The 72,089-nt window shown below is 37.1% G+C and overlaps 2 protein-coding genes and 1 long non-coding RNA gene across 9 annotated transcripts; all 3 read left to right on the top strand.

The window, feature by feature from the left end:
* The first annotated feature begins 15,003 nt into the window (after positions 1-15,003).
* Positions 15,004-30,911, top strand: ZSCAN16 (zinc finger and SCAN domain containing 16). 6 transcript variants are annotated; one of them, XR_013765299.1, is made up of 6 exons: positions 15,004-15,111; positions 15,731-16,213; positions 17,154-17,292; positions 25,088-25,231; positions 27,709-27,835; positions 29,985-30,911. XR_013765299.1 is itself a non-coding variant. In XM_079148464.1 (5 exons), exons 2-5 carry the CDS (start codon positions 15,827-15,829, stop codon positions 27,765-27,767), a joined length of 729 nt encoding a protein of 242 aa, XP_079004590.1. In that variant the 5' UTR covers positions 15,004-15,111; positions 15,731-15,826; the 3' UTR covers positions 27,768-30,911. The 6 variants fall into 6 exon arrangements, 4 of the variants coding, with proteins under 4 accessions (XP_079004590.1, XP_079004589.1, XP_079004587.1 ...); XR_013765300.1 differs by having other exon boundaries at positions 25,088-25,551; XM_079148464.1 differs by having other exon boundaries at positions 27,709-30,911.
* Positions 30,912-35,488: 4,577 nt separating this feature from the next.
* Positions 35,489-47,583, top strand: ZKSCAN8 (zinc finger with KRAB and SCAN domains 8). 2 transcript variants are annotated; one of them, XM_079148590.1, is made up of 6 exons: positions 35,489-35,657; positions 39,881-40,384; positions 40,935-41,067; positions 43,089-43,180; positions 43,468-43,591; positions 44,220-47,583. In XM_079148590.1, exons 2-6 carry the CDS (start codon positions 39,968-39,970, stop codon positions 45,176-45,178), a joined length of 1,725 nt encoding a protein of 574 aa, XP_079004716.1. In that variant the 5' UTR covers positions 35,489-35,657; positions 39,881-39,967; the 3' UTR covers positions 45,179-47,583. The 2 variants fall into 2 exon arrangements, with proteins under 2 accessions (XP_079004716.1, XP_079004715.1); XM_079148589.1 differs by having other exon boundaries at positions 35,489-35,661; positions 39,905-40,384.
* A 16,689-nt stretch (positions 47,584-64,272) lies between these two features.
* Positions 64,273-71,145, top strand: LOC306666406. Its single transcript, XR_013765301.1, has 2 exons — positions 64,273-64,424; positions 71,029-71,145. It is a non-coding gene; the product is annotated as an uncharacterized lncRNA (long non-coding RNA).
* The last annotated feature ends 944 nt before the right edge of the window (positions 71,146-72,089 follow it).

Below are 72,089 nucleotides of genomic sequence, written 5' to 3'. Positions count from 1 at the left end.
CTGACCTGGCCCCTGGATGCCTATGCTAGCTTGCTGCCACTGCTAATCCACAACTGGACATTTCTGCTACTGCGACCACCACCAGAGAGATTTTCCACTGCCTCTATTTCTTTGTACCACTTATCCTTGATTTGAATGATAGGCAAGCTGTACCTGATTGTTCAAACAACCTATACCCTTGCCCTAAGTACAAAGACTGAGAAAAAGAGTATCTCAAATTTTCATCTGTGTCAAATTTCATGTTGTGCCTCTGAGATCCCTTTTCAGGACTGAAAGACTTATTTGCCTAATTGTTTGAGTATTGCTGACTAATGGCCCTCTCTGAAAGTCTGCACTAATGCCAGTTGTAAAAAAAAAAATGGATAAAATATTGACCATATTCAAATTAATTTCTGTTACCCAAAATAACCCACAAGGAAAGCAAAAAAGAACATGGTATAAATTGGCAGAAAGTTTTTTCAATACATAACTGCAACAAAAAAATAGTATTTAGAATGCATACTCATTATTAAGAAAAATTTAAAGATCTCAGTAGAAAAATGGGTGAAAGATATAAACCATTATTTCATAGTAAAGGAAGCATGAAAGAAATAAGTATTACAAGATGTCCAGTCTCCTCCATAAACAGAGGAATATGACGACCATATTTTATAATCACAAACACTGGCAAAAATTGAAAAGTTTGTCAAACCATTAAAGAGAGGATGCATAAACAGAACTGCTAAAGTATGGGTCATGGGTGTAATAATTAGACAAACACTTTGGAAAACAGTACAAAGTGGATTAAAAATGTTCATGCTTTAAGGTCATACATATACCAAGGGTTATGTATTATGATTAATCCCATTTTGTACATTTGAGTTCAACCAGTGTGGGGAGTTGAATTGAGGGCTATGAAAAATGACTGCCTGAAGAGTATAGGAAGGTTTTACAGAACAGGTGAAGTTTGTTTTTCATCCCTGTTGCATGGGCTTCCATGTGTTGCTCCAGATAGAAGTAGAGGCCAAAACCACCTGGACACAGTAATGCCGACTTTACTATTCAATGGAGAAAAAGAAATGCTTTCTCCTTCAAGCTTAGAGAAATTAAGGACTTAGGTGAAGGAACCTTGGAAATGGTGTCCAAATGCCTCAAGGATCCAGGATGGCTTCAGGGAACTGTAGTCCAAAACCAGCCTGTCATCTGTGGAGTCTCACAATTTTCAGTAGACAGGATCCATTAGAGGTGGTGCAACTCAGTCCTACACTGGAAGTGTCTGATCAGAATCAGCCCTGTGGAAGAGGTTAGTTTGGAGACCCAGGTGTCTGGGTCTGGTCCCTCCAAACACTCAAGCCCTTCAGAATACAGTATTATTCTGTGATAATAAATAGAAATAATCTCCTACTTTCCTAATTTCCCCTTTCATTCAATAAATGGAATATTGAATTTCCCCTTTCATAATTATGAATCTTTAATAAATATTAACCTGGTATTTAACCTCATGGAACACTAGTCAACTAATGAATAATAGCTACAATTAAAATTTACATAGGGTAATATGTGTTATACACAAATGTATGGCTTAAGAATTATGGAAATTTAGACTAGAGTTGAGTAATTCCTTATAAAAAGTAGAATTCTTAAGTCATTCCATTCGGGAAACCCTGTGCTATGGTTTGAACATGTGGTGTCTCCCAAAAGTTCATGTGTGAGACAATGCAAGCACATTCAGATGTGAAATGAATAAATTATGAGAGTTGTAACCTAATCAGTGGCTTTCTCCACTGATGGATTAACTGGGTGGTTAACTGTAGACAGGGAGGGTGTGACTAGAGGGGCAGGTTACTGGGATGTGCCTTAGGGGTATATATTTTCTCCCTGGTGAGTGGAGCTTTCTCTGCTTCCCAGTGCCCATGTCCTGAGCTGCTTTACTCACCACACCCTTCCACCATGAATTTCTGCCTTATCTCAGGCCCAGAGCTATGGAGTCCACTGTCTATGGATCTCTGCAACCATGAGGCAAAATAAACTTTTGATCCTCTGTTTTCGTCAGGTCTTTTGGTGATGAGAAAGAATGATGAGAACACCATGCAAGCTGGTCTCACCATAAGTCTGCAGTTCACTCCCACTCCCTCACCTCTATTCCTATTCTCTCCTTTCTCAATCTTTCTCATCCTTTATTGTCCAATGTAATCCCCACTATGTCTAGTAAATATTTGCTACCATTCACAATTTCTCCATCTAAGAACCACTAGGATCTTCATTGTTTTCGCCATACAAATCATTTAGTACTTCAATTTCAACAATTAATAACCATTTGCAATATGTTGTCATGTAAAACATTTTACTTTATATCTCATGTGTTTTATGTCATTCCAAACTACTACCATTTTTTGTAGATCATAATACAGATTTTCCAGTCATAATTTACATACTAACCAAGTTAGTATCTCCAGGGGCAGGGTCCAGGAATCTGCTTCTAGCAAAGTTCCCATATGATGATTAGGCAGCAAGCCCAGCACTGCACACAGATTTTCTTGTAACATACTGCCATATAAATTCGTGCTTAGTACTTTGCAATAAACTGTGTCAGTGCATCAGACACATTGAAATCAGTAGAAGAAACAAAGATTGATATTTGCCTTTTGCTTTTGTACTCTAGGGTTTCACCTATAAACTCTGTTATTCATATTATTTAGTTTTTCAGTATAAACACTAACCTGACCTTTCCCATAAACTAATAAGACTAATGAAATTGATAAATTCAATAAAAAGAGAAGACTGATAAGCGGATCGTAGTGCTGACATTGTATTTCATTTTATTGGTAAGATGAGGAGCCTCGATAGCCAAAACTTGGACTGAGCCAGGAAACTAAGAAGACAGAAGAGATTGTTGGGACAGAAGAAAACTTACTGAGACTTTTGGGGAAGGAACCAGTTACACTGACTGAAGTGAACATCTGATTCTGATGGACCATTTCCTTATTCTATTATTTCAGATCTTTATAAGTAATCCTAGCTCCAAAGTCTGAACAGATAATTTAAAACAGATAACAACCCAGGCTTCTGTTTTCTTAACACTTGTATGAGTACAGTAGCTTCTTTTCATATTGCAGTCTACTCCAGAAATGAACAACATATTAATCTCCACAATGTTCAACAGGTCATTCTGCTAAGAAGCTTCTATTGACTCTCCAGTGCCCAAAAATACACTAAATTTATAAACCTGAAATGAGATGTTTTCTACAACCATCACCATAATTATCTACTAAAGATTTTGCTTTCTCACTTCTGTTTTCCTACCCTTAACCAATTGTTCAAACTGTTTTCATGGGGAAAAGATAATTTTATTCCTTGCCCAGAATATTTCTGAGACACAGCATATATTTGTGTTATGACCAAATTAAAAAAAAATGGATGAGTTGAGAAAATGTCATTAAAAGATAAAAGAAGCAAGAGAGAGAGAAACAGAGGACAAAAATAAAAAATAATAATAGAAAAAAATACAGTGACAGCAAGGTACATACACTGATACACTCAGGACATAATTCATAGTTACTTAGAATTTGATCCATATCTTAACATCTGGCCTTTATTATTGTACTTAGACTTGTAAATTTCTTTTATGTTCTTATAAATAGTTAACTCTACTTCTAAAGACTACCTTCAAGCCAGAGATCCAAGATGGTGGACTAGAGGGAGGCTGTGTTCCTTGTTGCTGCATAATTCAAACAGAGGAATATCTGTTTCTCTATAAGGCAGTCTTTGCTGTTTATCAATTCCCTGCTATTTACCCCATTCGTCCATCTACTTTCACCTACTTTTTAAGTGCAGATCGCTCACTGACTGCTGCCTGTCATTGACCATTTGCTTATTTGCCTGCCATTGCCTGCCCATCACTTCTCTTTCACTTACCCATCATCTACCACAAAAGGTCCACTGCTGATCATCCATGGGTACCCTGCAGCCCAACCAAAGATCACCAGTAGATCACCTGATGCCCACTGTTGGCTGGAAGTACATTGTCACAGTACCCACAGGTTTTTTTTACATGTGGCTACCACCATTTTGGGACAACAGCCAGGACCTGAAGGACCCACAGCTTGACCAACTCCACCCTGCCAATGGGGGGGAATTGCAATGCCCCAGATCCACACTGCTAGAGGGGGGGGGGATACATGAACAACATGAAAAAACAAGGGAAGAAAGTGTTCCAAACAAACCAATATTCTGTATTAATAGGGTAAAAACATGGTAGAAGAAATGTCAGAAAAAGAGTTCAGAATATAAATAATTAGGATTATCTGTGAAGCAAAAATGAGATAAGAGAGCAAAAGTAGGCAATGGATGATCACTCCAATAAACAGTTAAAAGAGAAGCTGCAGGAAGCAAAAGATCATTTCAATAAAGAGATAAAGATTCTGAAAAAAAAAAACCAACAAACAGAAATCCTTGATTTGAAGGAAACAATAAACAAGCATCAGCAACAGATTTGATCACTTGGAAGAGAGAACCTCAGACACTGAAGAAAAATATTAAATCTTTTTTTTTATTGTAAACAAATGGGATACATGTTGTTTCTCTGTTTGCACATGGAGTAAAGGCATACCATTTGTGTAATCATAAATTTACATATGTTAATGTTGTTTGATTCATCCTGTTATTTTTCCCTTACCCCCACCCCTCCCACCTCTCTTTCCCCTCTATACAGTCTCTCCTTCCTCCATTCTTGCCCCCTTCCTACTCTCCATTATGTGTCATCAAACACATATCAGCGAGATCATTCATCCTTTGTTTTTTTTTTGAGATTGGCTTATCTTACTTAGCATGATATTCTCCAATTTCATCCATTTGCCTTCAAATGCCATAATTTTATTATTCTTTATGGCTGAGTAATATTCCATTGTATATATATACCACAGTTTCTTTATCCATTCATCAATTGAAAGACATCTAGGTTGGTTCCACAATCTGGCTATGGTGAATTGAGTAGCTATGAACATTGATGTGCCTGTATCTCTGTAGTATGCTGATTTTAAGTCCTTTGGGTATAGGCCAAGGAGTGGGATGGCTGGGTCAAATGGTGGTTCCATTTCAAGCTTTCTGAGGAATCTCCATACTGCTTTCCAGAGTGGTTGCACTAATTTGCAGCTCCACCAGCAATGTATGAGTGTACCTTTTTCCCCAAATCCTCGCCAACACCTATTGTTGCTTGTATTCTTTATAATCGCCATTCTAATTGGGGTGAGATGGAACCTTAGGGTAGTTTTGATTCGCATTTCTCTTATTACTAAAGATGTTGAATATTTTTTCATATGTTTGTTGATTACTTGTAGATCTTCTGTGAAGTGTCTGTTCATTTCCTTAGCCCATTTGTTGATTGGATTATTTGTATTCTTGGTGTAGAGTTTTTTGAGTTCTTTATATATTCTGGAAATTAGTGCTCTATCTGAAGAATGAGTGGCAAAGATTTTCTCCCACTCTGTAGGCTCTCTCTTCACATTGCTGATAGTTTCCTTTGCTGAGAGAAAGCTATTTAGTTTGAATCTATCCCAGTTGTTGATTCTTGCTTTTATTTCTTGTGCTATGGGAGTCCTATTAAGGAAGTCTGATCCTAGGCCAACATGTTGAAGATTAGAACCTACTTTTTATTCTATAAGATGCAGGGTCTCTGGTCTGATTCCAACGTCTTTGATCCATTTTGAGTTGAGTTTTGTGCAGGGTGAGAGATAGGGGTTTAGTTTCTTCACTTGCATATGGATTTCCAGTTTTCCCAGCACCATTTGCTGAACAGGCTATCTTTTCTCTATTGCATATTTTTAGCAACTTTGTCTAGTATGAGAAAATTGTATTTATTTGGGTTTGTCTCTGTGTCCTCTAATCTGTACCATTGATCTACCTGTCTATTTTGGTACCAATACCATGCCATTTTTGTTACTATTGCTTTGTAGTATAGTTGAAGTTCTGGTATTGCAATACCTCCTGCTTCACTCATCCTGCTAAGGATTGCTTTAGCTATTCTGGGTTTCTTATTCTTCCAGATGAATTTCATGATTGCTTGCTCATTTTCTGGAAGGTACATCATTGGGATTTTAATTGGAATTGCATTGAATCTGGATAGCACTTTTGGTAGTATGGCCATTTTGACAATATTAGTTCTGCCTATCCAAGAACATGGGAGATCATTCCATCTCCTAAGGATTTCTTTCTTTAGTGTTCTGTAATTCTCATTGTAGAGGTCTTTCACCTCTTTTGTTACATTGACTCCCAAGTATTTTGTTTGTTTCGAGGCTATTGTGAATGGGGTAGTTTTCCTAACTTCACTTTCTGAATATTCATCAATTATGTATAAAAATGCATTAGATTTATGAGCATTGATCTTGTAACCTGCTCCTTTACTGAATTCACTTATGAATTCTAAAAGTTTTCTGGTGGAATTTCCTGGTTCCTCTAAATATATAATCAGGTCATCAGCAAATAGGATAGTTTGAGTTCTTCTTTTCCCATTCATATCTGTTTAATTTCCATGGTCTGTCTAATTGCTCTGGCTAGAGTTTCGAGGACAATGTTGAATAGAAGTGGTGAAAGAGGCCATCAGTGCCTTGTTCCAGTTTTTAGGGGGAATGCTTTCAGTTTTTCACCATTTAGAATGATATTGGCCATGGGCTTAGTATAGATGGCCTTTACAATGTTAAGGAATGTTCTCACTATCCCTATTTTTTCTAGTGTTTTGAGCATGAAGGGATGCTGTATTTTATCAAATGCTTCTTCTGCATCTATCAGAATAATCATGTGATTCTTGACGTTAAGTCTGTTGATATGATGGATTATGTTTATTGATTTCCAAATGTTGAACCAACCTTGCATACCTCAGATAAAACCCACTTGATATGGTGCACTATCTTTTTAATATATTTTTGTATGTGATTTGCTAAGATTTTATTGAGAATTTTTGCATCAATGTTCATTAAGGATATTGGTCTGCAATTTTCTTTCCTCAATGTGTCTCTGTCTGGTTTAGGTATCAGGGTGATATTGGCTTCATAGAATGAGTTTGGGAGGGTTCCCTCCTCTTCCATTGCATGGAATACTTTGAGGAGTATTGGAATGAGGTCTTCTTTAAAGGTTTTGTAGAACTCGGCTGAGAACCCATCTGGTCCTGGACTTTTCTTTGTTGGTAGGCTTTTGATGACTTCTTTTATTTCATTACTTGAAATTGATCTATTTAAATTGTGTATGTCCTCCTGGTTCAGTTTAGGTAATTCATATGTCTCTAGAAACTTGTTGATGTCTTTGATATTTTCTGTTTGTTGGAGTATAGATTTTCAAAATAGCTTCTAATTATGTTTTGTATTTCATTCGTGTCTGCTGTGATATTTCCTTGTTTATTCCAAATTTTATTAATTTGAGTTTTTTCTCTCTTTCTCTTTGTTAGTGTGGCTAGGATTTATCAATTTTGTTTATTTTTTCAAAGAACCAACTATGTATTTTCTTAATTTTTTCTGTTGTTTCTTTTGTTTCAATTTCATTGATTTCAGCTCTGATTTTAACTATTTCCTGTCTTCTACTACTTTTCGTGTTGGTCTATTCATCTTTTTCTAGGGCTTTGAGCTGTAGTGTTAAGTCGTTTATTTGTTGATTTCTACTTCTTTTGTTGAATGCGCCCCATGAAATAAATCTTCTTCCAAGTACTGCTTTCATAGTGTCCCAGAGATTTTGATATGATGTGTCTTTGTTTTCATTTACTTCTAAGAATTTTTTTATTTCCTCCTGATGTCTTCTGTTGTCCATTCATCATATAATAGTATATTATTTAATCTTCAGGTATTGGAGAAGTTACTGGTTTTTATTTCTATCATTTATTTCTAATTTCAATCCATTATGATCTGATAAAATACAAGGTAGCATCTCTATCTTCTTGTATTTGCTAACATTAGCTTTGTGGTATAAAAATTGGTCTATTTTAGAGAAGGATCCATGTGCTGCTGAGAAGAAAGTGTATTTGTTCTTTGTTGGATGGTATAGTCTGTATATGTCCGTTAAGTAAATTGTTGATTGTGTTATTGAGATCTATGGTTTCTTTATTCAATTTTGTTTGGAAGATCTGTCCAGTGGTGAGAGAGGTGTGTTAAAATCACCTAGTATTATTGTGTTATGGTCTATTTGATTTCTGGCATTGAGAAGGATTTGTTTGACGTACATGGATGAGCCAATGCTTGAGGCATAGATATTTATGATTGTTATGTCTTGTGGATTTATGCTTCCCTTAAGCAGTATGAAATGTCCTTTATCCCTTCTGACTAACTTTGGCTTGAAGTCCACATTATCTGATATGAGGATGGATACACCGGCTCTTTTGCTGTGTCTGTGTGCATGGTATATTTTTCCCCATCCTTTCACCTTTAGTCTGTGGGTATCTCTTTCTATGAGATGAGTCTCTTGCTGGAAGCATATTGTTGGATTTTTCTTTTTAATCCAATCTGCCAGTCTATGTCTTTTGATTGATGAATTCAGACCATTAACATTCAGGGTTATTATTGTGATATGATTTGTATTCCCAGTCATTTGATTCATTTTTGTTTTTTGACTTGACTTGGTTTCTCCTTTATTTGGCTACTCCTTTAGGCTAGTTCCTCCCTTTGCTGATTTGCATCATTGTTTTTCATTTCTTCCTCATGGAACATTTTGCTGAGAATATTCTGTAATGTCGGCTTTCTTTTTGTAAATTCTTTTAACTTTTGTTTATCATGGAAGGATTTTATTTCATCATCAAATGTGAAGGTAAGTTTTTCTGGGTATAAGATTCTTGGTTGGCATCTGTTCTCTTTCAGGGCTTGGTAAATGTTGTTCCAGGCCCAACTAGCTTTTAGGATCTGGATTGAAAAATCTGCTAGTATTCTTATTGTTTTCCCCCTGAATGTAATTTGATTCTTTTCTCTCACAGCCTTTAAAATTCTGTCTTTATTTTGTATGTTAGGTATTTTCATAGTAATGTGCCTTGGTGTGGGTCTGTTGTAATTTTGTGTATTTGGAGTCCTATAAGCCTCTTGTACTTGATTTTCCATTTCATTCTTCAGATTTGGGAAATTTTCTGATATTATTTCATTGAATAGATTATTCATTCCTTTGGTTTGTTTCTCTAAGCCTTCCTCAATCCCAATAATTCTTAAATTTGGCCTTTTCATGATATCCCATAATTCTTATAGATTCTATTCATGATTTCTTACCATCTTCTCTGTTTGGTCAACTTTGTTTTTAAAATTAAATATTTTGTCTTCGATATCTGAGGTTTTGTCTTCCAGGTGTTCTATCCTATTGGTTATGCTTTCTACGGAGTTTATAATTTGGTTTATTGTTTCCTTCATTTCAAGGATTTCTCTTTGGTTTTTTTCAGTATCACTAAACTTTATTGAAATGATCTTTTGTTTCCCATATTTGCTCTTTTAACTGTTGATTGGTACGATCATTTAATGCCTGCATTTGCTCTTTCATCTCATCCTTCAATACCTGCATTTGATCTTTCATCTCCTCATTTGCTTCCCTGATCATTTTAAGTATGTACATTCTGAACTCCATTTCTGACATTTCTTCTGCCATGCTGTCATTGGGTTTTATGGATATAGCATCTAGGTTTGTTTGGGACATTTTCTTCCCTGTTTTCTCATATTGGTCAGATATCAGTGGGACTCTGAGATATTGCATATTTCCTCTATTGGCTTAATGTGTCCCTGTAGATTTCCAGTATATCACTTCCCTGCCTTCAGTAGCCTGAAGTCGTGGAGGAACTTGAAAAATGTAGTGCTTCCAAAGAAAGCTGCCCCTAGCCCGCTGCTGGGTCCAGGGCTGGGGGCTAGCTCTGCATGGGGACAACCTCTCACTGGGCAGGCCTGCTCCAAAGAAGCTGGCTGTGGACCAGGCCTGCTGCAGATGGAGCCTGGCTGCTTGGGAAAGCCTCTCACTGCCCTGCCCTGGTCCAAGAAGCTGCCTGAGGCCCAGGGCCCACCACTGTGTCCAGGGCTAGGGGTTGGCTCTGTGTGGAAAAGCTTTCACTGGGCGAGCCTGCTCCGAGAAGCTGGCTGTGGACCCAGGCTGCCACCAGAGGGAGCCAGGCTGCTTGGGGGACGTCTCTCACTGCCCTGCCCTGGTCCAAGAAGCTGCCTGCAGGCTGGGGCCCACCGCTGGGTCCAGCAAAATATTTATTCTTGAAAACAAAGTTCACCAAACAGAAAACATGGGAAAAATCATGAACAGAACTTCTAAGAACTATCAGGTACCATGAAAAGATCAAATTTAAGAATTATTGGGATTGAGGAAGGCACAGAGATAGAAACTAAAGGAATGAACAACTATTCAATGAAATAATACCAGAAAATTTCCCAAGCCTAAAAATGAAATGGAAAATCAAATACCAGAAGCTTATAGAACACCAAATGTACAGAATTACAACAGATCCGCACCAAGGCACATTATAATGAAAATGCCTAAAATTCCAAGTAAAGATAGAATTTTAAAGACTGCAAGAGAAAAGCATCAAATTACAAATAGGAGGAAACCAATATGAATATCAGCAGATTACTCAACCCAGACCCTAAAAGCTAGAAGGGCCTGGAACAACATATTTCAAGCTGTGGTGGAACATAGTTGCCAACCAAGAATCATACCCAGCAAAACTAATCTTCAGATTTGAAGACAACATAAAATCCTTCCATGATAAACAAAAGTTAAGAGAATTTACAAATAGAAACCCTGTACTACAGGACATTCTCAGCAAAATATTCCATGAGGAAGAAATGAAAAACAACAATGTAAGCAAAGGGAGGAAAAGGAAAAAGGAATCAAAGGAAAAGATAATCAAAGAAGAAACCAAGTCAAGTTAAAAACAAACAATAAGCCCAAATGACTGGGAATACAAATCGTATCTCAGTAATAGCCCTGAATGTTAATGGCCTGAATCCATCAATCAAAATACATAGACTGGTGAATTGCATTAAAAAGAAAGGCCCAAAAATATGCTGCCTTCAAGATACTCAACTCATAGAAAAAGACATCCATAGACTAAAGATGAAAGGATGGGAAAAAACATACCCCACACACGGACTCAGTAAAAAAGCGGGGGTTTCCATCCTTATATCAGAAAAAGTGGACTTCAAGCCAAAGTTAGAAGGGATAAAAAAGGACTTTTCATACTGCTCAAGGGAACCATAAATCAGGAAGACATAATGATCATAAATGTTTATGCCCCCCAAAATGGTGCATCCACTTACATCAAACAAATCCTTCTCAATTCCAAGAACCAAATAGACCACAACGCAATAATTCTGGGTAACTTTAACTTTGCTCTCACCACTGGATAGATCTTCCAAAGAAAAACTAAACAAAGAAACCACAGAACCCAATAACACAATCAATAACATGGACTTAACAGACATATATATATATATAGACATCCATCAACAAGCAAATTCACTTTCTTCTCAGCAGCACATGGATTCTTCTCTAAAATAGACAACGTTATGCCAAAAAGCAGCCCTTAGTAAATACAAAAATATAGAAATTCTACCTTGTATTCTATCAGACCATAATGGAATGAAATTAGAAATCAATAAAAAACAGAATCTACTCCAACACCTGGAGACTAAATAATATGGTTTTGAAAGAAGTATGAATAACAGAAGACATTAGGGAGGATATTTAAAAATTCTTCGAGATAAAGGAGAATGACGATACAACATATAAAAATCTCTGAGACACTATAAAACAGTAGTAAGAGGAAAATTCATTGTATGGACTACATTCAAGAAAAAATAAAAGGTCAACAACTAAATGACCTAAAAGCCCTAGAAAAAGAACAGAACAACACCAAAAGGACAAGACAGGATATAATTAAAATCAGAGCTGAAATCAATGAAATTTAAACAAAAGAACTCAAAAAGTTGACAAAACAGAAAGTTGGTTCTTTGAAAAAGTAAACTAAATAGCTAAACCCTTAGCCACACTAGCAAAGAGAAGGAGAGAGAAAACCCAAATTACTAAAATTCTTGATGAAAAAGGAAAGATCATGGCAGACACCATTGAAATATATAACACAATTAGAAGCTACTTTGAAAATCTCTACTTCAACAAAATAGAAAATCTCGAAGACATCATCAAGTTTCTAGTGACATATGATCTATACAAACTGAATCAAGAGGACATACACAATTTAAACAGATCAATTTCAAGCAAAGAAATAGAAGAAGGCATCAAAAGCCTACCAACCAAGGAAAGCCCAGAACCTACGGATTCTCAACTGAGCTCTACAAGACCTTCAAAGAAGAGCTTATTCTAATACTCTTCAAAGTATTTCATGAAATAGAAAAGGAGGGAACCCTTCTAAACTTATTCTATGAAGCTAGTATCATTCTAATACCAAAACCAAAGACACATCAAGGAAAGAAAAGTTTAGAGCAATATCTCTGATGAACATAAATACAAGAATTCTTTAAAAATTCTGGCAAATTGCATACAAAAACATATTAAAAGATAGTGCACCACATCAAGGAGGTTCATCCCAGGGATGCAAGGTAGTTCAACATCCAGAAATCAACAAATATAATTCATCACATCAATAGACTTAAAGTTAACAATCATATGTAGAGAAAGCATTTGATAAAATACAACACCCCTTCATGCTCAAAACACCTGAAAAAAACAGGAAGAGTAGGAACATTCCTCAACATTGTAAAGACTATGCTAAGCCCATGGCCAACATCATTCTTAATGGAGAAAATCTGAAAGCATGCTCTCTAAAAACGGGAACAAGGCAGGGATGCCCTCTTTCACCACTTCTATTCAACATCATCATTGAAACACTAGTCAGAGTAATTAGACAGACCAAAGAAATTAAAGGGACATGAAAAGGAAAAGAAGAACTCAAGCTATCCCTATTTGCCAATGATATGATTCTATATTTAGAGGATCCAAAAAACTCCACTAGAAAACTTCTAGAACTAATAAATGAATTCAGCAAAATAGCAGGATATAAAATCAACATGTGTGAATCTAATTCATTTCTATTCATAAGTGACGAATCCTCTGAAAGAGAAATTAGGAAAACTCCATTCACAATAGCCTCAAAAAAAAAAAAAATACTTGGGAATCAATCTAACAAAAAAGGTGAAAGACATCTATAATGAAAACTACAGAACACTAAAGAAAGAAATTAAAGAAAACCTTAGAAGATGGAAAGATCTCACATGTTCTTGGATAGGCAGAATTAATATTTTCAAAATGGCCATTCTTCCAAAGGTGCTATACAGAGATAATGCAATTCCAATTAAAATTGCAATAACATTACTCATAGAAACAGACAAAGTAATCATGAAATTCATCTGGAAGAATCAAAGACCCAGAATAGCCAAAGCAATCCTGTGTAGGAAGAGTGATGCAGGAGGTATCACAATACTAGACCTTAAACTCTATTATAGTGCAATAGTAACAAAAATGTCATGGTATTGGCACCAAAATAGACAGGTAGACCAACTCCCTATTTCCTTTATTTTCTCTTTAGCACTAATATCCATCATCTAATACACCACTTTTTTGTTGTTTATTTTCTGCCTCCACCTTACATACACACTCAACTATTGTCATGGTATTGATGCAAAGATAAACTACATCATGGATTGCCATCCCAATGAAGCAAAAAAAAAAAAAAAAAAAAACTAATTCATACAAGAATGAGAAGTTATACTCTATGTATGTATAATATGATGTATGTATAATATGTCAAAATATACTGTCATGTAAATCTAAAAACAAATTAAAAAATAAAGAAAAACTAACTCATGGAGTCATTTAAACCATGAGTGAGTCCATCTCCTTTAAGTTCTGCTTCTCATCCTTTTATTATCATAAGCAAGTTCTAGTAAGCAGGACCTCTATTATTATCAGTATAATATGTTAATATTTCGTAACTAATAACTTCCTTCCTAGGACACTGTTCGAACTTCCTGGAAAGTTCTGTTGCAGAACTCAGACAACTATTTGCTGTGTGTAGCATGTATTGTTTTTCTCTGTAGCTTCCTTTAACCTAATGAAACCTTCTCCCCACGTGCTACTTCCCACAAAATGTTCCCACAAGATGGAGTCATTTGTGGCAAGCAATTTACCTCATTGTGACTCCAGCAGACTATAAATTCAATGAAAACAAAGGCAATGTTTTGCCCGGAAGTATAGTTTCAGCTTCTGGAATTGCACCTGGCATAGAAGGTGAAAAGAAGGGTGTGGAAAGAAGGGGAAAGGGAGGACAAAATGAAGACAAATTTTTCGCCCATCGTATAGGCAAAGATCAAAATATAACACCGTATTGACAAGTGTTGGTTAAAAAAAAAGAAAAGAAAAAGATCTTCACCAGTGGCTTCTATAATTGGTCACTTGGCACTAACCAAAGTATACATGTCCCTACTCCATGAGCTAGTAATTCTCTAAGAGAATAGACTATGAATATGTTCTTATGCACAGGAACAATGTATACTCACAGAAATTTATTGCTGCAACATTTGAAAAAGAAAAATTGGAAGCAATCTATATAACCACCAAATGGAATAGTTATTAAATCATGGCACATAAACATATGCAGTTTAAATTTTTTAAAAGCAAGATCCAGGAGTACTTTCATATTCAAGGTCAACTGGTAGGAGGAATAATAAGGTGCAGAAATGTTACAGTTTGCATAGCGGGAAAACATCGAGGGTAGTATGTGTCTACGGAAAGATGCACAAGTCTTGATAAATAGTTGTTAAAACTCTATGCCAGAGGACATTTCTTCTTTTAATAAATTTATTTACACTACTTAATAATTAAACCGAAAAATTCTCCAGAGAGGGAAAAAGTTGGTTTGGGTTTTTGTTTTGGTTTTAAGCGCAAAGACGTGCCTATGGCCCCGCAGGCTTACCAATAGAGGTACTGAAACCGGTCCTCCACAGGCTAGCGCGGAGAGAAGCGGCGAAGCTCACCACCGAGGCAAGGCTTCCTAGAGCGGCCCGGAAGTGCCCCACGGGCAGGGACGGGTCGCTAACTAGTCTGAGTGTAGCCTTTGTTCAGGCGGCTTAAGGGAAGTTAGCTGCCCACCTCTACCTCTCCACACGCAAGGTGAGTATTTTCCGATTCCCAGGTGGAAAAGAGTTTGGGATAGCTGTTGTCAGCAGCAGTCCCCTGCCCACAGCTCCCTGTCGTGGGCGCAGTGTACCTCTCTTGTCCTGCCCCCATCCCCAACAGATCTGCAAAAAAGGATTTGGGGCGACCTTCCAAGAGAGCCTGGGGTGGAAGGACACAGGTTGCGGGTTCCTCTGATGAAGACATCCATTAGACCCCATTCCAGGGTTGCGCATAACCCATCTAACAACCAGTCCTGGGGACACAAGCCAACCATGCATCTCGGATGTGGAATGGAAGAGCCTTTTAACAAAACTGTTAATACTTATCGTTTCTTCCACGATTACTTGAGCAAGCTGCCATGCCAGGGACTCTGCACACCTTTATCATTTACTCCATACATCAATTCAATGAGCTGCAGAATTTTACATACCTGTAAAATGTACCTCTAATTAAACTGTAGTTTATGTAACTAATTTTCTCTAAATTGCATGGTAGAGCACACATTCAAATCCTGTCCCTGCTTCACTGTTCTTTTTTAACAGCCACTTATAAGTCTATTTTTTCTTATGTGTTTATCATTGCAACAGCCTTTGTCATTTATCTATGGTAACAGCTTTTTATGCCTTGGGAGTGTCTTTGAAGCAAGATCCTAAGAAATTGTCCTTGAATCAATCCCAGATAGAGGATTAAGCTCCTGATAAAGCACACAATGGCTGCAGCCCTGGAACCTGAAGAACAAAAAGGACTTCTTATGGTTAATGCAGAGAACCATTTTTGGGAACAGGACTCTATCTCACAAAAGTTTAGTCATTGTAGGAGAGAACTCTTCAGGCAGCACTTCAGGAAGCTCTGCTATCAGGATGCGCCTGGACCCCGTGAAGCTCTTACCCAGCTCTGGAGGCTCTGCCGCCAGTGGTTAAGGCCTGAATGCCACACCAAGGAGCAGATTTTAGACCTGCTGGTGCTGGAACAGTTCCTGAGTATTCTTCCTACAGACCTGCAAGAATGGGTGCAGGCACACCATCCAGAGACTGGAGAGGAGGCAGTGACTGTGCTGGAGGACCTGGAAAGAGAGCTTGATGAGCCCCAAAAGCAGGTGTGATGGAACAGTTACTAGGCTGAGTGATCAATGTATACAGACCAAGTCAAAACAAAAGTCATATGAAAAAAGTACTTGAACATATGTAAAATGTATACTCTAGAAAAGAACAAGACTCAGGGAGGGACACAGCTACTAATGTCGTATAACTAAAATATAACTGAGTAAAGAGAAGAGACAACACTAGACTGATTCTGTTTCAGTTTAGAAGGCTAGGATCAGTGAGAAGTTACAGGAAGGCAAATAGGCATCTGAGGGAAACAAAGACAACATTCTTAGCTACCTATAAATCAATTGGGCTACCCCATGAGATACTCCCTTTCCACGGAAGTATTGAGGTAGGGATTCAACTAGATGTTAAGGGCATTGTAGAACAGCACTGTCCAACAATTATAACGTGAGCCAGATATATAATTTTACATTTTCCAGTAGTCACAGAGTTATGTAATAACTTTACTTAAAAATAGGTAAAATTAAATGTTTTATTTACCCAAAAATATGTAATCAATGTAAGAATATGGCATTTTAGATTTGTTTGTATTAAGTTTTCAAAATGTGGTATGTATTTTATACTTAGCCTGTCTCCATTTATACTAGCCTCACTTTACTCAACCACATTTTGCTAGTGGCTGCTATACTGAATAGCATAATTATAGAAGAAATGCCCCCATTGCTACAAATTGGGCTAGGTGATTTTTTTTTAGATGTCTTCCAAATTCCAAAATTATGATCCTGGACCTCTATGTGATCAATGGAAGAAGAGACAGTATTTTGTTGTCATTTTTCTTGAACTATAGAGATTAGCCTTTTTCCTAATGATGAAGATTGACCCTTTTTCTGTGCTCCTAGTCCCTACAGATGCTTTTTAAGACCCTTTATCTGAAGTTTTTCCTGTTCTCACAAAATCTGTCTGACAAGCATACTTCATTGTTCCCAGGTCCCAACTAATTCAGAAAGACAGGACATATTCTTGAACAAGTTGGCCCCTTTTGGGATGCCAGATGAATTGCAGATTGTCCAGCTTCATCCCAAGAAGACCCAACTGGAGCAGGAATCTGGGAAATTATATAGGAATGGTAAGGAGCCAGTTTTTTTGTATATGAGAGAAGACATGGTTTCTTAGGTTAGAGGTAACTTAGTCCATTTTCTATTGCTGCTAATGCCATAGGCTGGGTATGTAATCAACAAAAGAAGTTTGTTTTTGCTCATAGTTCTGGTCAAGGTCTAGGGCTGCATCTACTGAGTGCCTTCTTCCTGGCAGAGTCCCAACATAACATGGGGCATCACAGGTCAATGGACAAGGAGCATATGTGTGTCATCTGATCTCTCTCTCTTTTCTCCTAAAGCTAACTGGTGTTCAATAATGAAGACTCCATTCTGATGATCTTAGTTAGTCCTAGTTAACTAATACTAATTAATCTCAAAGGTCTCATCTCTAATCACCATACGTACCTCACAATGGGGATTAAACTCCAACATGAATTCCAAAGAGAACAAACCATATTTAAACCAAAGCAGAGTGCAACATTCTCATTTTTATTCTCTCCTTTTAAAGGTTTCATGCTTGTCTTTTACCTGACTATGGAAAATTTTATTCTCTCTTTACTCTTGTCCCAAAACAGAATTAATTATTTCAGTTTTTCACTATATAGAAAAGCTGTTTGGCCCAAGGGGTAGAATATGAGGTTTAAATATTCATTCCAGTTAGTAATAGATTATACTTCATCTAACAATTCTAATTCCAAATTCTCTTGAGTTTCCATTTTGGGACAGGAGAATTCATGGTTCTTCATATTAGTCAGCTAGAGCTGCCATTAAAAAATACCACAGACTGGGTGGCTTAAATGACAGAAATTTATGGTCTCAGAGTTCTGGAGAATCAGCATTAATTTCTGATGATGTCTCTTTCCTTGGCTTGCAGACTTCTTGCCATGTCTTCCCTGTTGTAAACCATTCCTGGTATCTCTTCTTTTTATGAGGACACCAGTCTTGTTGGGTTAGGGTCCTATCTTATGATCTTGTTTAACCTTAATTACCTTATTAAAGGCCCTTTCTTCAAATGAAGTTACATTAAGGGTTGGGGCTTCAATGTATGCATTTTTGGGAGGACACAACTCAGTCTGTAACAACAAATACCATGCTGAAGGAAGTAGGGAAAAGAGAACAAAGATTAGTCAGTTCAACAGAGTTGTTTTAAATTTGCACATCAAGTTGACTGGGTTTGGCTCTCATGCCAACTAATTACAAACCAGTTGTCTAGTGTATCCACAGGCTACACTAAAAAACATGAAAAATTTAAGTCCCATCCTATCCTTTTCAGTACTCCCTACCCTTTCTCAATAGACTATCATGTTCATAATGCCTTCCCTGGGCAATGTCTTATACTTAGATCTATTTTGGGTTCTCACAAATTAAATTTCACCAATATCACTCTCTCATTCTCAGGATCCCTACCAGGCAATTTGTTTAATATGAAAAATTGTTTGAACTAAGATGTTTCTAAATGATATCTGGACAGGATGACATTTAATTTATATAAAATTTAAAGGAGTCTTTTCAAGTGCTTTAACTCTAAGAGTGGAATGCTGATTACTGTTTGGCTTTAGAGGTAAGGTTGAGAATCTTACCTTTTGTTCATTCGTTCCTTTTTCATTGAACATTTATGAAGCAGCAGATACATGCCATGCACTATGCTAGAAGAAATCTAATTTTAAATACTTAACTTACTTTTCTTCCAGATGTGAAAGAGTGAGCAGTTTTGATACTATAATTTCTGTACTAGAAATATGCTGTGAGCTTCAGAAAAAAAGTTCAGTTATCCCTGTGGTGGGTCTACAAAGGTATCACAGAGTAGGTTTGCTTGAGTTGAGATGTCACATGGGAAGGGTGGATATTCTAAATAAGATAGAATAGTGAAAAAAAAAAAAATGAGCATAACACATTTTGACAATAGCAGTTGCTCTGAGTTTTCTTTTGATATGGAGGATTTTATGGGAGGAAGAACCAAAAGCCAGAAGTAAAGATTCCTGAATATCATGATAGGAAACAAAATCTCATCCTATCAGATGGAGGTGTGTTATATGATTTTAAATACAAAAAAAGAGTTAACATAGACGATAAGGAATCTATTTTAAAATATAAGGATTTTCATAGGGCTTTTTAAAAAATTTTGTTATAATTAGTTATACATGACAGTAGAATGCATTTTGACACATTGTACACAAATGGAGCATAACTTCTCATTTCTCTGGCTGTACATGATGCAGAGTCACACCAGTAGTGTAATCATACATGTATATAGGGTAATAATGTCTGCTCATTCTACCATCCTTCCCTTCCCCACCACCCCACCCTTCCCCTCGCTTCCCTCTGCACAATTCAAAGTTCCTTCATTCTTCCGTACCCACCCCACTCCCATTATGGATCAGCATCCAATTATTAGAGAAAACTTTCTGCCTTTGGTTTTTTGGGATTGCTTATTTTACTTAGCATAATATTCTCTAGTTCCGTCCATTTACCTGCAAATGCCATAATTTCATTCTTCTTTAAAGCTGAGTAATATTCCATTGTGTATATGTACCACATTTTCTTTATCCATTCATCTAGGTTTCTTTATCCATTCATCTTTATCCATTCACCTGTGCTTCTAATAGGACACAAAATAAAGACCAATAAAGACCAAGAAATAGTTTAGCTATTGTGAATTGAGCTGCTATAAACAATGATGTGGCTGCATCACTGTAGTATGCTGACTTTAAGTCCTTTGGGTATAAACTGAGGTGTAGGATAGCTGGGTCGAATGATAGTTCCATTCCAAGTTTTCTGAGGAATCTCCCTACTCCTTTCCATAGTGGTTGCACCAATTTGCAGTCCCACCAGCAACGTATAAGTGTACCTTTCCCCCATATTCTTGTCAACATTTATTGTTACTTGTATTCTTGATAATTGCCATTCTGACTGGAGTGACATGAAATCTCAGTGTAGTTTTAATTTGCATTTCTGTAATTGCTAGTGATGTTGAACATTTTTTCATATGTTCATTTGTTGAACGATCATATTTCTTTGAAAAGTGTCTGTTCAGTTCCTTAGCCCATTTATTGACTGAATTATTTGTGTGGTTTGTTTTTGTTTTTGTTTTGTTTTGTTTTGTTTTTTTGGTTTAAGTTTTGGAGTTCTTTATATATCCTGGAGATTAGTGCTCTATTTGAGATGCACATGGTGAAGATTTTCTCTCATTCTGTAGGCTCTCTCTTCACATGATTGATTGTTTCCTTTGCTGAGAAGAAGCCTTTTAGTTTGAGTCCATCCCATTTATTGATTCTTGATTTAACTTCCTGCACTTTAGGGGTCTTGTTAAGGAAGTCAGATCCTAGGCTGACATGGTAAAGATTTGGCCTACTTTTTCTTCTAATAGGTGCAGGGTCTCTTTTCTAGTGCCTAAGCCTTTGAGTTGATTTTTGTGCACAGTGAGAGACAGAGGTTTAATTACATTTTGCTACATATGGATTTACAGTTTTCCCAGCACCATTTGTTGAATATGCTATCGTTTCTCCTTTGTATGTTTTTGGTACCTTTGTCTAGTAAGAGATAATTGTATTTATGTGAGTTTGTCTCTGTGTCTTCTATTTTGTACCATTGGTCTATATGTCTGTTTTGGTACTAATACTGTGCTGTTTTTGTTACTATTGCTCTGTAGTATAGTTTAAGATCTGATATTGTGATGCCACCTACTTCACTCTTCTTGCTAAGGATTGCTTTGGCTATTCTGGTCCTTATTTTTCCAAATAAATTTCATGATTGCTTTTTCTATTTCTATGAAGAATGTCATTGGGATTTTAATAGAAATTGCATTAAATCTGTATAACACTTTTGGTAGTATGGTCATTTTGACAATATTAATTCTGCCTATCCAAGAGCATGGGCAATCTTTCCATCTTCTAAGGTCTTTTTCAATTTCTTTCTATCCAAGCTTGTAACTTGGGCAAGTGGGTGGATGATGGTGCCAGTACTTGAGAGGAAAATTAAAAGAGGGATGTCTATTATGTGTGAAGAAGAGTTAAAGATAGTAAATTCAATTTTTATGGAAATTGTGCTGTGAAACATCAAAGTATATGAAATCCAGTGGGCAGTGCAGTTTGAAATATGGTTCTGAATTTAGCACAAAGGTATCGAAAGAGATTTGGCAGTCATTCCCCAATAAATGATAGAAAACATGGGTGTAGATGAGGCTGACCAGGAAGAGTGCATAATGTAAAAACAGAAGAGAACTACGTACAAAATCCTAAGACATGCTACTGTTTAAAGTTTGAGTGGAGAAAGGATTCTGTGAAGGAGAAAAAGCAGAGGTAAAAGAAGCAGAAAACAATGGTGTTACTTGAAGCCACGGGAGTAGTTTTAGTCAGGAGGAGAGATCTGATGGAGCTGGTGCTTCTAATAGGACACAAAATAAAGATCAAGAAAGAGTCCTTAGAATTTGGCATTTAGACATTAATACAGCCTTAGCAAGAGTTAATTGAGCAGAAGCTAAATGGTGCAGACCACCTTAAAAAGCTTATCTTTGCCTCCTTTCTTTGAATAGGCATAGAATTTGGGAGGAAACAGGGCATGTTCATAACAAAGTTCATTATAATAGTGTTAATATGTCACTATATTAAATTCTACCATGTAGAACACAGTATTGCTTATCTATTCAAAACTTTAAATTCTAGATGGTTCTTCCTTCTATTTTCCCATAAATTCTTCTGGGCTGTTTTCATTCTGTATCCTGTTGGTGTAAATCCAGAAAAACACAAGTTTCCTATACCTAAAATTGAAGAAGCCTATACATATGCTGCTACCAAAATAATCTTTCAAAGGAATTCTATATAATTAAAATATGAGGCTTCAGGAAATCTAGCTACTTAGTGGGAATTCTTAGGGAAGTCCATTTTGTCTAAATTGAACATTACACATGTGACTTTTTTGCAAGTTATACCACTAACAACCTTCCACAATTTTTGTGTTCTTCACTTCCCACCAAAAAAATAGACAAGCAAAAGACAAAACAAAAAATCCCACAAAAATCACAGCACATATATTTCAAGAAGTGCCTTGACTTTTTTAAAAGCATGTAATGTCTGGTCCAAGCCCTAATTTGGTTTTTCTTTTATTGGTGCACTATAATTATATATAATAGATTCACTGTAATGTATCCATACCTGCACATAGCATAATTTGGTGTATTTCATTCCCCATTACATTCCCTTTCCCTCCTATCCTCACTCCTCTTGATCCTAATTTTTCCCTTCTGTTTTCACAAGATCCTCTTTCCCCATTTTTACTCTCTAGCTTTCTCATACAAAAGAAAACATATGACACTTGATTTTCTGAGTCTGGCTTATCTCATTTAGCATAATGTTCTCCAGTTCCAACCACTTTCCTGTTAATAACATAATTTCATCCTTCTTTATGCCAAGCCCTCATTTTACTGTGACTTTTACCCACAGTGGCTTGTCTAAGTTTCCATAAGGAGTTAAGAGACAGAATTGAGATTAGAATCAGAACCTGGGGCTTGTGCTTACTAGTCCAGAACAATTTTTAAAACCATCATCATAATGTACCAAAAAGCCAGTATCTCTTAAAAATAAATTTACTTTTGAATAGAAATACTGGCAGTGTTTTATTGAAGTATTATTTTATTTCTTTATTCATTATATACATATCAACAAGATAGTATTACTACTGGCTATTGGCTAGGGTAATGGCAATCATTTCCATGTATATATAACTGGGAATTATAATAATAGTCATTTAGTATAGAATGATTTTTATATATGAAAGAAGAACTTGGATACCTAAATATCTAAATAATTTTTTGTAACACATTTTAAAATATTTCAAGGATTGCAAGTTCAAAGCTAGCCTCAGCAACTTCTTAAGCAACTTAGCAAGACCCTATCTCTAAATAAAATATAAAAAGGGTTAGGGATGTGGTTCAGCGTACCTGAGTTCAATCCCCACTACTAAAATAAAAGTAAATGGGATCTTTTCTGTATATGCTGTAAAAATGACTTTTTCCATTAGTGTTAAGGTTTATCAACCTCAACTCTGTTTCAGTTTTATATCACTCAATATTCAATCCTGTCCCTTTTTAAAAAAAATTTTTTTTGGTTCTTTTGGATATAATTGTACAAGCATAGAATTATCTTATTCTAGTTAGGACCCCATTCTTTTGATATAAATGATGGTGGAATTCACTGTGGTATATTCATGTTAATACATAGGAAAATGATTTTGGATCCATTCCACTGTCTTTCCTTTTATTATCCTCTCTCCCTTCCCTTCATTCCCCTTTGTCTAATCTACTGAATGTCTATTCTTCCCCTCTTTCCCCTTTTTGTCTGTTAGCTTTCACATATCAGTGAAAACGTTCAACGTTTTTTGAGACTGGCTTATTTCACTTAGCATGATAGTTTCTAGGTTCTCCATTTACTTGCAAATGTCATAAAGACATTCTTTTTTTATGGCTGAGCAATATTCCATTGTGTATATATACCACAGTTTCTATATACATTAATCTGTTGAAGGGCATCTAGGCTGGTTCCATAACTTAGCTATTGTGAATTGAGCTGCTGTACATATTGATGTGGCTGCCTCACTATAATATGATGATTTTAAATCTTTTGGATATAAAGTAGGGAGTGGGATAATTGGGTCAAATGGTAGTTCCATTCCTAGTTTTTTGAGGAATCTCCATACTGCTTTCCAGAGTGGTTGCACTGGCATGCAGTCCCACAGCAGTGTCTGAGTGTCAATTCTGTTCTTTTCCCCCTAGACTATCAGACAGCTAGTACACATGGTTATCAAATTATATTTGTGGATTTATCTTAATCTCAGTGGCCAGCAAAACTGGAACCTATCTAGAATTATATCTGATAAGGACTCTTGTTTTTACTTGTGCCAATAAAGCACTAGAAGATGGTCCTTACTGTGAGTTCTATTTAGATGGTGGTTCAGAACAACAAAGTAGATGCTATCTTACCCACTCCAAATTATCAACACAACCATTTTCTTACAAAATTCAACTCAAATATTTATTAGGTACTTGCTGTATGTCAAGTTCTACACTAAGATGGAGTTTAGAACATGAGGATTAAGAAAAGGAAAAGAACACATCTACTTTGGGAAATTAGGAAAGACTTCCTGAAAGAGATAGTATTTGAGATGGTCTTTGAATAATGGGTAGGGCAGTGGTTCTGAAAGTGTGATCCCTGGAGCATCAGTATGTGTCTTTGCAGGAAACTTACTAAAAATGCAAATTATTGGGTTCTACCCAGACTACCAATTCAGAAGCTGGGAGGTAGGAGAACCTCAGTAATCTGAGTTTTTATAAGCATTCCAAGTTTCTGATGCACAAAAAGTTAGAAACTATCAAGCTAGTATTTAGGCAGCAGTATTCCTTACTTTTCTCTCACCATCTGTTTCAGGCCCCACATGTTTCTCTGAAACTTTTATCTCCCTCTCCACCAACATTCTCTAGTCTGTCTATCCCTCATTATCCTTGGCATATTTGTAGTCCCACACACATTTACCAGTCTGCCTTTGGCAAGGATCATCAGATAGTCCCTTGATCAACATTTATGCCTTTTCCTCTCAATCTGCTCTCAAATAACTTATCCTGCTGCTGTCTTCCTTACTGGCTTCTTTTGTTTCTTTCTTAGATTATAACTGTGATGTGATGATGCCAAAAACAAAATGACACCAAATATGTGATATATGTGTTATGACTTCTCATTATTTTGTAATACATTCATAATGTTTACATGTTTTCTTCCATAGACTTTTTGCTTCTCAAACTTAGAATAGGACCTGTTTGTGCACTGTTTGTTACAGGTGACAAAACCAAGACTGAGAATGAAGAGTTATCCCACAAAGAAGATATGCCCAATGACATGGAATTCCTTGGGGAGATAAATGACAGATTTAGCAAAGATCTTCCTCAGCAAACTGAATCCAAAGATGCTATTGAAAATGAAGGTAGGTTAGACTGTCAACAAAGGGAAAGAAGACAATATAAATGTGATGAATGTGGAAAAAGTTTCAGTCAAAGCTCAGCTCTTAGTAAACACAGGAGAATTCACACTGGAGAGAAGCCCTATAAGTGTGATGAGTGTGGAAAAGCCTTCATTCAACGCTCACATCTCATGGGACATCAAAGAGTACACCTTGGAGTGAAACCCTATAAATGTAAAGACTGTGGGAAAGATTTCAGTGGGCGCACCGGTCTTATTCAGCATCAGAGAATACACACTGGTGAAAAACCCTATGAGTGTGATGAGTGTGGAAGGCCCTTCCGTGTAAGTTCAACTCTTATTAGACATCAAAGAATTCATATAGCAAATAAGCTCTATTAATATGGTATAAGTAACAAAAGTTATTTAGATACTCAAGCATAATTAGTTACAGAGAATGTTACCTTAGATACCTTATAAATTTCCTTAATGTGGGCAAAGCTTCAATCATCATTTAAAAAGCTTCTCTGGACACAGAGAATATATCAGTATAAACTATTTTATTTCTAAGTTCAGTTTTTCTGAAGAATTGATTTATGTCAGAAACCTTTTCCATTGACAACATTGGTTACTGTAGCCCAAGGCTAATATTTCCTAGTTAAAGTGAATTCCACCTCTTTACTCTAGTGCTGTTTACTTACCCATTCAGTGTATGATGTTAGGCAAGACATTCACATTTTTCTCTGACTTCATTTCCCCTAGATAATAATAGAGGTCCATCAGCTATATTTTGACAAGTTAAAATAGATAAAAACTGTTTTTGAAATTGAGTCAAAGTAATACTAATTATTTGTTTTCTATCATTACTGATATTGTGGCCTAAATATTAATCCCTTATCTTAAAGTAGGGAGTGTGATTGTTTTATGGAAGTGACAAAAAAGAGAAAGCCCTCAGAAAATACAGAAGGCTGAGGAAAACATTATAGTGGTAGGGAAAGCAGGAAGTAATCAATAGAACTACTAGGAAGTGGGGTTAGGAACCTGTAACTTTGGATAAATCACTTCTCACCCCTTTTCAGAACTGAGGATTGGATAAATCACTTCTATTCTTGATCTCAGTTCCTTGTTTACTGAGGGAGATGGGAATAGGTTGGTTTAGACCTGTGCTATCCAATATGGTAGCCAGTAACTACATGTGGCTAAATAAATTTGAACTTTAACTCAAATACAATGGAAAGTGCTGTTTCTCAAGGACATTAGCCACAATTCAGGTTGAACATCCAGAATCCAAAACTTTTTGGAACATAAAAATGACACCAAAAGTAGAAAATTGCACACCTGATTTTATATGTTGGGTGGCAATCAAAATGCAGGCATAAACACACAATTTATTCAACATCCCCAAGGGGAAAAAGATCCTTCTAGTCCTTCAGTTGCAATGCACAAACCTTATTTTCTGCACAAAATTATTTAAAATATTATATAAAGCTACTTATATAAGGCTATGTATATGTGAAACATAATTGAATTTTATGTTAGACTTGAATCCTATCCCCCAAATAGCATATAATCTACATGCAAATATTTTTTTTTAAATCTAACTGGTTCCAAGAATTTTAAATACAGAATACTCAGTGGCAGTAGCTACAATACTCAACAGCACAGATATAGATTTTTTATCATTTTTTATTATTTTTAACATTGTAGAACATTCTAAAGGATATTACCATCTAAATCAATCACTAGTAAGATATCTTCTATCCTTGATAATGTGTGATTCTGAGTTAAGCAAGGAAGCTAAAGAGATGACTATGGGGGCTGCAATAGCAACAGTAGTCATCCCAAAAGAAAATAATAGTAGCCAGGCATGGTGGTACATGCTGGTAATCCCAGTGACTCAGGAGGCTGAAGCAGTAGGATTACAAGTTCAAGGCCAGCCTGAACAACTTATTGAGACCCTGTTTCAAAAAATAAAAAGGGATGGGGATGTATCTCAGTGGTTCAGCACCTCTGGGTTCAATTCTCAGCACCATAAAAATAAACAGTAATAATCATTTATGGTACTTTTTCAGTCTTAAAAAAAGTATATTATAATTAGAGGAAGATAATTATTAAAGTAAATATAAGCAAGTAATCTGATCTAAATTTAAAGTTTAAATTACTACCCCACCTCTGAAAAGGATCCCCTAAAATATACACTACACTAATGAGAAACTAGGACTCTCAGGATACTAATGCTTTAAGATCATGAACAATCCAAATTTTTTTCTTTAGACTTCTGAATGTACTTGCAACAGATTTACAGCCCTAATTTGAAAATTTCATAGTATGACAGTCCTAGCACATTCAAATTCACACCACCATCGAACTACCCAAATCTCTGGTTTCTTGACTTTCTAATAATCATCATCACTAAAACAATCAGGAAAAAGTAATCTATCTCTTTGAGTCTTTTGTTAAAGATATTAATTAAGCACTCTTCATTCTTGCATTGTGTTTCAGATAAGGAAAACCACCAGAATCATTTTTATGCCTACTACAATAGGAAGATGAATCTTTAAGCATTCCTTCTAAGACCATAAACTGATTTTTTTAATGTGTTTTGAACATAATGCTCTTTTAAAAAAATGTAAGTTTGCATTCATTGTCATATTATCAACTGATAAATTTTTGAAATGATCAATTTCACACTAATACTTATTTTATGATTTACTATAATTGAGTAATATTTCAGAGCATTTGAAACAATTAAGAAAGGACTTTCTCAATGATCCTGAAGGAAACTATTACAAATCTTTAGTATTAGAAACATCCTTAAAGTAATGACTCTTTCCTTTTACCTTTAGTCTTGATAAGACATAATATAATGCTTATAAGCTATTTACAATCTTTAAAGGGAAAACTCATGTTTCTGATCTAGGTGTCCTTAAATTTAGAGAGACTTCTGCAATAAGAAAAAAGAGGATTTTGTTTACTACAAGATTAGGTTTCCTAAAATTAGCAAAAACATGACTGAATGATTTTCATTTATCATCCTCTATATGGTAGTACTTTCAATTCAGCTAGTAGTTTTGCATACCTGCTCTATACAAAAGAATTGTTCTAGTCTTTTATACCCTTAAAGGCTTAGTGAAGAGCAGTTTGGAGCATTACAACCATGCTACCCTTTTTAGGTTTGCTGTGGATTCAAAATTACCCCAAGTAATTTGCTCTAGTGTTAACCAAAGGTAATGGTAAGTCAGGAGGGGCAGAAAGGTATGGGGCCAGAGACATATTAGAGTAATATAGGCAAAAGAAAAGAGGTCAGTGGATCTGGGCTTACTGCATGCAAAGGCGACATAAACTCAAAGGAGATCTGGAGAATCAAACATTGTTCTAGGAAGTCTGTAGAAACCCACAGAAGAAACAGGTAAAGGGTATAGTCCATTGCAAAGAATAGCGCTGAGTTCAGTCACCAGTATAATTATAGGAAGAGAATATATAATATGTCAGAAACTCTAATCCGAAATCACTAGGCTAACAGAAAACTATCCTAGATGAACAGCACCCATAGGTATACTAAAAGAAACCGGAACATGGAAGGCAGTTTCTGAAAGAGTCGTGTTAGAAGCATTTGTGTTGTTGTTCCTCCCATCTTTGGGGGGAGAAGAGGCAAGAACTTGTATTTTGTAATTTTCAGGAATAGGACAGTAAGAGGCAGTTGTAGGAAATATGGGGGGCAACTCTTATTAGACACAGAGCATTGGTGGAAAACTGGTAATTCTGCATTGAGTGAGCTGTTTAAGTCAGTTTTGTGTTGTTATAACTAAATACCTGAGGCTAGGTAACTTATAAAGCAATTAAGTTTATTGGGCTCACAATTATGGTGGGTAGAAGGTCCTAATAGCATTATCGTGGTAAGGGCTTCCTTGCTACATCACACCACCATGAAGCAGAAGGGACCAACGTATAGGTGGCCTTCCTTTATGACAATCCACTTTCTCAAAAATGTGATCCATCTCAGGAGGCCTGACCCACCCTCAAAACACAGCATTAATCCAGGCACAGTAGCACATGCCGGTAATCCTAGCAGTTTGGGAGACTGAGGCAGGAGATCACCAGTTCAAAGCCAGCCTCAGTGACTTGAGGGGACCCTAAGAAACTTAGCAAGACCCTGTCTCAAAATGAAATATAAAAGGACTGGGGAGGTGGCTCAAGGGGTTCAGTGCCTCTGCGTTCAATCCCCAGTACCTCCCCTCAAAAAACAGCATTAATCCATTCAAGAGGGTAGAGCCCCATGACCTAATTACCTTCCACTAGGTCCCACCTCTTAAAGGTCCTACCACCTCAACATTGCCACACCTGGGTGCAGGTTTCCAGAACATGAATCTTCAAGGGGCAGACCACAGTAGGAGCCAATGGTTATGAATAGAGAAAATAGATGAGTATTGGGGGAGAGGGTTGTAAGCAGTGTAAGGGGGTACTAACAAAGAGGAAGAAAACAAGATAGAGTAAAAAGGAACAGAAAGGAAAAGGGAATTTTCAAAAAGGCTAAGGACATAGGGAAAGAAAAAATAAGGAAGAGATAGGGAAAGATAGAACAGGGAGACAAGTAATTCTAATACATTGGCATATTAATAGTTTTGCCAGTGTATCTTATGGTACAGATCGTACAAAGGTGAACACAATAGCTGTTTGAGTGCTGTTTGGTCATTTTATTCCCCTTCAAAGTAGCTTAAAACAGTTAACTGGTGTTTGGCCTTCATGAACTCACTGCATTGTTGCTGTTATGTTCTTAGATAATACCCATAGTGTTACCAGTTACCATAATTTTGAACTGCTCTCTAAATACCTAACTCCAACACCAACCTGGGCAGTCCAGCTATCCACTGGTGGAGAACACCACTCACCCTCTTCCTCACACAGCCGCTCACCTGACAGACCTCTTCCTGCGGTTTTGAGGCCCCAGAACCAGGCCTACAACACACTGAAGTTCAGCAGGCAGCTCTGGAACCTTTCCGGAAGTGGGTAGAGGTCATGAGAGAACTAGAAAGGGAATCAGTCTTTCCCGGCTCCAGAAACACAGGGGTTCCGGCCTGGAAAGAGGTCCAAGGCACACCACACGACGATAGAGGGAATCATTTTCCAGGGACTGGAAACGCACTGCCCCACAGCCCTGCCGTACTTGAAAGATAAGCCCACCCTTGACACGTGGAACCCTCCGGAGTGTTTGGGGACTCACGTCTTCAGCGACCGGCAACGTCCTTGCCCAGCCCTCTCCCAGGGGTCGGCCCAGCATCCGTGGCCTCCTGAGATCGCTGAGGCCAGCAGGCCCAGGCACCAGGAGGGCTAAAGCCTAGGGTTTTTCTAGGTAGAGGAGCGGAGCGGTACTACAGAGCTCCTGCCTCCAGAGAGACGCAACCTACTAAGCATGTTTAAGAGAGGGTTCCACTGCCGAGGTCCACCCGGCTGGACCGGCACCTCACTCCCAGGAAAAGAAGGGGCTGGGTCGTTTGCGACTTTGACCAGTCTGGGGAGGGACACTGAGGAGCGCTCCCCATTAATATCTCGTGGTGTACTTGCTGATTCCCTGCCCACTGTGAGCTGAGAAGACCTTATGGCGTCACGGAGGTGAAAATTGGACTGATTTGAGTTTTTCTGAACCTTAGGGAAAAGAACCAGAGTGAGTGGGTGAAGAGGGAAGGAGGTGGAAACTTAGGACCCTTTGTGGGCGAGGGTGGGAGGGCGGAGGGGGGGCGGGGTGAGAATTCTGACTTTTCGCAGTGGAAATTATCTGCTGAGGCTCCCCTGCCAGTCAAAAGTATCTAACTCCTCCCATGATGTGGCCCTGTTAAACCCTATAAAACTCAGACCCTTTCCTCTTGCTAAGGCCCCTCCGCTGCATAATAAAGCATCGCTGATCCGATGAGGTCTGACTCTTTTTTTGGGGGGGGGGGCGGGAAGGGGAGTGGTGGTGGTATTTTTTTCTTTTTTTTCCTTATAGTCTCTTTCATTTGCTTTCAAAGAGTGCCAGCAATAGAATCCTTTAAACCTGGGTTAAAATTCTGACCCCACCACTTTTCAGTTAGGGCCTAAGACAATTTTTTTAACCCCTCCAAGCTTCAGTTTCCTCTTTTGTTTAAATCAGGATAATTAACATGGTATCTTTCATAGAATGAGAGTGCACATAAAGTCTTTGGACATTTCCTGCCTGCTTTGGACATTTCTGCTATGACGCTCATCTATGTCAAGACAAATGGGACTTATTAACCAACTTTTTTCTGGAGTATATATAAAGAAAAGTGAGGACATGGATAAGGAAGAAATCAAGAAGAATGCAAGAGATTGACTAGTTGAGAGTCTCACATACGTGCTCATCCCAAATCTTTCACCTCATTTAGCACACAGTGGGCACTTGATAAGTACTTGGGTGAGTGAAGATCCATCCAGGGAGAAGGAATTAAGATTAACAGTAAGGAATCTGATGGATTAATTTAGCTACTTGATAAAACGAGTCAAACCACTTTACTATAAAACATCTGCATATTTCAAGGGCTACCACTACCAGAATTGAGAAGGAGATCTTGGGACAAATATTAAACACCTAAACCAAAGGAACCTTTACTCTTTTTGACAGAAAAAGTGATAATAACAAGTAATCTAAAACAGTGTGACCAGTGCAAAATGGAATGATTAAAATCTGAGGGAGAAAAGAGAGAATAAGCTGTTATAGAATAACAGACCATGCTTATAATGAGTAGGGAATAACAAGGCAAGTTCTTTGAATTGGGCGTACTGGGGAAATGTGAGCATGATTGTAGGGTATGGAGATGGATATTCTAGAAGGCAAAAGGCAGCTGGGACTGCAAAAGGCAGCTGGAATGGAAAAAAAAATGAAAAAAAATTTAAATGTCAATTCAGGAATAATTACTATGTCCTAGGATATATATTGTTTTCCATTTTTGGAGGAAAACTACACTAAGATGGAGTAATTATGTATGGTATCTGTACATGTAAAGGAAACGGATGCATTCCAAGCTTAACAGTGATTTTTTATGTAGAAAAGCTGTGAAGATTTTATCCATACTTTCACGCTAACAATTTAACTTGCCAGTTTTATGAATACTAGCAAAAAACACCAGACTCCCAGATGAGAAACAAAAGACTTTATTGCTTAATGACACAGGCATGAGCTTCATGTTCTCTTCTTCTCCAACACCAAAGAGGTGATGTAGTGGGGGCTGAGTAAATTGCTCACACAGGTGCTTTTGCATCCTAGCAGAGGAACCCCCAGTCTTTGCTCAATCTTGCCCCAAAGTGAGCCTTTCTTTTTTTTTTTTTGTACTGAGGATTGAACCCAGGGGTTCTTAACCATTGAGTCACATCCCCAATCCCCAGAGTCCTTTTTATTTTTTGAGACATGTCTCACTAAGTTGCTGAGGATGGCCTTGAACTTGAAATCCTCCTGCCTCACCCTCCCAAGTGTCTGGGATTACAGGCATGTCACCACACCTGGCAAGGTTTTATTTATATTGTCCTGCTTGGGAAACAAACCTGCCCTGAAAGTTGATAAAACATCCTTGAAGAGATAATCTCGAATATCTGCCACAAGACTTGGAGAAAATCTAGGATTTGGGGAATTTTCTCCCCAAACTTTAATAGCAATCTGGGGGTCAGCTTTTTTATATATACTTCTGGATTATAAATTTTTATTATCTCTTATTTTAATTTTTAAAGATAACAAAAAACAAAAGGCAGAGAAGTTTAAATTTGTTTTCATAGGAGATAAGGAGTCACTCAGTTAGTGACTGGGAGAATGATAATGATATTTAAGGACATGAACTTAATAACCATATTTGGAATAATTAAGACGATCTCTCGGCTGTTGCAATCATGAAGGTATGCAGTAATTAGAACTAAGGTTGGTTGTTATGTTAATGCAGAAGAGTGACATTTCAAAGAAGAAATGTGCTGGCTCTGATGGCTTCTCTTATATCTCCATCCTTCATCTCAGTAAATCAAGGAGGGCTCAAGAGCCTGTATAATTCAGAAACTAGTAAAATTAATAACACTCAATGATGTTTACATAATGGGCAGCACTTTCTTTGGAGTAAATGAACAGGGAGATTACAGAGCAGTTGAGGACAACTACAATTACCAAAAATGAAAACTACTTTCTCTGGGGTGATGAATTTCATAATACTTTATTCCTAAGCAGTACTCTATCTTTCTGCCTCCTTGTTTCACTGTAAAGGTCCAGAGTAATCTTAAATTCTGCTATGTTTTTTTTAGGCTTTTTTTTTTTTTTTTTTTTTTTTAGAAAGAGCCCTCCCACTTGTTTTAGAAAGCAGGAATCAAGCTGCAGTTGGAAGACAAACAACTCAACTACCAGTTAGGAAGGGAATATACAACTGCCCCAAATGCTGTTCTTAAATGAATGACCCACTCTTCCCCTTTATTTGTTGGTCCTATGGTCAGATCTTCTCTAGGGATCCTTACAAACACTTGGCCCTGGCTGCTTCCTCTGCTTCTCCCAGTTTCATTCTAATTGATCTCAATCTCATCCCCATTGGCTATTTTCCATCAACTCCTTAAATTTCTGACCCACTAATTACATTCTTCTGTTTATAATTCATTTTTAGTTTTTCAGACATTTTAGTAGGTTTTTGGGAGGGAAAGGGAGCCATATATGTATCATTCTTCCAACTCCATCTTGAAATAAGCCATATTCTTTTCTCTTTATATCCTTTCTCTCATTTTCTTGTTTTTATTCACCTTACTTTTGGATTCTTAGAGAAAGTTTTCTGATTAAAGCTTTAATGAAACCTTTAATAAAGTGAAGAGGAAGTACACTTCTAGAGCAGGGGACACTGAGCAAAAGTGAAAGATTGAAGAAGCAGTTACAAGAATCCATAAACCATTTTTTAAAAAAGACATTAAAGAGATTAATTCCACTCCACTCACTAAATTTTTTGTTTAGGAAAACATTATTAGTTTTCATAAGATATACTACTTAAGTTAGCTCGTAATATCTTTGCTATTGTTAAAAATTATTATTATTTTTCAAGACAGTATCTTAGTGATAAACACTTACCCAGCACACTTGAAGCCCAGGGTTCCCCAGCACCTAAAGAAAAAAAAAAAAATTAAATGTAGAAATCTGAAAGTGGACTTCTAGTCTGTTGTTTGTTACCTCCAGTACCATCTCAGTTGGAGGCAAGAACTGTGAAATAAAGAGCAAAAATAAGGGCTTTGAAAGAATCCAGAAACACTGACACTTCTGTGTTTTTCGTTATTTATTTGTTTTGGTGTGATGATTAGATGACAGACCCATTAAAAAAAAAAAAAATCAGAACTACTAAGATTTTATCCTGGAAGGGGAGGCAAGATATCTCGGAGTTAGAAATGAGGAAGGGCTAGAAACATTGGAGGTGGCTACCAGCAAAAGATGACAAAGATGGAAATTAGGTAAAGTTTTGAAAGGGGCATCTGAGAACTCAGTAAAAATGGATAATTAGGAAAAGTACTGAAGGAAGGAATAAAAAAATAAATTTTAAAAAGTGGGACCAAAACACAAAAGTCCTCCTCACAAGGTGGACAAAAGTCCACCTCACAAGTCCTATTTAGTCTGGAAGTTAAAAGCTTTTGTACAAGAGGTATATAAATAATGAACACAGATTTGTCCCCTGAATTTTGTGGTCTTAAAATGTGGCCCATTCCTGATTCTTAGATGACAGATTTAGCATTTAAGAAGCAAGCGGTAAAGGTGGTTTTCCAAGAGATTGCAATTCATTACCATAGGGAAGGATGGAAAAATATGTAAAAATGCAAAAAGGATTTGTGTTCAATTGCAATTAGTTATTGAATATAAAGTGTACTATTCCTAGCTGCCATAGGGATTTACAGAACATAGGAGTAGCAAGAATTACTCAAGAAATTTGCAGTCTATGGAGGACTTGATATAATCGTGAAGCGAAAACAGTAAAATACAAAGTAACTAAGAGGGCCAAACTCGAATGAGTTATTAGCATCCCTCCTGTTGCCAGCCCTGGCTTTAGCCCTCGGACCTGCCCCTGGGGACTCCTGAGTTCACCAGGCGCGCAAAGCACAGGTGATATCCAAATTCATTATTCTCCAGGACGTTCACGGTGTCCAGCAGCACTTCGCAATACACAGACGCAAGAGGAGCCCAAGGCACAGTGTACCGCCCTGGAGGAATACGCTGCTTTGGTCCCCTCAGTCGTCCGACCATAGAGCTGTCAGACCTCCTAGATTCCTAGAGAGCTCCCGGAAGTACCTTTGGGGCAAGATGCGTGCTGGCCGGTGTTGTGCCTCCACAGGTTTGGAAGTTGGTGGCTCGAGAGGCCTGGTCCGAGTGAGGTTTTCGTTCTGTTTTCTCCGCTCCCTTTCTTTGGATCTGTCCACCCTTTGCATCCCCCTGTCCCCACCCCACGCAGCCTCTAGAACTCGCGGTGAGTACAGTCGGGCTCCAGGCCGGAGAAAGGGGTCGCTTTGTGGCCGGAGCAGGCCGCAGCTAACGACAGGCCTGAGGGGTCCGGAGAGAGCGCCTGTGCGGTGTCGGCGACTACGCCTGAGTCCCACTCTGTGGGTTCGCTTTTTGTTACCTCAGGCCGATACACGTCCCCAAACTTTTTGCGAGGGAAACTGTTATGGAGGCTCGCCTTCTTCACAGCCATTCGTTTTGTGGTATGATTTTGCCATCGATCTTGTCTTAATATAAGGAATTGTCCCCGCGTTATCTTTTATCCGACTATTTCCACGGTCTAAATTATTTTAACTTAGAAATTTTACTTATTAGTTTCAATAAAATCATTTGTTTTTTTAAAAGATCTGTTTTGTTGTAGAAGCCTCAGTTATCCATTTTTGCTGTTAGGTTTTCTCTTGGTGGTGTGTTGAGAATAATTGGACAAAAGAAACATTTTCAACAATTTCAGAATAATATAGAGTTCGACATTATTCAGAATACTTGGCTTATTATTAAACTTAACCGAAGTGAATGCCCAAGAACTCTGTGGGAAGGTCCCCTTTCCAAAACTCAAGTCAATAAAGAATAATTTTTGTCATACTACTTGCACCACCACCTCTAAAAATGTATTTTTTGTTTGTTTGATTACTTCCTTTGAGCACATCTATGGAGGACTGTATTAGCAAATGCACACATTTTGAAGTTTTGTGTGGTTAAATGTAAAAAGTGTAGGCGTTGAAGCATTCAACTAATGCAATCTAAGATAACTAAAACATATATTTGCTTTACCTAGTTTTCCTTGATCTTGCTAGAGTTAGGTTCCCTATTGAAAGATTCTAAAGGAGATGTTATATTACTTACTTGTTAAAAGTCTCCTTGGCAGTATATTAGTTTCCTGAGATGTCATAACAGAGTATCACAAATTTAATGACTCAATGCTACAGAAGTTTATTCTTTGACAAATAGGGAAACTAGAAATCTAAAATCAAAGTGTCCTCAGGGCTGTTCTTTTCTAGCTTCTTGTTCTTACTAGTGATTGTTGGAATTTTTTTGGCTTGCAGATGTGTAACTCTGTCTCTGCTCTGTAGTCAAATATCTCTCTTCCATCTATAGGTCTGTGAGGAGGAGACCTCTTAAGACATGACTTTCTCCTTCTGTGAGTATCTGTGTCTCTTCCCTTAAAAATATAATAGTCATATTGCATTAAAGACCCACCTTATTCCAGTATAACTTCATCTTAACTTGATTATATCTGCAAAGACCCTAATGCCAAGTAAGGTCACATTTACATGCCCCAGAGGTTAGGATGTCTATCTTTTTGGGGGATACAATTCAACCCACAACTGTAACACTGTGGAACATGAATGGGAGAAAGCATAACCAAAGATAACCACTACAACCTTAGGCAAGAGATAATGTCTTTACCAAGGATAGAAACCAGAGACACACATGTCCCACAAAAAAATAGGGCATGAAATTAAACTCTTTTTTGGACCTCGGATTTTTGTTTCTAACCCTCTTATAAGAAACCTAGACATATTCTCTGTTAGGTATTGTAAATAAAATTCTGTAATATTCTTTGATTTTATTAATAAGATAAATCTGTACCCATGAGGAATATGCATTTAAGTTAGGAAGTCACAACTCCCTGGCAACTAATAATAATACAATTATGGAAAAGCAGTGTACATTTATGTAGATAGATATAGAGTAGTAGAGAAATAAATAACTTCCAATATGAGTGATAGTGTTTTGTTTTACCTTTTAAAGATAAGTAATTAGAAACAAAGTTGCCTGTTAAGGTTTATGCAAAATCATGGTTTCCCCCACACCCAGGTGAAGGTCAGTATTGGATGTCTGGCCCAGAAAGATTCTTCTCAGGGCAAGACCACAGACCCCAGCAGAAGTAGATCCTGGGCCTGTATGGAGGGCAGTGAGTAATAACAGAAAGGCATCAGGTGTGTTGGGGATTCTGGTCCTTAAAGGAGACTGGATTTGGATTTGCAGTGTTAGATAGGAGGTTTATTTATTTGAAAGACAAGCTTTTGACTTAACTCAGAAGGGAAATGTGATTTCTGTCCCTCTCAAAGCCCAGAACAGAGAACTGTTTATGTTGTCTCAGTGCTGAAACTTGATGTCATTAAAAAGCAGGTGTTACAAAGAGCTGGGGGCGGGGAGAGGTCATTTGGGCATTAATGAAAGAAGTCAAAGACTTAAATGAAGAGCAGGATCAAGATTCATGAAATGGAAAGCTCAGTAATGTTAAGATATCATTTCTAACATTGTTATCAATATTAAGATATCCCTGGCTGCAGTTGTGACTCAGAGGTAGAGCACCTGCCAACCATATGTGAAACTCAAGGTTTGATCCTCAGTACCACCAAAAAAAAAAGAAGAAGAAGAAGAAGAAGAAGAAGAAAGGAAGAGAGAAAAGATATTCTTAAAATTAACTATACACTCAATAAGAATCCTATTCCAGAATTTTTAACAGAACTAGAAAAGACAAAAATAACAAAGTTGCAAGACTCATACTGCTTGATTTTAAGACTTGATAATCCACAACAACCTAAACAGTTTTATATCTGTGAAAGGATAGATATCTAGTTCAAGGGAACAGAATATAGAGTCTAGAATTGGACCCACATATATATGGTCCAATTGACTTTTGACAAGAGATACAAAGACAGTAGATAAAGGTCTGCAAATGGTGCTAGAACAAATTGATATAAGTGTGCAATGGAAAAAATAAGAACCCATATCCATACCTCAAACTCTGAGGAAAATTTAAAATGTAAAACATAAAACTTCTAGAAGAAAATCCTTGTGATTTTGGGTTAAGCAAAGAGTCTTAGGTAGGGCATTAGCAACAGTCCTTTAAAAGAAAAAGAAAAAAAAATTGATGAATTAGACTTCAAAAAAATTATAGACTTGTATTCTCCAAATGTCACTATTTAAAGAATAAAAGGAAGACATATTTGTAAATCACATATCTCATAAAGCACTTGTATCTAGACTATATAAGGAATTCTCAAAATTTGGGGAAAAAAATAGGCAAAGGTTTCCAATAGATACTTTACTAAAGAGAATAAACAGGTAGCAAATGAGTACATAAAAAGATGCTCAGCATCTACAGGTGGGTAGGGAAGTGCAAATTAAAATCATAAGATACTACTACCTACAGAATATCTAAATTTTTTTTTTTTAAAAAGCAATCATCAGGTGCTGGCAAGGATGGTGAGCACTAGTACCTCTCATTTATTGCTAGTGCAATGTAATATGTTACAGCCACTTTGAAAAACAGTTTGGTACTTTTATACATGCACATTTATGACCCAACAAATTTAGTTTTGGATAATGTACCCAAGTGAAATAATATATTCACACAAAAACTAAGGTACACATGTACATAGTGGCTTTATTCATAATCATAAAAAATGGAAATAAATTATCTCTCAATTGAGGAATGGATAAACAGATTTGTACAATGAATAAACTATCAATACATACAGTGTTGTGTAATTTTAAATGTATTATGCAAAATGAAAGATTCCAGACTGAAAAGAATATGTACTTATTTATATTTTAGAAGGTTATTGGTGTGTGAGATTCAGTTTTTGCATTGTAGGTGTTCCTGGGTCATCCAGATTCCTTAGAGATGCACTGTTACAAAAAGAATTCTAGAGCTACACTTGATGTCCAAAGTAGAAGTTAGTCTTGAGATAGGAGGAAATTGGGGGGGGGGGGGGGGGGGGGCACAGGCATGACGCTAAATGTTAGGTGGGGAAGAGGAAACTTCTAGATATTGAGCTAGATTATGTGGAAATTGGTCTCATCTATTGAGAGTGAGGGACAGGTTGAAAAAGTGTGTAGAAACAGTTTAGTGTAACTGGTGTTTAAAAAAAAAAATGCTAAAAGGAATTAAAGGACAAGCTAAAGTTGAACACAGAATTTCAGTTAGTCCCAGTCTCCCTGGTTTCCTGCTTTGTTAACTATCCTCCAAGTTCCAGCAGAGAAAACAGAAGGAAGGGATATTTCCTGGGTGGGTTTGGGATGACAGATTAAGGAGATGTAAGAAGTCATTTCTGGAACACATAAAATAGTTGAGTCATGAAGTCTATGTCTTGGGGGTGGAGCTTGCTACACTGTCTTAATAAGTCATTATGACTTGTGACTTGCCTTAACGCTATTTTTTATTTTCTCTTTCTGAAGAAGTATTCTTGAGGCCTTCAGAAGGTTCTATCTAAAGAAGGAAAAGAAGGTAGTGGAAACAAGTCTCCTGAGCTTTTCTGGCCCTAAATGGCTGCAGAATCAAGAAAACCTTCAGCCCCATCTCCACCAGACCAGGCTCCTGAAGAGGACCTTGTCATCGTCAAGGTAGAGGAGGATCATGATTGGGACCCAGAATCTAGCCTGCATGAAAATAACCCTCCTGGCCAAGAACTGTTCCGCCTACGCTTCAGACAATTATGCTACCAAGAGACTCTAGGACCCCGAGAGGCTCTGATCCAGCTCCGGGCACTTTGCCATCAGTGGCTGAGGCCAGATTTGAACTCCAAGGAGCAGATCCTGGAGCTGCTGGTGCTGGAGCAGTTCCTCACTATCCTGCCTGAGGAGCTGCAGACTCTAGTTAAGGAACATCAGTTAGAAAATGGAGAAGAAGTGGTGACCCTATTGGAGGATTTGGAAAGACAGATTGATATACTAGGACGGCCCGTAAGTAGAAGTTATACATGCTATGACTGTGGGAGTTCTGGAAACTGCGTATTTTATTTTTGTAAAGGGTGTAATCCATACTTTTATCATCATGACATCCCTACAATTGTATTGTTTCTGTTTGCCAGATGGGAACATGAAAAGTTTAAGATAGGAAGCTTAAATTATCTTTTCAGGAGCACCCAAATAATTAAAAGATAGATATGAAATCAGAGCTCAAGTGTCCCTAGTTCCTCATCAAAAGGATTTTTGCCACTTTGTGGCACTGCTTTCGGTTTCTGTTTCTTCCCCTGGCCTGGGTACACAAAATATTGGTGTTCTATGTAGCAGGGAGGGCAAAACTCTTTCCATTCAGTAACCGAGAAGAAATGCCTTTCTTTCTATGCTAGTTTACATGTTTGTATTCTTTGCTGCCCCTGGGAAGTAAATGAAATCCTACTGCTTCCTTCCCCAAGTGTGTATCCCTGTAGATAGGCTGTTGGTCCTCTTATGTTGTTCACTTCATTTCTCAAAGGGATTCCTTATAATCCTACTGTCCCATTGTTTCCAGGTCCCAGCTCGTGCACATGGACATAGGGTACACTGGGAGGAAGTGGTACCTTCAGAATCTGCACCAGAACCTCCAAGTACTCAGCTCCAACCTGTGATAACCCAGCATAAATCACAAGGGCCACAGGAGAGAGGTGAGGAGTCAGATTTCATAGAAATGAAAAAGCACATTTGGGACCTGTCTAGTTCCTGGAAAACCAGAAACTAGAACTGCTGTTTACAGGCCAGCCCAATGTCTGATTTTAAATGTTTATCTACATTTCAAATGCAGGCTGTTAATCCTAGTGGTAAACTTATGAACATAGTAAAGAATTTAGAGGTGTTTTAAGTAGTCACACATTTCTGTTACCCCAGTGTATTTACAACATGGACATTTTTGAGATTTTGCTGGTAACATGTCATTTGTAAATACTGAAATGCACATTTCCTCAAACATGGGCATTTCTTAGATAACTACAATAAATTGAACACAATTAGGAAATGCAGAACTGATACAATACTAATCTTGTCCATAGTTCATATTTTGCCAGTTGCCCCAATAATTTTTTTTCTGGTCCAGTCTAGCATAAGACAAAAAATTACAATTTTAGTGTGATTCTTTTTAGGATCCTTTAATTTGGCATAGTTTCTCATTCTTTCTTTCCCTCTCATGCCATGACAGTTTTGAAGAATACAGGTTAGGTTTGTTTTGTTTTGTTTTGTTTTGTAGAACAGCTGCAATTTGGGTTCACATAATATTTTCTCATGTTTAGATACAAGTTGTATTTATTTGGCTGGAACACTTCAAAAGTGATTTAGATCCTTCTCAGGGGGTACAACAGAAATTTGTCCTATTGGTGATATTGTCTTTGATGACTTGATTAAGGTTATTCTTGTTAGGTTAATCATTGTAAATTCACTGATTTTCTCTTTGCAATTAATAAGTAATTTGTGGAGACATATTACTGAGTTTGTGTAATCACAGTTCTCCTCAAACTTTGCTACTAAAAAAATACAAGTTTCGGTATTTATTGATGCTTCTTCACTGAGTCAGTGATTACTAAGCTGGTTAGAAATGATGATTTTTTTTTAACTGTCATTCCTTCTACATTTATTTTTTGTTTATTTTAAGGGAAAGCATTTCCTTCTTTTATTATATTATCAGTATGGACTTGGGAATTCTTATTTATCCTATAAATATTCTGTTACAGTCTTTCTGTTGATGCTTACATTGTCTTAAATTTGGCCAGAGGAGGCCTCATCTTTCTGACTCCTGTGGCCTTTGGACATTTCCCTGTCATTTTTTGAGAATTTCCTTACTTTCTTGCAAGAATAATATGTTTCAATCTCATCTTCCCCTGCATTACATTTTTTTCATATATGTGCTTTGTAGTTGTTTATTGTATGTAAGTGAATTTTAATATTTCAAAAGAAGCATAGAAACTCAGTTACTAGTATAATTCTTATCTGAAGTGCAAAAGCTTGTTACTCAAGACACAGTCTATGTTTGCTTTGGTAATAAGTGGTCTGATATCCAATGGAAGCAGATACTGGCAGCCATGGCAGGCATTTCAGAAAGGTAGTTGAGTTAATAGAGATAGATTGGTTCTCATTTTTAATTTGCTAGGAGTTTAGAACTTAAAAGAATACTATTCACAAACACAAAGATATTAGTTTGGGTGGTAGCGAAAAATGAAAAGGAATTCCTGATAAGAAACCAGTATGCTTTTTTTTTTCCTTTTCTTTTCTTTTTCTTTTTTTGTTTTTTTAAGAACTAAGGGGTTGAAACAAGGGGCATTTTACCACTGAGCTACATCCCTAGTCCTTTTTATTTTTTATTTGAAATGGGATCTTGCTAAGCTGAGACTGGCCTCAAGGTTGTGATCCTCCTGTGTCAGCCTCCTGAGTAGCTGGGATTACAGATGTGTACCACCACCCCCAGATTCACTTTATATTTTTGAGCATGACTTTAGGCTGCATTCAAGGACATCAAAGTGCAGAAGTTTTGTGGGCAACTGTAGGTTTGAGCCCAGAGTCTAAGATATCAGTACTTTATATGCAAAATCTTTAGCATGCATATATGCTGAAATACAAATAATTTGGAATGGTTAAGTGCTGGCTCCCACAACCATAGGACAAGACTGGTCTCATTTATAGCTCCTTTCTCCTCTCTCAGTTCTGTCTACTTCTCAGAGTCCTTCCCCTTCCCAGAAAGGAAGTTCCAGAGACCAGGAAGTGACAGCTACACTTCTCACAGCAGGGTTCCAGGTGAGTTGCATGCTCCTTCTCACTCTGGTTAGTAACTTTTGTGGCATCTGCCCCATATCTAGACTGTCTGTAGTAGTACCTATTCAAGAATTTGCCCAAATTCTTTTGCATGGTGACAAATTAATAATGAATCTAGCATATTTCCCTTTTCCCAGCTATTTAGATCCCTTTACATAGTACATTTCCACTCCTTAATATTCTCCCAACATCAGTAGGTCTCTCTGAAATTCTAGATTTGAGCTATGAAACAATTTCATGCCCCAAATGAGGATCTTGTTTTGTTTCAGACTTTGGAGAAGATTGAAGATATGGCTGTGTCCCTTATTCGAGAGGAGTGGCTTCTTGATCCATCACAGAAGGATCTGAGTAGAGATAACAGGCCAGAGAATTATAGAAACATGTTCTCCCTGGGTAAGAATAGCTTATGATTAGGTTTTTTTGTTTGATACATATATATATATACATATATATATATGAGAGCTTTCTGGAAAACATAGTTGAGTTGAAGCTTAGGATCCAACAGAGGGGGATACAAGTTAAGACTTCTTGAGGTCTAAATTGAAACCTTTGTTCTCCAATACTGGATATTGGTCCAAATAGAAATTGACATCTCACTAGTGCTCTTTGGTTCTTGCATTTTTTTTTTCTCCCAGTTCCCATAGGATCTTGACATAGATTTTTCTCACCTAACCCTTTTCTTTTCATGACTGAGGTATTTGCCCATTTCTGTACCACTCATTAGACCTTTTAGTAGTTCCATGTTTTTTCCCACTTCTTAGTTGATTCCTTCTCAACTCTAGTTCCCCCTCAGTAATCCCTTTTTTTTTTCATGGCACCTCTTCCCCAATTGGCCTATGGTACTTCTGTTTGATTCTGCACATCTTCCCCCTGTTAAGAAGCCATTTTGGAGACTAAAGTTTTGTGTTTACTTGTAGTATTCCATATGTGCTTTCCTTTTCCTCCTATCTTCAATTCCTTTCTCCTAGCTTAGAGAATAGGAATTAACATTGGTTTGATGTTTATTATATTTTTATTTCAGGTGTTGAGACCAGGAATGAGAACAAGGAATTAGCTTCAAAACAGGTAATATCTACTGGAATACAACCACATGGAGAGACAGCTGCCAAATACAACGGGGATGTTACCAGGGGTCTTGAACATGGAGAAGCCCAAAACCTGGGCAAATTAGAGAGGCAGCGGGGAAATCCCACACAAGAGAGACGACATAAGTGTGATGAATGTGGGAAAAGCTTTGCTCAGAGCTCAGGCCTTGTTCGCCACTGGAGAATCCACACTGGGGAGAAACCCTATCAGTGTAACGTGTGTGGTAAAGCCTTCAGTTACAGGTCAGCCCTTCTTTCCCATCAGGATATCCACAACAAAGTAAAACGTTATCACTGTAAGGAGTGTGGTAAAGCCTTCAGTCAGAACACAGGCCTGATCCTGCACCAGAGAATCCACACTGGGGAGAAGCCATATCAGTGTAATCAGTGTGGGAAGGCTTTCAGTCAGAGTGCGGGCCTTATTCTACATCAGAGAATCCACAGTGGGGAGAGACCCTATGAATGTAATGAATGTGGGAAAGCTTTCAGTCATAGCTCACACCTCATTGGACATCAGAGAATCCACACTGGGGAGAAGCCCTATGAGTGTGATGAATGTGGGAAAACCTTCAGGCGGAGCTCACATCTTATTGGCCATCAGAGAAGCCACACTGGGGAGAAGCCCTACAAATGCAATGAATGTGGGAGGGCCTTCAGTCAGAAGTCAGGCCTTATTGAACATCAGAGAATCCACACTGGAGAAAGACCCTATAAATGTAAAGAATGTGGGAAAGCTTTCAATGGGAACACTGGCCTCATTCAACATCTGAGAATCCACACAGGGGAGAAGCCCTATCAATGTAGTGAGTGTGGGAAAGCCTTTATTCAGAGGTCAAGTCTTATACGACATCAGAGAATCCACAGTGGAGAAAAATCTGAATCCTTAGGAGTTTAGGAAAAACTTCAGTCACATGTTGAATATTTTTCAACATTCACAAACAACACACTGGTGGAAGGTCTTTCATCATAGTGAAAAATTCATCATCATCATCTAGTAGCAGAATCTATAGTGGTGGCAAAGTTAGAATAGCTTTTCAGTAGTTTGGGCCCAGTGCCTTGACCCAGGTTGATTAGCTTGACTGTCTCTAGAGATATATAATGGAGTAGAGCTCCTAACAACCTAATTACCTTTTAGAAATTTAAATAGTATTAGAGTAATTTGTTTGTCATGGCTTGAGGCACTAAACTTTGTCTTTCAAGTGAGTAGCTATAGTTTTGAGAGAGGCTGCTACTCTTAGTTCCTCTGCTTCCCATGGCCTATGATCCCCTTCTCCCATTTATTCCCCCAAAGGTGCCCTTGCACTGCTAATGTGATCCAAGAAGCTGCTGCAGCATCCGAAACAGCCTCTTTGTGAGGCTTTTATTTATATTTAGCTTTCTGAGATCCTGGTTCTAGGGAAATTTTACAGACACTTAACATATTTCTTTTTTTATTCTAATGTTCCTTCTAATTGATGAAAATCTATATTCCCATGCGAACTCAAAATGCTATATTTTTAACAGCACTCCAGTATTTTTCTTCATTTATCACCTTTACTGACTCCACTAAGTCATTGAGCATCTGTACGTATCCTTCACCACCCCCAGTCCCAGTACCTGTGTCAGCAAAGGAAGTGGACGCATTAGATGGTTGTGAGAGTGATGCAGAGAAAGAGGTGAGTGGAGGTTGCCCGGCTATTCTTGAGCTTGGATAGTTACACTTTGGTAACTTCTGACTCTCCTTCCACATCCTCACTGTGCACTGATACAAAAGGTATTTGCACTCTCCTAGTTATGACATCATGTAAGATAAAAAAAGGAGACAGCTGGTTGTTGAAGAAGACACAATTCTTAAAAAGAATGGGCATCATCCCTTCTGGCCCCATTACAGTGCTGCTTTCTCAGGTTCCTATCAATCTACACAAACTCCCTGAATAGATTGTCTGTCTTATCATTACTCTGGATCCACCTCCTTATATGGCCTCAGCACCTCATTCATCATTTCTTATCCATTTCTTCCCATTTGTTTGTATAACTTAGATATCCACAGTGGTGATTTGTTGAATATATTACCTCACAATTCCTCATTCTTCTGAGTTCTGATATAGTCCATCAGTATTCTGTGTCTGTAATCTACCAACAAAAACATAATATTAAACTCACAGCTTGGTATTTCATCTTTGAGACTTTTGGTAAACCAAGGGATACTGTATAAAGAAAAGTGACTAATACAAAGTACAAGCCAAATTTTATGCATCCAATATAGGATGTCCTTTAAATCAGGTAGTTCTACTTATTCTAAATACTATATTCAATAGAGTTCTATTCCTCTATATATTTGAAACATTCTTAGAATTCCCAATAAACCATACAAGAAAACCCTCTATTATTCTTAGTCATATTTCATTTTTGAGCAGTTTATTAGACACTCATTCACCAGGCTTGGAATTGAATACTTGCTTTTCAAAATTAACCTTCAAACTTGAAATTATTACATTAAACCTATTCAGAAGACAGTTACATGGGTTCTGATGAAAACTCCAAGAGAAATAATGCAATTTCACACTGTGACTATGCTGAAAAGGGATAATAAATATGTTGTTTTATGATATGTCTGAAAAAAAATCATAAAATCTTACCTCATAGAAGTCCACCTTTGGAACAATCATAAATTTCTTCTCTATAACAGTCCTCTCTACCTCCCTGTGGTCCACCTTGACCATCTACAACATCAAGATTATTATCTACATTTATTTCATTGAACCATCAATACCTTCTTATCACTTGTCATCCTAGTTTGTCTAGTTAACTTTTTCAGAACAGTTCATTTTGTTATCCTTTCTTCTTTCTTTTTTTTTTTTTTTTTTTTTTTTTTTTGTACTGGGGATTAAATCCAGAGGCACTTAACCACTGACCACATCCCTAGTCCTTTTTTTTATTTTATTTAGAGACTTAGAGACAGGGTCTTTCTGAGTTGCTTAGGGTCTTTCTAAGTTGCTGAGGCTCTCTTTGAACTCATGATCCTCTTGGCTTAGCCTCCTGAGTTGCTGGGATTACAGGTCTGCACCACCATACCCAACTCTTCTTATTCTTATTTTCTTATTCTCCCTTCTTTTATTTTAACATATAGATTGTCATCCTAATTCCCTGTACTTTAAATTTCAACAAACCAGAAACAAGTAAATCTGACTGTGTGTAGATCCTAGCTCTCTGCTTCAATTGTGCCTTACCCTTTGTAAGATACTAATTCTACATGGGATCAGTGCTACCTTGTATGCAAATATTAATAGGTTTGGTACATTGTTAGAAGGAAAATACACTGGTGTGATTGGTACATTGTTAGAAGGAGAATACACTCGTGTGCACATGTGTATGTATCCACACAGTCCTCTTCCATATTTTAGAACACTTGCCTTTGATTCTAAAACAAAGCTCTTTTAACAGAGTAACATAATAAAATGTTTATAGATGTACTAGCCAGTGTCTCTTTAGATATCAGTACCCTACTTAAATCTCAAAATTACTAAGCATCTGGCAGAGATTCAGAGAAAAGAAAATAATACAACTCAGAATATAAGTGTTAAACTGTGGTGAATTTGAGAAAAGATTGTCATTTGAAAGAATTTTCAAAGGTGATTTATCCAGGTGTGATGGTATATGCCTGTAATCTCGCTGACTCAGGAACAGAGGCAGGCACATCACAAATTCAAAGCCAACCTCAGCAACTTAGTGAGACCCTGTTTCATAAAATGAGAGTGTGGCTCAGTGGTAAAGCACCCGAGTTCACTTCTCAGTATTGCCCCTCCAGCCCCCCACAAAAAAGGTGATTCAGCATATTATATAGAAATAACCAAGTGGTATAAGAGTAGAAAAGGCTGTGGATTCTTTTTTTTTTAATTTATTATTTTTATAGACTGCATTTTGATTCATTGTACACAAATGGGATACATCTTTTCATTTCCATAGTTGTGCATGATGTAGATTTATAGCAGTCATGTAATCATACGTATACCTAGGGTAATGATATGTGTCAAGGCTGTGGATTCTTTGCAGACATAAGTAAAAGTCATTCTTTGTCTCAAGTTCTCTTACACTAGAATATTATTGATCAGTTTGTATAACATTATTTTGAACTTTTAACTATGAATAACATGTTATACTCCTCTATCTGCAGATTCTATTTGTATGCTATAACTATGAACTATTCATCAGTACTTTCTATCATTCTCAGCTTCTCGTTTTAGTAACTGGCATGATAAGGTGGTTCTTCCCCAACTCTTTTGTTCTCCAACATAGTCCAAGGAGAGGCATCTTAGGTTTCAGAGATTTTCCCCATGAGGCAAGGTAGCAGTGCTAGAATGTGGTGATTGATTTGCTTACAAAGCTGCTCCAAATAATAGCTGGCATTTCTTGAGTACTTACTTTGTGCCAAACCTTGTGTTAAGCATTTCTCCTGCTTATGATAGTTATTGTTATGTGCTCCATTTTATAGATGAATTAATGAAGGCAGAGAAAGCTGAACAATATCACACAGCCAGTAAGTGATAGAACAACGATTCTAGAGCCTATGTTCCTGATATGCTGTGCTACCTATAATGAACACTAACTCTGGGCAGCCATTTACAAGACTTGTAACCCTGCTAATAAGAGGTACTGAGTAAATACTGGCACAGGTACTGGTATAGTATAAGTCCATTATAATTACTGGAAAATTGGTTGAAAAATACCATTTTGGATTATACTATCTTTAAATGTTGGTATTCTTGAGACTTTTTAATTCTAGAAATCTAAATTATGTAAGTAAAATGTTTAAAAGAGTAACTGGGAGAATAAAGCATTAATAGCTTACAGATTCAAACACATTTCTCTGAACTGCCTAAGGGAAAGTAGAATTGTGGAGAGAAATGAAATATTTGTGTTCCAGGCTGTTGAATTGCTAGGATGACAATAGTAAGTTTATCAACAGCATAAAATGTGAAGAACCTTCAACATCTTTGGCCACTTCCAACAACCATTCTGTTTCTCCTCTATCAGTCCTGGTTTTCTAGATGTCATTCATTTTTTTAACGTATTTCTTCCTTGATTTGTTATTAAAAATTCTCCTTACTGGCTTTCATACTCATCATACTGAAATGTCCTTAGCATCTCCAGTGGATAAATAGAAAGGCCTTTTTTTTTTTTTTTTTTTTTTTTTTAAATCTTTTTATTCTCTTTTTAGTTCTTGTTCTTTTTAATCTCATTTATCTTTCATATTGTTGAATATCCCTACTCCTCAAGGATTCTCTTCTCCTTTGGTTTGTGGGATCCTTTTAGATTGTTTTTATTCAATGTCTGGCTTTTCTTTGTTAGTCTTTTTTTCTCTTTCTCTCCTTTCCACTGAAAATAATCCCCATGTCTTATTTTTACTCATTGCTTTTTCTATAGCCCTAAAATCTCTTTTGTTTTCTTTATATATTTGAGTGGCTTCCTATTTACCACCCTGTATGTCATCTCACAATTTGTAGAATTTTCCACAGGTACCTATACAACCTGATACTTGAAAACAAAACTCATCACTCTTCTGCCCCAGCCTCCATTTTCTTCTAGATGGGTATCCTTGCTTAATTGTTTTGTCCTGAAGAGACTCATTACCTTTCCTATTTTTCACCCCAACCTTGGAATTATCTTTTCATCTTTTTCTGTCCTACACTGTCCATATCTAAAATCTTGCTGTTGACTCAATTTTTAGTTGTCTCCTTGAATCATGATCTTTTACATTTCTGCCATCCCTTTTTAACCTTCCATCCAGATCCACACAAGACCCAAGTTACTGTAATTCATTCTTTCCAATTTCCTTGTTCTCAGAATTCTCATCTTGTATAAAGCCTCTATGGTCCTCCAAACTCCATTTTAATATTTATTTATTGTTTACTCAGTACCCAGCAGATAATTCCTGTCAGAGCAGTGGTGTTCCATTACACCATAATGGTATAGAATGGTTCCAGTACACCATAATGATGTTAACACTCCATTACCTTGCCCTCCATACTCAATGCCTTTAGTCTTCATTAATCCATAGCATGTTCACCTTGATTCACCACATTTAAACTTCCAGTAGCCTTCTACTGTCTTAAAGCCCTTGCCTTTGTGCCTTTCTCATGTTGTTCTTTTTGCTTAGCTTAATCTTTGGCCCCTGTTCATGTTCATCACTCCCTTCAAAGGCTTTCTTTATATCTTTTGAAAGAGCTCTCCCTAATTGACTTCACTTCACTCTGAGACCTCCCTTATTCTGTACTGCCTCAGCATTTATGTTTTGAGTTTGTACTGTGATCCATGCACTTATGTTGCTCTTGTAATTATTTTCTAGCAGAATGTACTGTAGTTCCACACTTGTATTTATTTCCAAAATTACATTGTAAGCTCCTTGAGGGCAGGAATCAGTAAGTTTCACGTTTGTATCACTGCACCCCCTAGTGCCTAGTTCAGTGCTGAGCACATAGGTGTTTAATAAATGCTTGTTGAATTAGTGTGTGAATTTTTTGTGGTACCTATAGGAATTTTTAAGCAGTTTTCAAGAATATGTCTTTCAGGTTTGTGTGCTCAAGAACAACAGAAGATCTGCCTATACCTAAGAGTAAAGCCAAAAAAATCCAACTCTAAGAGGATAGGTGTGAACAGTTGAAGTTTGAAGCTCTCCATTTGCTTAGCAAGGCTTATTTATGGGTAAAGAAAATATAGGAAAAAGATTATTGTGTAAAAATAAAAATTTTAAAAGTTAGAGCTAGAGGTTAGATCTTCAGTAGTTATTGGGAGAAATTTAATGTTTTTGGTTTTATCATTGGTAGAAACCTGGGATGCTACTAGTATTTAGTGAATAAAAGATAGGGATACTGTCAAACATGCACTCACAGGACAGCCTCCACAGCAAAAAAATATCAACCCAAAAATGTTTAACACCAAGATTCAGAGGCCCTGCTCTATGTATAGTTAAGGAAAATGGGAGAAAGAAGAGATATGAAATACTAGCATTACAATTAGAAAAGTTAGCTATACCAAGCTTTAACAGACTCTAATTATGTGTATTTTATGGTAAGATTATTAAAGAAAACAGCCTTAATGTTTGTAGTTGACAGCAACCTATATGTCAGGTGTTGATAACAAATTTAATAATGACTTTTTTTCATTGAAAGTAATTTTATGTATTTTGGGGGTACAGTGTGACATTTCAATACATATACACAATATATAATGATCATATCAGCGTAATTGGTATTTTGTCATTTCAGACATACATATTTTTTTGTGTTGAAGACAAAATACTGTTGGCTATTTTGAAATAGTCAATTGATTGTTAACTGTAGTTATTCTGCTGTAGACCTAGAAGTTGTTCAAGAACTGGAGATGGAGCTCATTGGCAGAGCACTTGCCTAGCATATATAAGGCCCTAGTTGCAATCCCCAGTACTACATACAAAATAAAAAGAAAAAAAGACATTCCTATCCAGTTGTACCCCTGTGTCCCTTGTGATATTTTAAGATTACTTAAGCATCATATCTGCCAGTGTGCCTATGACAAGTGTTGCAGGATTAAATCTAGGCCTTCCACATCTTGGCTCATTACCATAGATAGCATCAAAGATTGGGGCTATCTCTTCAGCAAGGAGAGAGAGAGAGAGAGATGCTGTAAATTATCAAAGATTTACTTTGTTCATAATATATCCTCAACAGTCCCTCGAGTAGCCACTAAACAGGACAAATTACTGACTCCCAAGAAAATCACAAACAGAAATCACAAACCAGAATGTCATTTGGTATGTAAAACCCATTCCCATAAAGTTTTTAATAGAATGTTAATCCTACTTGGAAGGCATGATGAGTGTCAGAGGAAATGTGATTTCCTAAATTAAATAGTAAGCAAGACTTTAAAAACTATAGTGTTTTTGCAGTTCAATGGTACTTTCAAACAGGTTCAGAAAGGATCAACTCTGGGGTTAGAAAATCAGTTCGTGTAATGCACCCAAAAATAACTGCATTGCTCTATTGAGTTTAAATAGTCATAGTCTAAAGAATGGTAGATTTGGGTATCATTAGGTATCATTTCAATCCATTATACTGAAAATGTAGCCCCACAGAGGTCACCTGATTTGCTCTGAGTGACCTATTAAGTTAGTACACGTGGAAATCAAATACAGGTTTCCTGAAGCTTTTCCCCATTTCATTTTCGTCTGGTTAGACCACAGGGTTGGCTCTAGTTTTTGTTCTCAATTCATGTTTTGTAATAGAATGGATTAAAACTTAGGGATTCCACCTGTAATATTTCATTTTACAAATTATTCCTTTAATCAGTTTCTATGTCCAAACCAGCATACTGAGTGTGGTATCAAGTTAAATTCCTTCATAAATAAATTAGTAGCCCGAGAGATTTCTGCAGTAATGAAGTTATGATTTGAAAGTTCTACACTCACTTTTGGTCCCTCATGGGAGGAGCACACAGGATGTGCACTGTTGTCTATCAGAAAACTAATAATGAAGATGAGAGATCTTATAGTCCTAGGTGTCTGTTTGAGGGATGCTATAGAGCCCCACTTGAGAGGTTTCCCAGCTGCAGTGCCTTTAAATTCCAAAAATCAAGGGTGGATCTACTCAAGGTAAAATTCTGGAAGCAAGACCTACTTTCTTGAGAGATGAAGTGGGAAATCCGAGCCTTGCTAGTGACCTTGGTCAGAGGCATTCCTGGGCAGGACCCAGTCTGAGTAGAGCCATTGCAAGGAAAAGGAGAAGGCAGCCTTGGGCAAATATAGGCCCCACCCAAAGATTTCTCAGGCCTCCACTGCCCTAGATGTGCTAAGAGAGGTTTCTGCCTAGTGAAAGTCCATGTTGCAAGTAAGGTCCCTTCCATTTCAACCAGGCGTTAGTCCTTTTTTTCTGGAACCATTTGATGTAGATGTAGTCTGGCTGGAATGGGTGTTGGAAATCAGTGGTTTCTTGGGGCTGGTTCTCTTGTTAGTTGAACCTGTTGGAAAGACAACAGCAAATTGGAACAGGATCAGGTTATCTTGGTAAGGATGGAGGAAGGGCTCTGGAAGCATTAACATTTTAATTTCTCAGAGGACGTTTGCCTTCAACTTTCTGGACCCAAACTAGCCTTTATTTTTGTGATTCAACTCAATTGCCTATCTATATTGACTGTCTTTAATTTTTTATTACACCTCTAATTTTAGGGACTTCTTACTGCTGTAGGGAAAAGGGCGATGACCACTCTTGCTGCTTTGAGCTGAGAAGGGGCAACATGGGGTGGGGTAAGCAGTTTGAAGTCCCTTTTTAGAATTTGGGTCTATCTAGGGGTAAAAGTCTGGTTCTATGAAAGAAACAATAAAACATAAGTACTAAATAAATAGCATCTGGAACATGTCAATGAATATCATGAAGATGATAGAAATTAATAATCTCTTACCAGGAGGTAGAAGAACTGAGATGTTGTTCCCATAATAAGGCCTAACAAAGCCTAACAAGGCTGGAGAGGATAATTTATTTGTAAATCTTTTAATGTTGTCAGAGTTATCAGTAATGTAAACATAACATTTAGTTATCTAATGCCATCTGATTTTTGTAAAATATCTTTATTAACATGACCTGTGTTTATTAGAGATCCCTCTATTTTTGTTACTTAGAGCTCGTATGATATACTAGCAAACATTGATTAAGTCTACCTGTATCAGAGGTTAGGAAGATCTTTAGGTCTTAAACTGACTAAAAACTTATAACTTTGGCAGTTTCATTTGATACTTATCAGGTATTTTTGTCTAAGAATCTTTTTTGTCACCTCCAGTTTTACTTATTTTGAGGGACTAACACAAGTGTACATCTCAAGTTACATTAAAATAACTATTGTTTTTAAAGTGTGCAGGAATGATTGTTTTGGTTTTAACTGTGTTTGCTAGGTGTTCAAGATCAAGTTGGTCAAATTGACCTTGTTTCTATCTGTTTTTAAGAGTCAGCTGAGTTCCCATAGGGGTCACTCATGGGAAACTTGAGAGCAGCTTCTTAGCTCCTTTTAGTGCCATTCACTAGGTAGGGTCTCCTTGATGAGGTGGCTTCCTTTGGAAGCACCAGAGATGCCTCCCTTTTCCAGTAATTCTCCTCTGCAGCAGGTGCACTGATTGGCTTTTCATTCTCTAATGGTCTTATTAATCTCCCTGATCGGGAGGTCGGGTGACCCAGAGTTGCAAAGCTCCTTAGAGAAGTTTTTTCTCTGGGTTTAGGCTGACCCTGAGGTCAATTAATTTCAATTTTTAAGTCTTGATCTTAAACATCTAGTAAGTCTGTCTCACCAGTCATACAGTGAGAGTACTGGGCTTTAACTTTAATGTCTATGACATTATAATCACTTACACACTTTTATTTAATTGGGGTCTATATTATCTGTCCTATAGGAGATGGCTTATTATCTCAAATTAAATTAATTCAGATTGTTCTTGAAGCAGTGCCGCTACAAAACATTAATCAGTCAACAGTTACAGAGTTTCCCAGGAAAATATAAAATGGAATTAACAATTAGTAAAAGCATATTTAGTTGTGTAATAGCTATAATAAATAAATTTTGGCTGAGCTATAGTTTATATCCCCTGTTTGAGATCCCAGTAATTTTACAACAACAACAAAAAAATCTTTTGAATATGATTTTAAATAAGTTGAAGTCTGGCTTATTTTAGAGCCACTGTAACATGTAGTAAGGTGGGAGGCAGAACCTTATCTCAGGTAAGGCAGGGCTCTTCTTAAGTCTTAGGTAAAGTGGTCTAGTTCTGAATCTGAAATTTGTCTTTTTAAATATCATCTTATAAAGTTTACATATATTGTTTCCTAAGCTGATATGAATGTTAGTTAATATGATATTATATCTAAAACATGAATCAAAGAAAGCTGAGAGATTTTAACTTTCCTGTTTTGTAGTAAAGTGGCAAAATGTTTTCCTGTTTCATGATATTAACCTTTAAATAGATCAGGCTTTCATTATCTTTTAGAAATACCTTTTTATCCCAGTATTAGATATTTTATAAAATTAACATTTTTGACCACTTTGAAAGCCATACTTTTGTTTACCCAGTTTTAAAAACTTTTAAATCATGTGAATCAAAGGCATTTGGATTCAGTTTTTAAGATATTAATTTATGAGGTCACATATCAATTTTGCTACCAAATATATGTAGACATGACAATACACCGGTGTACATATACATAAAACAGATAGACAAAGGCCTTGTAGTTATTTTTGAAAAACCCATTAGATTGAGTTAACCCTTGTACATTGGCCTCTGAATGAAACAGAGCATTAGAAAGACTTTATAGTTGGATAAAATAGGTCTAATCAAAAATTAACATAGGTACACCAGATCAAAATGATGAACTTAAAAAATAGAATTTTAAGTCTTTTTGGCCTCCATCCTGATGTGGTCCCACTTACCAGAAATGAAAAGAATTAAAAGAATATAGAAAAAGGTTATGCCCTGTCCCTCCCTGAAGGAGTTTCCAGAAGACACAGCAAGGGAGCCTGCTTCCATTCGTCTCCTTGGGAGAGCCCCCTCAAGTTGGGGTCTTGTTCTAAACCGGTTTTTCTGGTCTCTTGGATAGCAGCCATCAAAATTTTAGACTGACATTTTAGTGGACTAGCTCCAATAGTTGGAAGTTCCTGTTGGCAGCAGTTTACATTTTAATGTAAGCTTTAGTGAACATGGTTAAAAACCTTTTTAACCGTTTTTTTTTCCCAAAATTTGACTATAAAATATTTGATCAGGATATTCAGGATGCCCAAAGACAATTTGGTGGTACCCTGAGGAGGCCATCTGACCTCGAAAGTTGGTCATTCTCACAGAATTTAGAGAGAGAAAATATGTCACAGCAGGTCCTGTCGTCAGTGGCCCTTCTCTGAAATTCCTGGAAATTGGTCAATATGTATTGAAGCGGATACATGACAAACATAAGGGAGATTGGCCCATGTTCACACTCAAGGGCAACAAAAAACAAAAAAAGATGAACAAACCAGAACAGGTAAGACATGAAAGACAATGACAAGTGGCCACTCCTGATTCCTGACCAGAAGTTTTGGGCAATGTCTTGCCACAGTCCGGGACTTGGGAAGTAATGCTGTGTCCAGTCTTCCCAGAATCCACAGATATGGATCTGCCATAAACAGACTTACTGGTCCCCTGGGGGCACAGACACAGGTGACCCAGTTCAGACCTGGGGCAGGGTTCCACAGACCACGCGGCCTAGGGCTGAGGAACATCTTTCAGAGGCCTTCTCCTAGGAGCAACAGTGTGGCCTCTCTCCTCCAAGGGAGTTTCCAGATCAGTGGTGAGTGGTGGCTATTCACCAGGCAGTGAGGATCTCACAGGGGCCTCCAAATGTTATGGGGTGCAATTTTGTTGTGGAAACGACAAGATGACACTTGGAAAGTAGGAGAAACCAAGCTTTATTTTATGCTGGCAGGCCCAGAGGAGATTAGCACTCCAAAATTCTGAGCCCCGATCCACAGTTTCTCACAATATTTATAGGTTATTTGATGTCATCTTAGACCCATCCTATCATTGGGGCTTTTTCCTCTTTAAAAAAAAAAAAAAAAAAAAAATTCCTAATCTACACTCCTGAAGGCTTTGTGCAGGGTCTCTAACATAAAGCATGCTCACAGAACAGTTAAGAAGAAACAGCTCTTTTCATAGACATCTATTACATTTCAGGAGGGAGTAGTCAGACTCTTAGGGCAGTTATTGAAATGCAAAAGACAGGGATCCATGGCTAATTAGGCTTCCTGGAGAAAGGCTGAGAGAGGGGAGGGGAACTGACCCCTTTCCCAGGCACTGGACTCTCACCATAACATTTTTGTAATTTCATTTCACAACCAGGTCTGGTTTTGCCACCACAAGAACAGACTGATCACCACTGAGAAGTCCAAATTTGAGAGTATTTATTAGCTGAACCACTGACTGTCTCACAGTGCCACAAAAATGGCTATTGGGAGAACAGCCCTGACCATAGGGTTCCAGGGGGTTTTATACCATAATCAGTACATCAATCAAAAATGTCTGTGGCTATGATTCAAAATTACAAAACTAACATCATGGGATCTGAAATCATTAGCAGAGGGGGAAGTGCATCAAAATGACCTTAAATACAAACTGAAGAATGGTTACTAATATCTAAACAATCACTGTTGACATCACCATTAACATGGTACATTGTTTAGGAAACTAAGACTCAAAAAAGGGAACAATTTGCCATTTCATCGTTTTCTATTGTCAAACAAGTCATGCTAAGCAATTGATGGGTACGCAGGTGGAGCATTGCATGGGAGACACATTTCCTACATGACATGTAGTCTCAAGGTAAAATGGAGTCTGTTTAATCATTGCCTAATATAGCCTGGCCTATAACATTTCCATGGAGTCAAATATGTCAACCCATCACATTAATTGAATAACTACTAGTGTATCACTGATACAGTTGGTACCACTGCCCACTAGACCTTCAGCTCACTTTTCCAACAAAAGGGGAAACTGCAAATAATTGGAAGTATGTATTAAGAATAAATTTAGGAGAGGCTTCTGCTCCCCTCATCCCTCCATAATGGCGATTAAACCGTGGGGCACTCTACCACTGAGCTACATACCCACCCCTTTTTAGTTTCTAAGGTGGTCTCACTAGGTTGCTGAGGCTGGCCTCAAATTTGCAGTCTCTTCTGTCTCAGCCTCCCCAGTAGCTGGGATATACAGGCATGTACCACCGCCACCAGCTTACACCTCCACTTGTGCCCGTGACATTTTCCTTTTGAATGCAGAATAGAACCTCTGTATTTCAAACTGACAGTAAATGATCACCCTTCCCTTTAGCAGTCATTTCCATCCACACCAGGGCCACCTTCCAGCGACTTTGATGTTTCTTGTGAGGACACCCACCTCCTCAAGTAGTGCTCAGAGGTTGGGAGTAATGCTCCAGCATGTGATCTCATGACCCTTTCCAATTTAGCTTCTTATTTGACATGGCACTTTTTACCCCATAATACTTAGTAGTTAGCATAACCATCTTGGTAATTTGTCTTTTCTTTGTGTAAAATAAGATTTTCGTTACAGAAGTGTTCCTGAAGAGCCCTCAAAAGAAATCTTAGTGAATTGTAGACTGTTCAATGATAGGAAAATGCCTGGGTGCACTTTTAGTTGGTGAACTCAAGGATTCTATTAACAAGAAAACTCTTCAGGCCAGAAATTAGAGCTGACTCCAGCAGCTTGGTTGACACTGGCTGAGAAGCACCAGTTCTGGGAGTGGGAGAAGCATTGCTGTAAGCATGAGAATGCCCTGTTGTCTTTGGGAAGTGGCTAAGATGGATGGAGTTAGATGAACCCAGACAGCAGGTGGAAAGGGAGAGGTATATATGAAGTCATTTAAAACTTGTATAGGAGTCTTAGGGATTCCTTTCTCTTTTGCTCTCTCCTACTTTGTAAACATGTAAGTCTGAAGCCAGACTACCTGTGGTTCTCACCAATTAATTTAATCTCTTTTTGCCTCTATTTCCTCATCTATAAACAAAAATGATAAAGTGCCTACCCTGAGCTGTTGTGATAACTCCATGAACATACCTTGTACATAGAAGTGCTATCCAGATAGTCATTCTTTTTCTTCTTCTCTATATTTCCTGAGATGACCTGTTCTGCTTGCTGATTTGTTTCTATAATAATTCATCCAGAAAATAACATGACAAGAAATGCCAGCTGTGGGAGCCAAGGGGCTCCAGTGTCACTCAGGAATACACATTGAAACATCAGTTAGAGATTCTTTCCTCTACATCAGAGTTTTGTTAGGCTTTGACATTGTGATCTGGAGGTTCTGGAAGTAAGGAATCTGAGAAAACTTTCTTTTTTTCCTTTTGTGGTGCCAGGGCCTCACACATACTAGTCAAGCTGTCTACCACTAAGCCTCATGCCCAGCCAGAGCCATAAAAGAAAAAGAAAAAAAAAAAAATACTAATTAGTGGGGTCAGGATGTGTGTCCTGAATGTTTAGCAAAGTCTGAATTCAGAGTGAGGCTGGAACAGGAGGGAATTCAACCCAGGTGTTATTTATACTTATCAATCTTTTTACTTTCAGATGCTGGATCTGGGCCCATAATAGGCCTTTCTACTCTGTTGTTTTCAAATATGCCTCCCACACTTTCCTAATTTTTTTGTTTTCATTTTTAATATTTAAAGCTTTGATTTATTGGGAATATTTCCTAGTATGTAGAGTGAGGTAGAAATCCAATATAATGTCTTTCATGATTATCCAGTTCTCATACATTTATTGCAGAATCTACTCATCCTTTTGTTGTTTTCTACCTTTATGCTAAATTTCTGCCTGTGGTTGTGTTTGTTTCTGGGATATTGGTTACTATTTGTCTCTCTTACCAGCATTATGCTATTTAAAAATAGCCTTAAACCTTGATAACATGTTTAAAATCCTTTAGGACAGGTGCCTCTCAAATCCCCTTCTTTTTTTCAGTCTTTCCATTTAGTCTTGCTTACTTTTCCATGTGAATGTTAAAATCCACTTCTAAAAAGTTGATATTTATTATTATTAGAATGGTGGTAAATTTACAAATTGATTTTGAGATCAGTCTCTGAATGCTAAGCTCTGAAGAGCTATAAGGTGGACCCGTGTGCTAGGTCAATTGTCATCTGCCTTTCTTAATAGTTGTCTGACCTTGGAAAATATCCTTGCTTCTCGGTTTTCTTGAGAGGAAACCTTTAATGTCTTCCCTGCAGGATCAAAGGAGATAAAAAGCGTTAAAAAGCCGTCTTCAGGGTGAACAGGATCCTTCCTTCACTGCTCCATTGTCAGCTAAGTAACCACTGAGAGGGAAGCCTCCAGGATCCTAGAGCAGATCACCGGGTACCCAGAAGCGGGATTCTACGGGTAAACGGCCTCTCTAGGCTAACGGCTGTTTTCTGTCTCTCGCTCAGTTAGTTCTAATCAGGTTTTTAGGTGAGTTCCCTCTTGACTTTGTCCTTGGGTTTTGCGTGGACCTTGGGATGAACAGCTGCAGGGGAAGGGAGAAACCACGTACTGTGCCAGGTCATCTCAGCTGTCTCTTCTCGCCCCTCGCCTTTCTCCATTCTCCACCGTGCTCTTCCGTTCCCTTCCTCTTGTCCTCCCTCTCTCCTCCCTCGTCTTCCTTCCTTTCCCTTCCTTTCTCTTACCCGCCACCCCACTTACTGCACAAGTAGAGCCACCTCCCCCAGAGACCCTGGAAGTGGGGGTGGCTGGAACAACAGGAGGTGCCCTGACAGCTGGTCAGGCTCTTATCTTGGATCCAGTCCCCAGCCTTTGTCAAAGTCCAAGCCTCTTAACCGCCTAGTGACCTTACTGACTTTTCTGACAGGGCTGAAATTCTGGATGGAGTGGGCGAATGGAGACGTTATTTTCTCCTGATCTAGATTCTCCACTCTACCCTACGTTGGTTTTGTTTATTGTTGTTGTTGTTGTTTGTAAAATGACCCTCAGAATTTTACGGGTTTTGACATTATACTGAAGTTACAGGTTTGGGAAAGGAAGATCACAGAGACTGAAAATTTAACCTCTGTTGAAACAGTTTGTAACATGGAAAGAGGCAGAGAAGAATAATTGTTGTAATTTGGGTTTGGAGCAAAATTTTTATCAAGTTTGGAGACAAAATTAGGTTTGTTCCCAGGGAATAAAAAAGTGACTTCAGTCCACCAAGCTCTCCACACGTTGCTCTGAACTACAAAGAAAGGGCTGGTGGGAACCAGTGAAGGGTTTACTCAAAATTGCATAGGGGATATAGCGTCCCTGTTGCTAAGATACCGTTTATCACAACAACAGCAGCTGCTGCAGTAATGGCATTACAACCCGCAATGCCTTTTTCATCCCCATATCTCTTTCAGCTCAAGTAGTGTGGACTCTTGTGGGTGGTAAAGCATACCTGTCAGTGATGTTATTGTCATTTTTCCAGACTTCTTATTATTTGTTTTTTTTTTTCTTTTTTACCTTTTGTATTCCCATACCCCTTCATCTACCCTGTCAGCAAATCTCCTAAATGTCTGTCATTTTCAATTTAGTTAAATATAAAAAGTCTAATGTAGGAACTGTATGTTATTTTTATTCATTTATTTATGTATTTATTTTGGTACTGGGGATTGTGCATGGGCTCTACAACTGAGCTACATCCCCAGCTTTGTATTTTTTGCAATTGCTTGTATTCCATATTGTTTTAAATAACTTTATAGAAGATAGGCCTAAATCGCCATTTAAGTCAAGAATTCATTCCAGAAATTCTGTAAGGTTACTCTGTATAGGCTGAATGAAGACATTTGATCTGGCTGACATATAATTGGTGTGTCCTCAGATTACTGAACATGTTTTTAAACCCAGGTTAAGTCTGTTTCACATTATATTGCTTTAGCGGCAGGAAATAAAGTACATTTGAAAATTCTGTTTATTGTTTCAGGGTCAAGACCAGAGTTGCAAACAAGGTATCAACTTTAAAGGGAAGAATTTTGTAAGAATGAATCCAAACCAAAAGGTCTCTAGCATACATTATGGAGATTCTTTACAGATTCCTGAGTATGGAAAAGCCTCTCAGTATGAAGGCAAGACTACAGAAGAAAGTGGTATAAATGCAGTGAGTGTGGAAAAAGGTTTGCTCAGATTTCAGGCCTTATTCAGCACTGGAGAATCCACACTGGAGAGAAACCTTATGAGTGTGATTCCTGTGGAAGAGCCATCAGTGTGCACTTAACCCTTACTATGCATGAAAGAATCCACACTGGAGAGAAGTCCTATGCTTGTAATGAATATAAGAAAGCCTTCAGTCATGTGTATAGTACACATGACTATTCATCAGAGAATCCACAATGGATAGAAGCCCTATGACTTTAGTGAGTGTGTTAAAGCATTTAGTGTTAGCTCAGACCTTATCAAACATCAGAGAATCCATACTGGTGAGAAACCATATGAATGTGATGAGTGTGGGAAAGCCTTTTATGTGAACTCAGCCCTTACTGATCACTTGAGAATTCACTCTGGAGAAAAGCCTTATGAATGTGTAGAGTGCAGAAAAGCATTTAGTCAGATCTCAACCCTTATTCATCACCAGAGAATCCATACGAGAGAAAAACCATATGAGTGTGATGAGTGTGGGAAAACTTTTAGAAAATATACACCAAAGGAAAGTGTCATAGTGATATATGTAATGAAGATATTCCAGAGACCTTTCATTGCATCATACATTACTATCAAAAGAAGAATATGATAAAAAGTCAATGAATTAATTCACACTTCACCTTTTGGAATATTGAAGAAGTGAAAAGTCACTGAAAGTCTAAGTCACTGAAAGCATAATGTCTACGACTGAAAAATCATGTCTGCTGACAGTGCTGTTTTAAAACATTAAGGTAAAGCCATTTAAAAATCATTTTCCAAACTGGGTGCAGTGGCTCACACCTGTAATCCCAGAGGCTTGGGTTGAGGAAGGAGGATTGAGAGTTCAAAGCCTGCCTTAGCAATTTAGCGAGACCCTAAGTAACTTAGTGAGACCCAGTCTCTAAATAAAATATAAAATGGCTGAGGATGTGGTTCAGTGGTTAGGCATCCTTCTGGCACCAAAAAATAAATAAAAATAAAAAGATTCCATAGAGGAAGGGGATCAGGGAGAAGAAAGGGGGAGGGAAAGGTGAAGTACTGGGGATTGAAATGGAGGAAATTACATTATTTGCATTATGATTATGTAAAAATGAACCCCACTATTATATATAACTAACACTAATAAAAAGGGGAAATCATATTCCAAAAATTAGTAAGAATGAATTTTAATAATTCAAATAATATATTTGTTTCTCTGTGCACAAGTCTTGTTTTGTTGCTGTGAGTCTTACAGATGAAACATTAGTTTTAAAGCAGAAGCAATGTTGGTTGATGAGAGAGGGATCATGTATACTCATTGAATCTGAAAATACCAACCTGTTCATCTTGTTTTGTCTTTGATACACTGCTGTGCTTTCAGGAATGATTAGCTGCATTGATCTCTTGGCAAAAGGCAGGCTAAATCTTTAGTCTACCCAATAGCTGTCGGGGGTCCTAGGTTGATGGGAGGCATCTGTGCGGTAGAGAAACAGCAGACAGAGACACCAAGTGTTCTGAGGCTGAATCTGTCTTTATTTTTGTGCCAGCCTTTTTATAGATATTTTTCTTTAGTAATGATTATATCATTTTATGGTTAGTTTAGAATAAGAAAAACCTTCAAAAGTACAATCTGTGCTTCTTCTCAAAGTACACATTCTCTCTGTAAGACAGCCCAGACCAAAACAACCTTATTTCCCAGCTAAACTAAAACAACCTTGTCCCCCAGATAAACTGAGAGCACCATGATCTGCCAGCCTTCAACCTTCAGAACAAACACGTTACTAGATTTTCTGAGAAACTACCCCCTCCATGAACTCCAGTGTTTAACAGTGAAAAGTTTTTACTATTATTAAAGGGCAAAGAAATCAACTTATGGTTAATATTTACTCTTCTATTTAATATAATGGCAGACCACAATCTTATTCTGATTCTCAAAGAATTAGACTAAACATAGGAAAAACACAAATTATATTTATGACAAATTATATTTTTATTATGTAAAGTATCTCTAGAATCAACTATTAAAACTAGGAAAGCAACAAAAGGCTAAACACCACATCCAAGCTCAGAGAAATGCCTCTTTATCCATCTATATTTAGAAATTATTATACTAAAGTAATCGGACTCCTTTTAACTTGAGCACAGCTACAATTGTTTATATATTTTATCCATGTATTACTACTAAATTGTGTACTATTTTGTGTCCCAATACAGTAAAACCTTCCCAATGTTTTTCTAATAAGTTTCTAATGATATGTTGATTATTAATATTAAAAAGCAACTACACATAGAGACATGCCATGCCTATGGCCCCCAAGAGGGAGGATGATCAACAGAAGTGTCAAGTATTGAGTCCTCTACTCCAACAGAACCATGTCAAGCATTGAATCCTCTACTCCAGCAGAACCATGTCAGATGTCAGAGTGGCAGGAAATAGATGTGGCAAATACCCTTCTGGGATCAGTACTGAAGTAATGGTATATCCCATTTGAGCACAACTGTAAATACTGAGCAGTAAGTGGTAAGTATTCTGAAGACTTTGAAGAAGCAGGCATTCTGGAAACAGAAATTTCTTTCACTAAAGAGTTTAGTGTGAGGAGTTCAGGTTATGTATATAGCTATTCCTTATGAGCTCAAGTTAAGGTATTAATGATTATTTTAGATTAGGTCTTATACCAGGTACTAGGTATACAAAAATAAATGAAAAAAGCACCCTGCTTGCAGGAAAGTAGTTTATTTGGGGTCAAGGGGAACAGAATGGGTAGAAAAACAATAATTATAAGGATAAAACCATTACATTTGTAGAATACTTAGCATTGAAGAAGTTGTAACAAGTATTCCTGAGACAAAGGTTTCATGGGAAGATGAAACCATGGGAGAAAAATGAGGTGTTTTGTTGTTGTTGTTGTTGTTATAATTGGTTATAGATGACAGTAGAATGCATTTTGACACATTGTATGCAACTGGAGGACACTTCTTATTCCTCTGACTGTACATAGTACAGAGTCACACCAGTAGTGTAATCATATATGTATATTATATAGAGTAATATTGTCTGTCTCATTACACCACCCTTCCCATCCCCACACCCTTTCCTGCCTCTCACTCCCCTCTGCCCAATCCAAAGTTCCTTCATTATTCCCTACCCACCTCCATTATGGATCAGCATCCACATATAAGTAAAAACATTCAGCCTTTGGTTTTTTGGGTTTGGCTTATTTCACTTAACATGATATTCTCTACCTCCATCTAATTACCTGCAGATGCCATAATTTAATTCTTCTTTAAGGCTGAGTAATATTCCCTTGTATATGTGTACCACATTTTCTTTATCCATTCATCTCTTGAAGGGCATCTAAGTTAGATTCCATAGCTTAGTTATTGTAAATTGAGCTGCTATAAATATGGATGTGGCTGTCTCACTGTAGTATGCTGATTTTAAGTCCTTTGGGTATAACCAAGGAGTGGGATAACTGGGTCAAATGGTAGTTCCGTTCCAAGTTTTCTGAGGAATCTTAATACTGCTTTTCATAGTGGTCGCACCAATTTGCAGTCCCACCAGCAATGTATGAGTGTACCTTTTCCCCCCACATCCTCCCCAACACTTATTATTGCTTATATTCTTGATAATTGCCATTATGACTGGAGGTGAAATCTTAGTTTTGACTTGAATTTCCTTAATTGCTAGAGATGATGAACATTTTTTCATATATTTTTGATCAATTATATTTATTCTGTGAAGTATCTGCTTAGCCCATTTATTGATTGGGTATTTGTTTTTTTTTTTTTGGTGTTAAGTTTTTTGAGTTCTTTATATATCCTGAAGATTAGTGCTCTTATCTGAAGTGTGTGTGGCAAAGATTTTCTCCCATTCTGTAGGCTTTCTCTTCATGTTATGGATTGTTTCCTTTGCTGAGAAGAAGCTTTTTAGTTCAAATCCATCCTATTTATTGATTCTTGATTTTATTTCTTGTGTTTAGGAGTCTTTTTAAAGTCAGGTCCTAAGCCAACATAATAAGTATTTGGGCCTACTTTTTCTTCTAATAGGTGCAGGGTCTTTGTTCTAGTGCCTAAGACTTTGATCCACTTTGAGTTGATTTCTGTACATGGTGAGAGACAGATTTAATTACATTTTGCTACATAGAGCTTTACAGTTTTCTCAACACCATTTGTTGAGCAGGCTCTTTTCTCCAATATATGTTTTTGGCACCTTTGTCTAGTATAAGATAACCACATTTATGTGGGTTTGTCTCTGTGTCTTCTGCATTGGTCTACATGTCTGTTCTGGTGCCAATACCATGCCATTTTATTACTGTGGCTCTGTACTATTGTTTAAGGTCTGGTATTGTGATGCCTCCTGCTTCACTCTTCTTGCTACGGATGACTTTGGCTATTTGGGTCTCTTATTTTTCTAAATGAATTTCATGATTGCTTTTTCTAGTTCTATGAAGAAGGGATTTTGGTAGGAATTGCATTAAATCTGTATAATGCTTTTGGTAGTGTGGCCATTTTGACAATATTAATTCTGCCTATCCAAGAGCATGGAAGATCTTTCCATCTTCTAAGATCTTCAATTTTTTTCTTAGTGTTCTGTAGTTTCCATTGTAGAGGTCTTTCACCTCTTTTGTCAGATTGTTTCCCAAATATTTTATTTTTTTTTGAGGCTATTGTGAATGGGATAGTTTTCCTAATTTCCTTTTCAGTTGATTCATCATTGGTGTATAGGAAAATAATTGATTTATAGGTGTTAATTTCATATCCTGCTACTTTGTTGAATTCATTTATTAGTTCTAGAAGTTTTCTGGTGGAGTTTTTGGAATCTTCTAAATATAGAATGATGTTGTCAGCAGATAGTGATAGTATGAGTTCTTCTTTTCCTAGTCATATCCCTTTAATTTCTTTCTTTTGTCTTATTGCTCTGACTAGGGTTTCAAGAACTATGTTGAACAGAAGTGTTGAAAAGAGGACATCCTGTCTTGTTCCAATTTTTAGAGGGAATGCTTTCAGTTTTTCTCCATTTAGAATAATATTGGTCTTGGTTTTAGCATAGATAGCTTTTACAATGTTGAGGTATGTTTCCACTAGCCCTAATTTTTCTAGTGTTTTGAACACAAAGAGGTGATGTATTTTGTCAAATGCTTTTTCTGTTATCTATCGAGATGCAGATGCAATGAACTACATTTATTGATTTCCGTATGTTGAACCAACCTTGCATCCTTGGAATGAACCCCACTTGATTGTGATGCACTCTTTGTTATATGTTTTGTATATGATTTGCCAGAATTTTATCGATAATTTTTGCATCTATGTTCATCAGGGATATTGGTCTGATTGATTTCCTTGATGTGTCTTTGTCTGGTTTTCATATCAGGGTAATACCAGTTTCATAGAAGGATCCCCTCCTTTTCTATTTCATGGAATAATTTGAGGAGTATGGTGTTAATTCTTTGAAGATTTTATAGAACTTAACTGAAAATCCATCTGGTCCTGGACTTTTCTTGTTTGGTAGACTTTTGATAGCATCTCCTTGCTTGAAATTGATCTATTTAAATTGTGTATATCCTCCTGATTCAGTTCAGGTAGATTGTATGTTTCTAGAAATTTGTTGTCTTTGAGACTTTCTATTTTATTTGAGAATAAATTTTCAAAATAGTTTCTAAGTATCTTCTATATTTCAGTAGTGTCTGTCATAATATTTCCTTTTTAATCACATATTTCTTCATTAGTGTAGCTAAGGGTTTATCAATTTTATTGATTTTTTCAAAGAACCAACTTTTCATTTTGTTTAATTGTTTCTTTTGTTTCAATTTCATTGATTTCAGCTCTGATTTTAATTATTTCCTGTTTTTTCACTATTTTTGGTATTGATTTGTTCTTCTTTTTCTAGGGCTCAGTGGTGTAATGTTAGGTCATTTATTTGTTGACTATGTATTCTTTTAATGAATGAGCTCAATACAATAAACTTTCCTTTTAGCACGGCCTTCATAGTGTTCCAGAGATTTTGATATGTTGTATCATTGTTCTCATTTACCTTCAAGTATTTTTTTATCTCCTCCCAGATTTCTTCTGCTATCCATTTGTCATTTGATAGCATGTTATTTAGTCTTAAGGTATTGGAGTAGCTTCTATTTTTTATTCTATCATTGGTTTCTAATTTCATTCTATTATGATAGAATTCAGGGTAGTATCTATTTTTTTTTTTTTTTTTGTATTTGCTAAGAGTTACTTTGCGCCATAACATATGGTCTATTTTAGAGAAGGATCCATGTGCTGCTGAGAAAAATGTATATTCACTTATTGACAGATAAAATATTCTGTATGTCTATTAAGCCTAAATTATTGATTACATTATTGAATTCTATATTTTCTTTGTTTAGTTTTTGTTTGGAAGATCTATCCAGTGGTGAGAGAGGTATGTTAAAGTCACCCAATATTATTGTGTTGTGGTCTATTTGATTCTCGAAATTGAGAAGTGTTTGTTTGATATATGTAGAGGCTCCATTTTGGGGAGCATAAATATATAGGATTGTTGTGTCTTGATGTATGATTACCTTAAGCAGTATGAAATATCCTTTTTTATCCCTTCTAACTTTGGCTTGAAGTTCACTTTATCTGATATAAGGATGGAAACCCCTGCTTGTTTATGTAGTCCATGTGAGTGATATTTTTTCCCATCCTTTTCACTTTCAGTCTGTGGATGTGTTTTCCTATGAGTCTGCCAGTCTATGTCTTTTGATTGATGAGTTTAGGTCATTAACATTCAACATTAATATTGAGATATAATTTGTGTTCCTGGTCATTTTGGCTTATTTTTGGTTTTTAACTTGACTTAGTTTCTCCTTTGACTATTCCTTTAGTGTAGTTCCTCCCTTTACTGCTTTTCATTGTTTTATTTCATTTCTTCCTCATGGCATATTTTGCTAAGAATGTGCTGTAGTGCAGGCTTTCTAGTGAGTTCTTTAAACTTTTGTTTATCATGGAAGGTTTTTATTTCATCTTCAAATTTGAAGTTTAGTTTTGCTGGATATAAAATTCTTGGTTGGCATCCATTTTCTTTCAGAGCCTGCTATATATTATTCTATGACTTCCTGTCATTGAGGGCCTGGGTTGAGATGTCAGCTGAAATTCAAATTGTTTCCCCCCTGTGCACAATTTGACTTTTTTCTCTCTCACAGGCTTTGAAGTTCTGTCCTTACTCTGTATGTCAGTCACTCTCATTATAATGTGCTTTGGTGTGGGTCTGCTGTAATTTCATACATTTTGGGTCCTGAAAGCCTCTTGTAGTTGATTTTCCATTTCATTATTTAGATTTGGGAAATTTTCTGGTTTTATGTCATTTAAAAGATTGTGCATTCCTCTGATTTGTATTTCCACGCCTTCCTCTGTCCTGATAAATCTTAAATTTGGTTGTTCAATTTATATCTTTAATCCGTTTGAAATGTATTTTTGTGCATGAGTCAAATTTCATTCTTTTTTAATGTGGATATTCAGATGATCCTGCATCACTTATAGAAAAGATTGTCTCTATCTTTGCCCACTATTCTGCACTGTCATTGTGTCATATGTTAATTGACCATATATGCATTTTCTGGTTTTTCTGTTATGTGCCATTGGTTTATTTAGCTATCCCTACATGAAAACCCACATTTTTAAAGTTACCATAGCTTTGCATTATGTTTTGATATTCATTGGAGCAAATCAGTACTTAGTACTTTCCTAATCCTAATACTTTTCCCTCATCCTCCTCATGGCCCTTAGGTCTATAAAGTAGCTGGAGGCTTTGATTTGAAGCTTTCTTGGTAGTGAGATGATTGCCACATCTTATGCTAGTTGGCACAATTTCCATAGGTAAGAGTGGAACATTGTAAAAGCCAGCATTTCTCCTGTTGAACTTCTTGCTAATGACTATCACAGGGATTAAAGATTTAACTAGTACTTTATCATTTTAGCCTATTTTACATAACCACTCCAACTCTTGGCAGCTCAAGCCCTCTCCAGATCAGATCAGCTCTTGACACTAGCTTCTCTCCTATTTCAGAAGTATCTCAACTGTTCTTGGCCCAACTGTTCTTGGCCCTAAAGCCACATCACCCAAGTCTCAGCCTTTGTTTTCACACTGGCCTTTGCTTCATCTCTTTCTTCTTCTCTCATAAGATCCCTTGTCAGTAGATTTAGGACCAACCTGAATAATCCAGGATGATCTCAAAGTGAGATCTTAATTATATATCTTTTGAGATCATACAATTAATTATTTATCTGTGAAGACCCTTTTTCAAATAATGTCACATTCTTAAATTCTAGGGGTTTAAACATGGACATAATTTTTTGAAGGAACACCATTCAACTTACTACAGATGATAAGTTTCTTTCCTTAAAGAGATAAGTTGATTAAGACAATTTAGCACTGAAGCTGATTTGAAATGTTTGGCAATTAAGACAAAATTACCTAGCTGGGTCTCAATTTGAACAAAAAGTAAGGGACACAAACCAGATATTTTCTGATACCTTTTCTAGCTTTGAGATTTTTATAATCTCTTTGAGTACATATAAAATACCTCATTGAGGGATGACCTGTTTATTCATCTGCTGTTTTGTATGTTATTTCATTCACAGATCTTGAATTTTCTCCCTAGTTCCTTCCATTTTACTTCTTCTGTTTTATTATTACCACTACTAATAAGTAGCAATCATTTATTGATACCTCCCCTATTCCAGGTGCTTTTTCTGTTTATTTACATTATTTCATTTAAAAGTGCACAAGCTTTATTTAGAAAAGAAACAAAACTGTAAAAAATATGCTCTAAATATCCATTTTGAGAATGTAAAAAAAAAAAAAAGGAGGAGGAGGGGAAGGAGAAGGAGGAGAAGAAAGAGAAAAGAAGGAGGAGAAGGAAAAACAGTAAAATAAACCCAAAGAAAGCAAAAGGAATAAAATACTAAAGATAAGAGCAAAAGATTAATGAAAAAGCAAATATATATTCTTACTTAAAGCTTTCACATATAAAGAACTAAGTTTTGGATAGATTCTCTCTATAAGCTACTTTCATATGTGTTATAATTGAATCCCCTTTTCTGCCGTCAGGAAAAAGGTGCTGATTACATACATGATCTACTTGCTTTTTCAGATGGTGACTCCTGATCTTTAAGAAGGAGTCTGCTTGAAAGCAGGAGTTTTCCAGAAGTTCAGTTCAGAGGGTGATGCCCTAAAGACTAAACAAATTTTCTTTAGGAGTCCCACTGTGTTTTACCTGAGTGAAAGGGAACACCTTTTGAGTTACAACATGAGACATGGCCTCAAACTAAGAAGAGTATTGTTGGTAGAGTGAACCAACACACCTGAGAGAATTATCTCTTGAAATTCAGTCCTGCTAGTGCTCTGGAGTGGAAATTCTCCATTTACCTTGCACTTAATTCTCACCATAAAAGAAGCAATCTCTCAGTGTAAAATGAGTGGGAAAATCATTGGTTTGAAAGTATCCCTCCCTAATAAAATAAATTGTAGCACATCAACAGCCCTGGCTTACATACCAGAACAAACAAACTGGAAGAAAACCCTCAGCCTGGAAAGGGATCACCTGAAGGTAAAGAATGTGGCAAAAACTTCAGATACTAAAAAGATCTTTTCAGTATCAGAAGTTTTGTGGGCACCTTCAGTGTGAAAAGCCTTCTGCATAAACTTGAGTATCATTAAACACAAGTTCATTTTAGACAGGAGCCTTATCTATGTCATGAGTGTGGGAAAACCTGGAAGCTCTGTGACAACTTCATCAAACATCAAAGAATCTACACTGGAGAAAAAGCCTTATGAGTGTGAAGAATAGAATAAAGAGGCCATTGTGGTTCAACTGTGGTCCTCCACTGAAGAATCCACACTCAAGAGTACCATATGAAGGTAGTGTGGGAGGGAATGCCCTCAGGTGGAAGCCAGCACTTATCACCAGAAAACCCGTACATGTAAAGTGGGAAGGCCATCAACAAAAGCTCAATTTTATATATCAGAAATGCACATAATTACTTTAACTGGCATTATTTTATGAAATTAAAGACAAGACTTTCTAGAAGACTATCATGTCATTTCATGGGAAGGGTTGAGAAATTTTTGTGACAGATCTCTATGGACATGTATACAATAGCATTTTCTGTCATAAAGATAGAGTAAGATAAGTCTTTATAGCTAATCACAACC

Source organism: Sciurus vulgaris (assembly GCF_902686455.1).
Source record: "Sciurus vulgaris genome assembly, chromosome: 7".
In the NCBI taxonomy this organism is placed as follows: domain Eukaryota; kingdom Metazoa; phylum Chordata; class Mammalia; order Rodentia; family Sciuridae; genus Sciurus; species Sciurus vulgaris.
Note: the sequence above shows the minus strand (reverse complement) of the source record. Positions and strands in the feature narration are given on the sequence as shown.

Coding starts and splice junctions, on each gene's coding strand:
- ZSCAN16 (XM_079148461.1), top strand. CDS start 15,827: ATGGCTGCAGCCCTGGAACCTGAAGAACAAAAAGGACTTCTTATGGTT. Junction 16,214..17,153: donor TTGATGAGCCCCAAAAGCAG/GTGTGATGGAAC, acceptor CATTGTTCCCAG/GTCCCAACTAATTCAGAAAG. Junction 17,293..25,087: donor TGGGAAATTATATAGGAATG/GTAAGGAGCCAG, acceptor TGTTTGTTACAG/GTGACAAAACCAAGACTGAG.
- ZKSCAN8 (XM_079148590.1), top strand. CDS start 39,968: ATGGCTGCAGAATCAAGAAAACCTTCAGCCCCATCTCCACCAGACCAG. Junction 41,068..43,088: donor ACAAGGGCCACAGGAGAGAG/GTGAGGAGTCAG, acceptor CTCCTCTCTCAG/TTCTGTCTACTTCTCAGAGT. Junction 43,181..43,467: donor TTCTCACAGCAGGGTTCCAG/GTGAGTTGCATG, acceptor GTTTTGTTTCAG/ACTTTGGAGAAGATTGAAGA.